At 46.9% G+C, this 72,089-nt stretch overlaps 1 protein-coding gene and 1 pseudogene across 1 annotated transcript; one reads left to right on the plus strand and one right to left on the minus strand.

Moving 5' to 3' along the window:
* The first annotated feature begins 10,551 nt into the window (after positions 1-10,551).
* LOC120839667 lies at positions 10,552-13,716 on the plus strand. Its single transcript, XM_040209987.1, has 4 exons — positions 10,552-10,638; positions 10,748-10,848; positions 11,585-11,781; positions 13,446-13,716. The coding sequence occupies exons 1-4, from the start codon at positions 10,626-10,628 to the stop codon at positions 13,714-13,716; spliced, it is 582 nt and encodes a 193-aa protein (XP_040065921.1). The 5' UTR covers positions 10,552-10,625.
* A 22,715-nt stretch (positions 13,717-36,431) lies between these two features.
* LOC120839685 lies at positions 36,432-37,191 on the minus strand (annotated as a pseudogene).
* Positions 37,192-72,089: the final 34,898 nt, after the last annotated feature.

The following is a 72,089-nucleotide window of genomic DNA, read 5'->3' on the forward strand; positions in this document are numbered from 1 at the left end:
TCTGCGTTGTCCGAAGTTATTGCACCTATAAAAGGGGTAGTTATTTTATTTATGTCTTGGCCGTGTTTGGAGACAGCGTGTGCATGTACGTGCTTCATTTTATGTGTCTTATTTTTCTCTTCCTGTTGTGTCTCAAGCAGTGTTGTAAGCGTTACCGAAAAAAAAAAGTTACGAAATACGTTACTCATTACTTGCATATGAAAGGAACGCGTTATTGACATATGTTACTTAAAAATAAGAGGAATGCGTTAAGACCCGTTCGCACACTTGCAACCGAGTACGACCAAGAGAGACGAGACCTGTTGAAATCTTTTAAAATTTCTTAGGACTAGAAAACACGCTGGCACGCTGGCGTCATCTATGCGAGGACCCTGGAACTACATTTCACAAGAGCGAAGGTTTTGCGGGATTTCCGAGGTCAAATGTGCGTAATACATATAAGAAAGGCTCGTTTACAACGTGGACAAAAGTTTTTCGGGCCAAGAAAAAAAGGATGACGCGAGAGAGAAATAGAAAATATGCCGGACCGCCAAGTTTACGCTGCTACCCAATAGATGGCGCCAGTGTGTTTTTTCGTTCTAAGATATGTTTAGAGGTTCCAAAGCACTCTGTTCTAAGATGTCGCAAGTTTGTAAACGGGCCTTTACCGTCACTGTTAAAAAGGCACGCCCCTTTACTTTGCGTTACTTTTTTTAAATTATGAATTTACACGTTTTACTTTCTGACGTTATAGGTAGCCATGAGCGCCATATATTAAGAAGCATTATGTCCATCCAGAAACTGAGCATAATTACATTTTTCTTTTACGATTCCTCCTAAGTGCTTACGAGAAAACGTAAAAAATGCAAAACTGTATATGTCTTGGTGATAGAAACGAAGAAAAAAAATGAAAGTGTAATTTGTTTAGTCCTGAAGAACATATAACGAATACCGTAACTCACGCTACACGTTACTCAAAATAAATGACGTAAGTACGCGACCCGTTACCGCTTTGAAAATGTAACGAGTACGTTACAAAGTGACTGAAAAAAGCCACGCGTTCCCGCCAACACGGGTCTCAGGTTTAGTTGAGTCAAATTCACACTGTGTATACACAGTGTGAATTTGGGAATTCCAAGCCTAGAAGCTGAAGAGCTATAGCTCTTCAGCTTTTCGGCTTGGAATTCCTAATTTGGAAGCCGGTTCAAGGCCTTGAAAGGCCGCAAGACCAACAATGTTTTCCCTCTAGCGTTGGACGACAGCGTAATGTGAATACTATCCTTAACATTCGCGCTATATCGGACATTTTTGCCGAGTTATGATGATCTCCAGATTCTGGCTGTCAAAGCTTGACCAACGCCTACTGCAAACATTACACAGCCAAGATGTCATCATCTGTAATTAAGTAAAGCTATAGCGCCTGGAGCGCGTCTCCGATTAGTGTGTTTAGCGCTCCATGCTGCCCATACATCAGAAGTGGTCCCCAAGTGCCAACCAATGACGTCACAGAAGCCGGAGTGTCATGCCGTTGCATGTTGTGATGGGGTTGGTCGTAGAGAATGCTGGCAATAAGCACAAGCGAACGCCAGTGTCGCTGTCGTCACGGCGTCCCAACTTCTGGCTGCCGAAGCTTCCGTGGACTGCCACATTGGGCGCGACCTGCAGCAGAACAGGCGTCTGCCACATACGCCGCAGCTGTTGCGACGCCGCCAGGATCGCGACCGGCGACAGAACGACACTTCTATGACGTCATCAGACGGAAATTGAAGGATTACCCTTTTTGCACGCGGTAAACACACCAGACGAAGGTGCGCTCCAGGCATCATAGTTGAGCTACATGTCTGGTCATGATTGGGTTTGATTGCTACTACAGTAATGTCTCGTTAATATGGACCTCTCCGTTCCCCCAAAAAATATCGTCCATAATGTGAGTTGTCCATAATAACGAAACAACAATGCACGTATTTCGCCAGCTTGTCCCCGAAAATGGTGTCCACCACATCGGGGTATTCATATTACCGCGGTCCATATGAACGAGACATATTTCTATAGTACATTGGACACATTGACGTAAATGTACATTAATGTTATTTTGGTATCTGAGCAAGAAGGGCACTGGAATGCAAACAAAAATACCAGTAGTTTTAAGACAAATACCCTTGTCGTGGTCATTTTAAATTATTTTAGTAGGGTACGTTGTTGGGCTTGTAGGTTCATCTTACTAAAAGATATAAAATAGCGCAAAAAAGACAAGGACAAGAAGTATACAGGGTAGCGCCCGTCCTGTATACTTCTTGTCCTTGTCTTTTTTGCGCTATTTTACATGTTTCACTAAATTATTTTATAATAATCAATCAATCAATCAATAAAGCAATCAACGTTTATATCATGCTAGGTACACAAACCGATGTAACAAGACTAAGACACGGCATCCATTGCTTGACTGTTCTTGATCACCCACACAAATCAGTAGACAATTTGGTAAGAAAGAAATGATTTAAACATAAACAGATAGTACCATACAAAGTTTTGCAAGGGTGAAACGGCTTATCTAAGCGGCGGCAGATGTAAGTTAGCTGTTAGACAAAATCGTTTCTGTGGGTTAAAATATATTCATATTCTGAGGTAAATGTGTATTCGTGATATATCTTGTCATAGTTCTGCAATTTTGGTTATACAAAATAGTAATTTTCCTAATAGACCCTTTCCAGAATGCAGTGCCACGTGGTGACTGAAATGGCAGTCTAACCTTTACCGTACTAATGGCGGCAATGAACCTGTGGTCTGCAGTATTCTATGGGGCACCATCACTTTCGCAAGTCAACCGTAAACGAGAATGTGCACTTCACTGTACAGTTCTTTTTGAATCGCTTTCAGTGTCGATGGCGAATAAAAATGCAGCCAGTCAAAACGAAGCACCAACCCACATAGTACGCCTTCATAAAAATCCATACATCAAGGGGCTTTGAAGCAGAATGTGTGCTACTAACGTATTGACTGAGCCCGAGTTAAAAATGAACGCTTACGCAGCTCTTGCATCCTATTCCTGCTCTACGTCGTTCTAACGTCTAGAATGTATAGGCTTCGAATCATCTGCTTATGAGCATCTTCAACTTCTTCCTTCATAAGAAAACAGAAGGACGCCATCAGTATGACAATATGCCGTTTTTTAGATGATGATAGTTATCAAAGTGGCCAGACTGAATTCCGGAAAGGGTCTAATTGACCTTTTCCGTAATTTAATCGGGCCACTTTGTTTGATTCGTACCATTGGCTCGTAGCCCTGGGGGCTTCTGGACTTCGGACGAAACGACGTATAGGCGCACGTTTTCGCCATAGGCCTGGAATGCGAGAAATCGTGTAAGAGCCAGGCAAGTCCATCTGAACACTCGTACGTGTGAAATATGACCGATCGCTAGACGTAATTTACTGACCTGTTTCGATTACTGTCAGGCATTTTTATTTCTGCGCCTGTGGCGTGCAACTTCGAGTACACGATCTGCCCTGCGTTTCAAAGGTACATAAAATTATTACATATAATTAAACCGAAATGAAACGGAGAGCGTGTTTCTAGTCCAGAGCCCGCGTAACTCATAGATCTATTTCCGCAGTGTCACATATGAACGTGACAGCTCGTCTGAAATGATATCGCGATGGAACGCACAATTCATTGAGCGTTCTTGGGAATTTGATCGAACGAGGTGTCGTAGATGTCATTTAGTTGTAGGAAACTTAAAAGAATTAACGATTTAGTACAAACGCCTAGTTTCAATGGAAAGTGCCATAGTTATGTTGTGCAATCCTGCTCGGCCCCCTTTTCTAAGAACACGAGACAGTATACTCACCTGACTCGTTGAGGAGATGAAAAAAAAAAAAAAGAATGTACGAGAAGCACATGCTCCAATGAGAAAATCCTTTAGAGGTTGAACGCCATTGGGCATGTGGTATGCGCTTGGCATAAAAAGGATCCAAAATATATCGTATGATCTCTACGTCTTGTAACGTCTGACACCCTCTGCGACTCCCCGCTCAGAAAACGATGGTCCTCAAGGCTCTACCTTTCGTTTTATGCTCTTTTGCACTTACCTTCGCACAAAGTGACGATTGTCCATATGAAGGTAAGAGTTTAATTATTCTGTAAAAAAGTATATGCTTGGTGGAGAAGAAGGCAAAGAACATTCTCTTAAGCCGCGGTTACCACGCTTATATATCGTACACAAGAGACAGTCCGTAGACACGGTCTGATGCGTATCTCCCCCGTGTTTATCACATGGGGCATACAAACACTGTCTGAGGACATCTTTGAGGCAGGCGCATGTATGAAGCAAGACGAACATTCTTGAAGCGCCTCCGCAGGTATGTCGTCACGCCTAAAGTGAACACCGTGCCTCTCGTACTATGATGTACCCGGTGTCTCAAACAGCGGCCACGTTCTTTATATGGACCGCAAAAATCGGTTTCTTAACCTATCGCGCTACAATTGTGTGCAGCGTTGCCCACGGGGTGGTGCATTTTTTATATAAAATTTGCAAAGAGCGAACTTACCAGTGGGAAAAGTAAAAAAAGAAAAAAAAGGCTTGACTCCCGTGCAAACGCAGCGAAGCCACCGGTCTGCAAACAATAGGGCGCCCTATGGTTTGAAGACTTCGCTGCGTTTTCATAACAGTTAAAACTTTTTATTGTTTTGCTTTTCCCTCAGGTAAGTTTGATCTTTGCGAATTTTGGAGAAAAGATGCACCACCCCGTGGGCAAGGCTGCACAAAATCGTAACGCGATAGGTTAAGAAACCGAATTTCGCGGCCGATTTAAAGAGCCCGGCCGCTATTTGAGATACCCGGTAGTATATGCAGTGTCACTGAGGGTCGCCGCATTTTAACGTAAGGTGAGGGAATATGGCTCCAGATAATTTTACACTTTCTTTGTGTGGTTTGGTGTGAAGCAGTGCGATTCGCAAGTGATCAAAGTACAAAGCTGTCGACGTAGGCTCTTGCTCCTTAATTCCGGGCAGAACAATTTGATTTACATTTGCGGTGGTTCAGTGTGAAGCAGCGAGATTCGTAAGTGGCCAAAGTGCAAGGCTGTCAACGTCGGCTTCTATAGCCCTTCCACGAAGCAAAATGTAATCAAATTTCAATGGAATCGTTCAACTGATTACGAATGACAGTAATCTTAAAATTTTGCCACACGAAATATTTTGATTGCCATTAGACGTCATGATGATGATTAGGCGAATTGCGGTATACCCGGGTGGAAAGTTTATGTGGCATCTCAGAAATGAAGAGGGCGCGTGGAAAATGAAGAGGAAGCACGAAAATAAGTGACTGTGTGCTACCTAAAAGGGTCAGTCGTTTTATTTAAATAAAGACTAGTCTAAAAAGGAGTGAAGCAAGCAACTGCGACACGGAATGTTACTGATCAACTGCGTGTCAAAAGGCCATCATGTAATAGATGAACGTAACAAAATGTATTGCTCGTCTCATGATACAACTTCCTTTTGGCCTCCGCCTCGGGTGTGTCGGTTGCCGCTTTAGAGAGATGTCGTCGTTCCTTTACAGTTTATTCTTTCCAATTTATAAACAACGCCAATTTTCTTTTTTTTGCGAAATTATACAGTCGTTTTCTAGCTAGAGCAGACGTTGCATCCTGCAGTAAGGCATCGTTTCCTTTTTGCATGTATTTCTGAGAAAGATTTTAATCGACAAGTTAAGGACGAGGTTAAGCACTGTTTGAGGTGTGTAGTCACTTGTTCAAGTGTCCAACTCTTTGAACCTGGGCAGCGTAGTAGTGTCAGGTTCCTGATAACGTTTTGTTGATAACGTAACCGCCAAACGTGAGCGATATACCGGGTGAAACAAGGAGACGGTAGGCTCTTTAAATCGACCGGAAAATTCGGTTTCTTAACCTACCGCGCTACGACTTTGTGCAGCGTTGCCCACAGATGGTGCATTTTTTTCCTAAAATTTGCAAAGAGCGAACTTACCTGAGGAAAAAGTAAAGAAAGAAAAAGGCTTAGCTCCTATGGAAACGCAGCGACGCCACCGGTCTGCAATCAACAAGGCGCCGTTTCGCACGGTAGACAAGAGATGGCGCAAGCGGTCGCGACGCCAACTGCCGCCAACGAACGAGCAGACGACGCCGAGAACCGGCGTTTTTAGCAGACAAGGAACTGCAGTTGCTTGTTGTTACCGCGCCTGTTTTTGTTTCTGCAACTGTCGCCGTTTGCGGAACGCGCGCCGCTTTTGATTCGAAAAGATCGTCTGCTAAAAACGCTGGCTCTCGGCGCCGTATGCTCATTTGTTGGCGGCGTTCGTTGCGCCATCTCTTGTCTACCGTGCAAAACGGCGCCGTGTTGATTGCAGACCGGTGGCGTCGCTGCGTTTCCATAGGCGCTAAGCCTTTTTCTTTCTTTACTTTTTCCTCAGGTAAGTTCGCTCTTTGCAAATTTTACAAAAAAAAAATGCACCACCTGTGGGCGGCGCTGCACAAACTCGTAGCGCGATAGGCTAAGAAACCGAATTTTCCGGTCGATTTAAAGAGCCTACCGTCTTCTTGTTTCACCCGGTACTATGGCGGCATAAGCTTGCTCGTAACAAATACAGCGTCCATCACCACACCGACAACCAGTTGTGTTGGAAGGTTCATTTCACCTTGATTTAAAGCATCTATCAGACGATTAACTACCGCATTGTGGGGAAGTGTAGCCTCCAAAACGAAGTGCTCTCCTCACTATTCACACTTGAGTGTCTTCACAGCCACAGATGCGAAGTAACCAGCTACGTAGGTCAGGATAGGTGTCTTGAATGAGAGAGCCAATAAATCATAGTCGGTGATGTCGAATGCAAAAGCTAGACCACAAAGCAAAATACTCTGCGCAGGTGACTAGCATTCTAAAACCAAGAAAATATTTCACAACTCTGTGGAAGTGGTAACTCGTTCTAAAAATACCCACTATGCTTTCTTGAGACTACAAAAAATAGCCGAGTTTTTACTATGCTACCACCCTTTCAGGCTCAATGACAGTTCGGCAGTTCAAGAGTACAATAATGAAATTTAAAAAAAAATTACAGAAAGATCCAATGAGAAATCCTGAGGGTATGCGTTTGCATGACCCTTGGAAACGCCATTCACGTCCCCTTTAAAAAACGCTAACTCAGCCCCCTTCACTCTTCTTTTTTGGCTTTTTCTTTTGCTTCCTCCATTTTTTATTGCCTCTTTCTAACCTCACTACGAGGTTAAAGTTAGCTTTGCCCAACGTTAAACGTGAGTAGAGTTTCCAAGGGTCATGCTAACGTACTGTGTTTTTGGAGGAGGTGGCCGGTGTTGGTAGTGAGGTGGTGGTCCGAGAGGTGATGTCGGGTGCCGGCACCAGGCTGCGTGGATGGCCTTGCATGCCGGTGGTGGCGATGTCTTGCCTTGTCAAAGTCGGGAAAGGAGCGGCAGCCTCTGCCGTAGGGGTCGTCATGGCCGGAGAGCAGAGCGTCGGGTTCATCCGCAAAGGGGACCCGTAGCGGCGGGGGCCCGCGTCCTCGCGGGCCCCGCCGAGGGCGAGGAAGGACACCGGTGGCTGCCTACTTGTTTAATACGAATTACAGGGTCAACATTCAATGCACGACCTGAGCACGCGCCACTGCGAGTGGGGCGCGCGCTTCTCTGGTTCAAAATTCATTCCCTTACGACCGCTAAACTTGACTAAACTCAGGATACTACATAACGCATTTCCAAAGAATCCACTAATGGATCTTCCTGTAATTTTTGTTCACCCCTTTTCTGTACTCTGCCTCTAAGAGTACGTCGAAGCCCTTGGATAGGGACATCCATATCACTCGTGGAAGGAATAATGTCGATGCCACTCGTGGAAGAAACCGCATCCATGCTAATCGTGGAGGGAACCGCATCCAAAGTCTTAACTACACACACACATCACAACCCACGCACTGCTACTACGGAAACCCAGAGCGAAGAACAACCGGCGACGGCAGAGGCGGCCACTGAGCACGCCCGCATTCCACCGTGCCGCTTGGAAACATCTCCCAGATAACAAAGCCGTAGTGCTGAATGCGATGGCGTCATCAGAGAAGGTCAACGATGGGCACAGAATGGACACGACGATTCCATCAACGATCGACTTAAACCTGACTCGAAGCCGAGCACTGGCGCAGTACTCGCTTCCATTCAGTGTCCACCTTGGCATTCGCCTCCTCCTCTCTAACTAAAAAAAAAACGAAGTTTTTTTATTTTTTATTTTTACGAAAAACCCACTGGTGTCCCTCAGTTTGTCAGCGCCGGGGAGAGAGGGAGAGGTTGACACGTGTTGACGTCAGCGCTTCGGACCAATGGGAGCATCGCACGCGTCACTCTCTCCTCCTCCTTTTTTCTCTCACCCCGACGCTGCCAAACGAGACACCACCGGGTTTTTGTCACAAAAGATGTGTTCTAATGCTAACGCATTAAAAAAAAAAATTACCAAACCAGCACACCTTCGTGGAGCTCGTAACTCGAGCTTTCTTCTCTGGAATTGCCTTAATCCATTGGATACGCCTTTGCCCGTCGGTTGGAAATGAGAATATGTGAACCTTTGGTTCTCCAGCAGCGTAACTTCCCCTACATCCCGGCACACAACACCTATAAGGCATTGATTCTCACATTCGCATCACACACACGAAAACACAAGAGATTCAGGTCGACCCCGAACGCAGTGAATACGCGGACGACTTGTCTATACATTTCGAAAGGTTTATACGTTGCCCGTTTGAGCACCTAATGTTTGGCTTTGCATCACTTGCGAGCAGCCTGCAGTCTGGTAAAGTTGCATCTGCACGTTGCGCATTATTTTTTTTAGGTATTTTTTGGGATTTAGTCGGTATGACTGATATACAGTCTATCATATACTTTCATCTTTGGCGCTCAGAACTAGCGCATTAAAAGAGACGTTGCATAAAAAAAAATTGTGAGCCTTTCCACTCTGTAAAGGTGGTTGGCGAGCGAAGCTGTAGAGCATCACCACCAATGATTCACCAAGAGACACACAGAAGCACTTCACCAAATGTTTATTTACAGTATATATACCTTAAATTCTCGCGAGATGCACAACCCCCTAAAAATAGGCCACCTTATTTTTTTCTTGATTTGCAATATTTTTTTTTAAACAAAGAAAGGATAGCCCACTTCTTGTAATAGTAGTGTTGGAATCGGTGATAGCCTTGGCGTAAATGCGGTTAGTTCGCTATGGCGGGATATGAGCGAACGTTGCTGACTGGAAAGTAAAAATCATCTTTGCTTCGTTGCCCGCTCCTCGCCACCATAACAAGCTTGGAAGAGACACAACCTAAAAATAGCATTTTTTTAAAGACTTTTCTTGGTTGTACATTGTAAGTTAGCCCACTCCATATTTTCAGCCGATTTGCTCTTGATGTTAAGTGGGCTATCTCTCGGGATTTTACGGTACGTAATATTGAAACGGTAGTGATGCTTGCTTTGTGATCACTATGATATACACTGATGGGTTATATTACAACTTTGGGGAGATTCTTGGCTAAAGTTAAATCTGTAGGTATAATTCTTTACATATATAAAAGCTGCTCCTTTTATAAATGTAAAGCAGTGACGTCCTCGATGCGAGCGGGAGAAGGCCCATTTTTTCGGATGTATCTCCCTTATCACACGTTTCGACGCCTTTCCTTATCAGAATGCATATCGAGGTGACGGGGCGTGTCTGCATTTCCATACGATGGAGCGCTTTTACGTGCAATTTTTGTTTCTGCAAACGGATACCAAAAATGCATGGACAGCTAGCCATATAGAACTTATGGCTGTAAAAAAGTTGCGGTGGCTTAGCTCGGTTATGCCAGGATATACGTAGCGTGAGCTTATGCGCACAAAATGAGAGGCGCTATCAAGGGGCTCCGGTGCAGCGTCAGACTTGGCTACTGCGCAACGGAGGCGGACAGTTGGGCACGCGGCGGCGCCAGTGCGTCTGCCGCGGCGGCTATGACGTCAAAAATTCAAAAGGTCGAAATGGACGATTTAGTCATTTATACAGCGTAAGGTCGGTCTGCAAGTAGGGGCGACACTGGTTTACACTGTGGATGAGCAATTTCGCCAGTGCAGTATGACTGCTAACCTGGGGTCTTTAACGTGCTGACGCAGTAGTGATACACGACCGCACGTCGGTACGCTATCCTCATCCAGATCGGAACGGGCAGGGGTGGGGCTCGAACCCAGGATCCCTGGGTTCTGCAGGGCGAGCTTTCGCTCCGGCGCGCATCGAGCTGGGTGTGCGCTTAAGCCCACTCGGCCACCGATCCCCCGGCTACGACGTCACTCCTCTGGAATGCGCAGACCGGCGAAGCGCGCGCGGCGGCGGCGGAGCGCGCGGCGGCGGTGGCTCCGGCGCGCCAGCTGTGCGCCGTGTGACGTCACTGCTCTTCGCGCATGCGCAAACCGACGAGGCGCGCGCGGCGGCGGCGGAGTGCACGGCGGCGGCGGTTCCGGCGCACCAGCTGTGCGCCGTGTGACGTCACTGCTCCTCGCGCTTGCCCAGCATGGGTCTTTGACAGCCACGCGAAACTGCTCATCCTCGGCCAGCGTAGCTCACGCTAAAAAAAAGAAAAGAAAAGAAACAGCACTGTGATTATGCATTTTTGGCGATGCTTGGTGTCGGTGCGTGTAAGTATACTTGGACACGTGATCTTGTTTGGAGACAAGCTTGCAGCTGCCATAAGCTCTAAGATGATTAAGCAATATTATATATTTTTTTAATTCGCTTCAGTAAGAGGTCTCCAAGATGGCGACAATCTGGACCTCTCGAGACAAAACATAGGTGGCTGTTCATTCATGCCGAACTCTTTCAAGACACAACTTCAAAAACGGGTAAGTGAAGAGGCAGGTTGAAAAGAACTATGTTGATGTTTAAAATAGCCATGTACTCTGCGGGTAAGTGCCTGCTGACAGCGAGGGTTCACCAGGTTTCTGTCACACCTTCACTGTTGTTCATGGCAACTGATATGTTGCATTCAGATCCCCCTTTAAGCAGCACAACTATGGCTAAGCTCCCCTTTTTGTTTCCCTTCATCTCAATCGCTTTACTTCATCACTCTGATCTCACGAAAGCATCGGTTTTCTTGACATCACGGCGTCCTTTAACCTAACAATGTATAGATTATGAATGCTTCTATACACGTATACACGCTAAAGAACAACCAGTGGGGCTTTTTGTCCACAGCATTTTAATAAGTCAGTATTTTACTCGCTCCAGCTGGCGGGATAGGCTGCGACCTGGCACTTAGCCATGGCTTATAAGCCACGCTTTTTGAGATATATCCCGGGCTGTCTATCAATGGCCGCTCGGTGCATGCCGTGTTCATCTTCATCCGTGGCCATTTTTGTGCGTCAACTTTCTTTCTTCGTTTTCTTGCGTCTCCTTTCTCCTTATAATATGCGTACTATCACAACTTCCCGCCTGCCTGCACGAGCGTGTATGCGCGTTGTTGACTTTACGCGCACGTACGAGATTGGCTTCGTCATCGCACGTGCAGAGTCACGCTCACCCCACGAGGATTTCAATCATTGAGAACTTCTACCCTGCTCTTACCTTCCTCCCGTCTAGATCATCAGCAGTAACTGCGACCAGCTTTCGAAGATTAAACTGACGATCGCGTCGTGCATCACAACCGAACAACAGCTCACAAGTCTGCGGAACGTGATCAACTCCCACTTGAGGATTGTGAAAAACCTAATACAGCAGAGTCTACTCAAAACTCGGATCACCGAGATCACGAGGCTCTTTAACTCCATTCACCAAAAGTGAGTGTTTGGGATGAGGGGAGGGGGGGGGGGGGGGCAAAAACGTTGCTTTGAAAACATCTATCGTGCGTAATTGCGAGACTGCTTTCATAAAAGCGCCGTCGCACTGCGCATACATCATAAAAAAAAGACGCCGTGTTCACTACATACTGTAAACGACGTAAATTTCGCGAAGACTTCATTTTCGGGAATTTCGCGAATTGCCCACAGTTTGCGAAAAATAGGCCCCGCAAACAATTCCGGAAAAATGTAAACACATTGGTATCTACTTTGAGATCCCACACCGCGTCGGGAAAATTAGAACCCGCGAATTATTCCAAAACTTCAGCTTCGACGTAAATCGCGAAATATTGAGCCCGCGAAAAATAACTCGTTGACAGTAGTTTTGTCTGCATGATACGTATCTGTGCTTAGACCATGTCTAAAGGCAGATCTTTCTATGACCAGCGTGACATGGCCGTCCAACCAGGAAACAACGTGCTACAGTGGCTTAAAGGGGGTAGTGTAGTTATCGCGTAGCCTCCACCATGCCTCGGGAACGGTCGCTCCTTGGAAGACGATGTAGGTGGCGCTTCGATCCGCAGCTCCGTTGGGTGCCTCAATCGGCCGGCAGATAGAGGCACCCTAACACGCTTCATAACTAATATAAATACATCAAAAGCAATTATTTGTTTCCAGTGAACTTCCAACGACATGATTTGTGTTTGAAGGTGAATAAAAAAAACGTGAAACTAGCAGACGACAGTGTAGTCGACAGCTGCGAATCGGCCGGAGCTGGCCAGAGCCAAGCTGACCAAGCGGCCAAGCCAGAGCCATAGCCGGAACGACGGTGCTGCAAGCGCCAGCGCCACCCGCGGCCGTCTTCCAACGCTGTGCCGCTTCTCCGGTTTCGTTCGTTACACTACCCCCTTTAAGCCACTGTAAACGTGCCTCAGACAGTAAAGAGCGTTAAAAACCCGTTTTTGCACTTTGGATACGGTATAGAGGGCCCTCCGGTACAAACTGCGCACATGCGAGCCTTCTGCAGTAGTAGCACGTGTGCGGTTCGTACCGGAGGGCCCATCGTGTACGGTATCGGACGTTCAAGAACGGTTCTCTAAAACTCCCTCGTTTCTGCAGACTGTTTTGCGCGTTGTGTGTGTGTGTGTGTGTGGGGGGGGGGGGGGGGGCGGGACTTCGGTTTTAAAGGGGTATACTACTTCCGTCTTCCGTAGTAACGAGCATCCAATGAATGCGTCGAATAAACATACCAGAACATATGTTATCATATAAGCCTTGATACAGTGCATACTTAGTTTCACACTAAGTCCGACCACAGTCGACGCTTTACACCAACCCAGTGTTTCGAAACGAGCCCGCTTTGCCCCTCACCAGGGTGTGGGCACTGCGCCTGCGGACAAACCAAATTCTGGGGGGAGTGAAGTGTTAGCGCATGCGCAGTACCAACAGCAGCGCCATCTCAGTGGCCTGACGTCAATGAGTGTGACGGAACCGTGCGAACAGCGCCAAAAAATGTACCGTCATAACGTTCGCCTGTTTTTTTTTTTTTTTTCTGTGCGTATGCTTGGAGTTATTATACCGATCACGCACGATGAATGCCGTGTGAGCTTGCATTTTTGGTTGGGGGGTATTTATTATATGTGTTTGTTTTCAATTCTACGCAGGCGCGTCAGTTGTGAAGTGGACCTGAACGACTTCGTGCGAAAGGTGACCACGGGACAGATCACAAGCACCACGTACGCGCACAGCATCGTGCAGTCGATGCACAGGAGGCACGTGATTCCGCTGGACCGCATCCTGGGTAATGCGCACACCGTCATAGGGAGCGTGGTCAGCTTAATCCACAACGTGCTGGGGAACGTGAACCTGGGACACTTCTTCAACATCCTCGGCAACCATTTCGGCGGCTTCCGGATTCCTTTCGGCATCGCATGAGTCAGTTGCGGTTAGTGTAGTCACTCGAGACGACCTTCGCCTCGTCCGTCTCCGTCTCGACGACGGAATTGACAGGGTAATAAAGTTTGCGCTTGGCTGAAACGCTTAGGAGCCTTGAGCCTTTTTCTTTCTTTTATCGAGTCTAGTCGGGCGTTGAGACGGGAAGTCGTACGTACAAATGCAAAGAATCATGCGGAAATCGCGCGAACATTAGAACCTAAAAATTAATTTTACAATATTAAAAAAAAAAACATAAAAAAGAAAAACGAGAAAAGCAAAAAAAAATAAAAAAATTTCGGCCTTTCCACTTTGGTGAACTAGCGGAGCTGTTCGATGGAAGGTAATGGCCGGCCGCAAGTCGCCATCCAGAGTAGAAAAGGCTCCAGCCATCTATGAACGACGGCGGCAACCAGATACGTGGCTTGCCGCCGTCGCTCATAGATGGCGGTAGGTGTCTAGAGTTCGGTGTCTTTATTTCTTTGCGGGGGACGCGATCCTGGGGAAACTAGCCCTTAATAGCTCCACTGCAAAAAGCAACAGTGTTTACTGCACAGAAACCTTAAATGTGCTTTTAATAAACCACATCTTCCATTATCGTGCAGTAAATAATTTGCTTTCTCGAAATATAGCATGACAGAATTCGCAGATGTTACTAATTTCGTCCGATTTTCGGTTGATTTTATAAATTTTTCTTGCAGCCTTTTATGCCCCACTCACACGATCACAAAGGTACCTTTAGCTAACGGTTAATTCGGGTGGTTATTTCCCGGCGTATATTTTGCCCTATCTTCGGCAAGACCTTTCGCGCGGTCAAAGGCTGGCTGGTGCGCGCCGTTCGGGTGGCGGTTCTCAGGCGTGTGCGGCTGCAATATACCGGCACAGTTTGTACCCGAGCTCCGAGAGGTCGGGCAGCTTGTCTGCCACACTGTATCCGGTACCGCCATATCCAAATTGCGAAAGGAAAACGAAAGAAACAAAACTTGCCGATAGCGGGCCAAAGTAGAAAACGAATATATTGAGACAGACGCCCCCTTGTTCTCTGAGAAAAAAGAGCAAAAACAACGAAGATAAAAAAAATAAAGACAGTTAATTTTTTTTTTTAAGACTTCGTCTAGCTTGTGCGATATCAGTTTGCTTTGGGACGTAGCGTGTTATAACACCGCTTAAAAAAAGTATTTATAGTGCTGCAGGTCGGCACTTGACCGCGCATCACAACTTCAAAAAGGGCGGCGCAATGAAAAGTATGACGAATCCAGAAAAAGGTAATAAGAAGAGAATCGAATATAAACAGCAACGATGTTAAGCTTTCGGGGAGCCTCGTAAAATGGCAACAATTCTTCGAAAATCTAAACAAAATATGTAAAAATTTGACGTATACATATATATGCGCACCATACGGATTTATAATATACCCGTTGTTAGATTAGAATAACATAAAGGACGAACACCGGACTTGTCGTCTGGTTTTCGTCTTTTATGTCATTCTCCTCTAACACCATAACTTAACCAGCATGCTCCATTTCCACGAGTAATCTACCCTCTTATTAAGTTTATAATTTAAAAAATTGGGTTGTGTGTGTGTTTACAGCCTAGAACTTGGTCTGCCTCACAGGGGTGACGAGTCTCCCAGCTGTAGATGAGAAATTTAGCCAGTGCGGTACAATTGCTAGCCTGGGGTCTTTAACGTGCATCACGCAGTAGTGATACACGACCGCACGCCGGTACGATGCTCATCCAGATCGAAACGGGCAGGGGTGGGGCTCGAACCCAGGATCCCTGGGTTCTGCAGCGCGAGCTTTCGCTCCACGTGCTCCGAGCTGGTGTGCGCTAGACCACTCGGCCACCGAACCCCCTTTTTATTTTTTTTTGCACTTTTTTTAAAATTAAAAGTATGGGTATTTACAAAGTTTTAAAATGATCACATTGGTTGCCATACACTTATCATGTCAGTGAGCACTGTTTACAGGCGAGGACCGCGATTCACACACAAATTCAAAATGTATCTCGCTCAATCATTTCTCTGTAGCGTCACATGCACCCCATGCAGCCACTCGCGCAGTGGCCCGGGAATCCTTGTTTACCACTGAGCCTTTAGAGCGCGGTTATGCATACGCGTTCCAAATAGCGACCAACATTCAAGCCCTTGTTGTTCCGTCGCCTCAAGAAGGCTGCTCACGTACAGAAAGCCGTCGCAGAAGTGTTGCCAGGCGGGCTTGGATCCCTCTCGGACCTCCAAGTGATCCGTCCTTGACCGCCACAACGCATATAGACCGAGGAGTGCCAGCAGCTCCCATGCCCTACTCTGTGCACTGTCGCCGAAAAGCAGAAATTTCGCGCTCTTCCACTCTACGTAAAGATCTATCTGCAGCACTGCTCGAAGCTCTGCCCAAAAAAGCTCCGCATTCGTACAGTACAAAAACACATGTTCAAGTGTTTCGGGAAACGGACACAACGCACAATTTGTTGACCACGGTTCAAAGAAACCTTTTTTAACCAGCCACGTCTTGACCGGCAGTACTTCGAAATGGAAGCGTAGGAAAAAATTCTTGACTGCCGTTCTGACAGGATATCTACGTAAGCGACGAAATACATCCGATTTATCCACACTTCCCGGAAAGCTGCGATAGAGTGGGGGCGGTATGAGCAAGTCAACTGTGTCCCAGTATAGAGATTTCTTTTTAACTTTCTGCAGGTACTCGTCGTAAAAGCGGGCTCGGAAAAATTCCTTCGCCGCTGCTGTTTCCTGGTAAAACTTCAGAGCACGTGCTCGGAAGTCCCCAGTGCCCCGCTTGAGCCGCGGCCCCAAAACAAAACGCTTCCTCCCAGCTCCTTAAACGCAGAAATCACGAGAGGATTGCCTTGATCGCGGAAAAATAGGAAACGCTGTACTTTCAGCTTAAGTTCTACGTTTACAAGGCCCAACCCTCCTTTCTTCTGGCTTACAAATAGGTTGTCACGCCTCATACGTTCAAAACACGAGTCCCAGATAAACGTTGCGAAAAATCGATGCACCTTCGCCAAGTCACCTTGGGAGCACGGCGACACTTGCGCCACGTACCAAGCGGTCGAAAAAAAAAAAACAGAGTTACAAATAAATGCGCGATTGAACAAAGAGAGTTCCCTAGCATGCCAGTCAAGCACCTTACTTCTGAGGCGATTAATGTCCAAACCACCGCATCGGCCACTCAGTTTCTCTGCGGTCAAACTGAGCCCTAGGTAATTCGAAACGCTCGTCGTCCAGGTGACACCGAGGAACTGCACCGGTTTCAAGTCCCAGTCTCCAAGCCAGGCTCCGACAGATTTGTCAGTGTTCATCGCCGCACCCGAGACACTGCAGAAGTCTGCGATGTGTTGGGTTACAGCGCGCACTTGCATCCTTGACGAGCACAACACCGTGACGTCATCTGCGTAGGCGAGCACTTTAAGCGTACCCGACGCAAGGGACAGCCCACGAATGCTCGCGTTACCGATAATGGCCCTGCACAACGGTTCCAGGTACAATGCGAACAGAATAGGCGACATCGGGCAGCCTTGTCGCACGAATCGGGTAACTGCAATGGGAGCCGTCCTGTTGCCGTTGACCAGGAGCCGCGTCGTGATGTCACGGTAGCACAGCTGCACATATCGTAGCAGTCGCACCCCGATCCCACACTCCTCCATGAGCCGGAAGAGGAACGAATGGCGAACCCGGTCGAAGGCTTTGCTCAGATCTACCTGAAGCACTGCCACTGGAAGCTTCAACACCTGCGCTGCCTCGCACACGATTCGCATCGCGTGCAGGTTGGTGCTGATGGTCCGTCTCTTGATGCCGTAGGCCTGATGCTCTCCGACGACGTCCCGTAGACCCCACTCCAGCCGCTTTGCCAGAGTCTTGGCTAGGATTTTATAGTCGCTTGTTAGCAGACTGATGGGCCGGAAATGGTCGACCTTCGGGGTACCCTTTGAGTTTTTCTTCTGGATGTGCACCGTTACCGCCTGTCGCATGGATGGTGGCAGCAGTCCTCGCTTCAGTACGTCGGCGTATACGTCTCGTAGGATAGGACACAGCTGGGCTGAGAACGTCTTGTAGAACTGGCTACCGAGCCCGTCCACTCCTGGCGATTTGCGGGGAGCTAATTCCTTGATGGCTTCCTCGACCTCTGATGCCGTTATTTTCCGGTTCATTTGTTTTCGGACCTTTGGGGATATCTTGGGCAGCGCCACTCCAGTCGTTTGGAGAACGCCGTCATCCTCCACTCTCGTGAACAGGTCGGTGTAGGCCTGCAAAAACGCGTCTTCGATTTCTTCTTGCCGGGTAACCTCGACGTCGCCTACTTGGAGCTTCCCGATCTTGTTGCGTGAAGCGTGCTGGCGTTCCTTCGTCTTGAATATTTTGCTCGGCTCTTCATCTCTCTCGAGGAACAGCGTTCTGCTTCGGACCATGGTACCGCGGTACTCCTTCTCGAGAAGCTCCAGAATATTGCCTTTGCAATCGCGGATATCTTGACTGAAGAGTCCCGGGGAACGATTTTCCTCTGCGATGAGGATTTCCAGGGTCTGCATCAAGCGGCGCTTTTCCGCCCTTTCGCGCGCCGCTTTTTCCTGGCTGTGCCGGAACGCTTTGAGCTTGACGTCTTCTTTCAGCTCCTCCCAGGTTACCGCGTTCATGGGCGCACCTCCCGTTTTGCCCTCGAGAAGCTCCTTTATCTGCGTGCGCAGTTGTTCGTCTTCGATGAGGCTTTCGTTTAGCTTCCAGCTACTCCACCAAGAGGACTTCCGGGTTCGCGGCAGGGGTCTGCCCAGCGTTACCGTGACCAGAGCGTGGTCCGAGAACGCCAAGGGTAGGACTTCTAACACAGGCGTCATTGCTGAAAATTGTCCCGAGAGGTAAATACGATCCAGTCGAGCATGGCAATTTCCTTGCCAATGCGTGTACGTTGGGTCGGCTGTTTTCTCGTTGTCCTTAGCATCCCCCAGGTCGAAGTCGCGGAACAGTTTTCGCAACTCCAGCCAGCTGACGTCCGCTTTCAGCCGCTTTGAGCAATCCCTCTCGGCCAGCACACAATTAAAATCACCAGCGAGGATCGAACCCCCCTTTATAATTTAAGATAGTGTGACCTGTGCGGACAGTCATAAAGTAAACATTTATACATATATACACATACATATGTGGTGACCGCTGGAATCGACACGGCGAAGCAGAAGAAGCGCTGGGAGCGCGTGCGAGGGGAACGCGAATCGATATAAAAATGGTAGCCTAAGACCGAACTCTGTCGCTTCTTGGCCATTACGTTACAATTGGTGGCAGCGGTGAGATGGCCACGGAACCTGTAAACCCCGTCCTCCCGGGCGTTTTCACTGGGGAGGGAAGCTTTGAGTCATGGGCAAAGCTCTTCTCCGCTTGCGCGGCAGCCAACGGTTGGGACGACGTCCAAAAGTTGGTGTACCGGCCGAAACGCCTCCGAGGATGGGCCTTCCGCGTCTTTGAGCACCTTGCCGACCAAGACAAGGCCACTTTTCCCGCACTAGTGAAAGCGTTTACACTTGGTTTGGCGTCAGCGGGCCAGCGTGCTGCGTCTGCGGCGCAGTTTCGGTCCCGCGGTCATCAACCCACGGAAGCCCTGGACGTCTACGCCTACGACCTTGCGGACCTGTTTGGACAGGCTTATCGAGAGATGCCACTGCAGGTGGGCAACCCGATGGTACGGGACCAGTTCATTTTGGGTCTCCAATCCAAGCTGCGTGACAAACAGAGATGGCAGTAATGACATTACTGTAATCGAATTACAGTAATTAAATTACTTTTTGGAGTAATGAGTAATGTAATCAATTAGTTCTCTATGCTAGTAATTTAGTAATGTAATAAATTAATTTCAGGCAGTAATTTCGAGAAAATCACTAATTACTTTTGAAATTACCTATGTTCTAAATCATAAAATTCGTTTGCAAGCCTTAAAAAAGAAAAAAAAAATTAGTTTGCATGGTGAAATGTGAAAGAGCATCAGAGGAAACAATCGTCGGCCACCTGAGCGCAAAGCCTCGCACGAAGAGCTGGACAGACGCACAAAGGAGGGCTGGAATGGCGAAGGAAAAAAGCTTCCGTGTAGACATCGCTGGAAGGCAAAGGCTTACGAACTCCGGGCACGACAGATTCACGGCGTCGCGTCATCACGACGATACTATACTTCGTTCATTCCTAAGCGCACAGTGCGGTGAGAGCTGCAAGCTAAACAGAACCAATCAAACACCCCCCTTCAGCACCTGACCCGTCCTTTTTTCTGCGCGTGGGCAATAACGAGAGCGTGGTTACGTGGCAAAAGATAGACGCGCGACTGTTCCCACGAGCACGTAGCTGCCACCGCACTTTCAGCTTAGGGGTGAACGGCTTATACGCTACAAGGCGAAGAACACGTCACCAGTGAGGTCAACACATTTTAAAACCTAAGAGGATAGAACAAACAGATCCCCGGCCTTCTTACTCTTTTTTCAAGCAAGGTCAAACCTTAAGCATCGGCAACTGTGAACAATCAACGACCGGAATAAATAGTGAATTCTAAATGGCTTGTCAAAGCCCCAGAACGTTTCATGCGTCCTCGAGCAAAGTAGGTGCAGATCGCGCTATGCCTCGCTGCCCTCCCTTGGGAAGCTCATTCGGGAATAAGCCTACAAGGGGATACCACCCCCTGTTTCTTGGGAAAGTACACAATTTAGAAAGCTTGCGCCATTCCTCAACTGGTAACGCTTCTGCTGAGCAATTATTCAGGCTCCTTGAGGGACAATGCGCAAAAACTAGGGCTGTTCGGGTGTTTGGGAAAAATGCTCCTTGAAAGGAATGACCGAGAACATGTCAACTATACTCGGCGACAACTCTTCTTGGCAATGCAGTGGGGGGTACAGGCACGCGTTCCCTCTCCAATTTTGAGCGCTGAATAAAGCTGTGCGCGGGCTCTCCTCCTCTTCACTGCATAGCCAAGAAAAGTTGTTGCCGAGCATAGTAAGTGCTTTTGGGAGAATAGACTTAGATTGCACCTGGGGGCAGAAGGGAATCGTTTCACGTGACGACTCCTTGTAAGAACGAGCTGCCATTGCCCGACTTAACAAACCGACACGGACTACAACTCTTAAATCAGAAAGACGGAACCATATCAACCTTTTAGTCAGAACATTCTTTGTTGAATGAACAGCGAAACCGATGAGTCGACTGCTTTTCTGAGTCACACCTAAAGAAGAAGCTATTCATCATGTTTAGCACTTTGTCGTGTGCACCAGCAAAACCACTGTTTAGTATGCTTCACTTTGAGGCGCATAAGATGGTTGCTGTGTAAACAGGAAGATCTGAGTTTTAGTACATATGGACCAACTCAGCTCCTTGACGTCACATCACTACGTTGGCGCTGCTGTCGGCACTGCGCATGCGCAGCGCCTCGCTTCCACCGGATCTGGTTCCTGCACACGCGCTGTGTGGGCACACAAGGGCTTGTTTTGTAAACACCGTGTTGGTGTATACTGTAAATAAAATGAGCGTGAATTACTGCCTCAAGGTATTCAAAAGTTATGTCAACGTAATTTCATTACTTTTGGAAAGTAAGTGTAATGTAATGTCATTACCTTTAGTCTGCGGTAATTTGTAATGTAATTTAATTACATCTTTGCCGTTTTCAGACAAGTAATTAGCAATGTAATTTAATTACTTTTTGAAAGTAATTTTGCCATCTTTGGTGACAAAGTCCTCGCCGCTGACCTTGCAACATTTGAGAAAGCTCTTGAGATAGCCTCAAGGCTAACATCCATCGGGCAACTGTCTGCGACTACGGGGATACCAATACTGTGCGCCGCCGTGGGTAACACTTCAGAAGCCACTACAAAACCCACGGACGATCCCATTGCGGCGTTGACCAGTAGCGTAGCCGACCTTCGCGCCACAGTGAACAGTCTCATCGAGTCGGAGAGTCACCCGCATGAGCACGGCCAAAGCTTCTTCCTTGCAAACACTCCTAGGAGGCGCTTACGATGTTTTCAGTGTGGCGGTACTGGCCACCTCGCAAGATCCTGTGCAAACTCTGACCAGCGTGCGTCACTGCGAAGTGACAACCAAACATTTGTAAAACGTGGAAATCAGGGAATTCTTCCACACCCCAAGTAACAGTGAAGGCGAATGTGGGCGGAATTTTCATGAACATGCTCGTTGACTCCTGTTCGTCAGCCACCATTTTTCGAGGCGAAAGTGGCTTGAGCTCTCGCGCGACAACCCCGATCTTGAGTTCACTTACCGAGAGGGAGTCATTGGCCTTAACGGCGCCGCCTTCGAAGTTTGGTGAGCATGCAGCATAAACATTAAGGTTTCAGATATCTCGGTGAGCCATCCTCTCATTGTTATTCCCGGCATCCTACATGAGTTCGTCCTGGGACTGGACTTTTTAATAAAACACCGATTCTGGGTTGACTTCAGCGAGAGAAAACTCGAACGACAACAAGTAAAGAGCCCGTGTGCCCAGACCCAAAGAGTTCAGCTTTCTGTCACGTCGGTCTTGCCACCGAGGGCCGCAACCTTCGTTCTCGGGACCATTTCACCGAATACGGCAGAGTTCGGTACTGGGCTTCTCGAACCTCGACCGGATCTTCGCGTGAAAAAGAACACTGAAGTCACCCGGAGTGTTTTGACGGTGTCCGATAAGCTACCAGTATGTGTCATCAACCATTCCGAAGAGCCGCTCACCTTATTCAAGGGTACAAGTCTCGGAGCCCTGCACGCTTTTGACTACCCTGAATGCGAGTACTCTGCTGCTCCACTTGACAAGAGGCACGCGCAGGCGGCACGGGACAGCGTCTTCTCTGCAATGAAAAGAAAGAAATGGACACTCACCTCGCTGCAAGATGAGCTTGCCGCATCAAAACACCTCCAGGGCGATCAACAAAAACTCATCGAAGGTACGCTTCTTGACTTCGAGGATATAATTTCTCAAGGTGATTGGAACTCGGGGAGAACGTCAGTTCTGACGCATTCAATCGACACTGGTGCAGCAGGCCCAATCAAAGAAGCCCCGCACCGCTTACCTCTGAACCGCCGCGAAGTTGTGACCGCGAAAAAGCATGAAATGCTGGAGATGGGAGTAATTCGTCCTTCTAACAGCCCATGGGCTGCGCCGGTCGTTCTGGTGAAAAAGGACAGAAGCTTGCGCTTCTGATAAAGATTACCGTCGGCTGAACGCGGCAACACAAGGACACATATCCACTGCCTAGGATCGACGACACTGTCGAAGCCCTGAACGGTGCTAAATATTTCAGCACCATCGATCTGGCGTCAGGATATTGGCAGGTGGTGATGTCGACAGGGTCTTTAGAGAAAACAGCGTTTGCCACACATCAAGGACTTCTTAAATTTAGTGTCCTTCCATTTGGGCTGTGCAACGCTCCTGCGACGTTTCAACGGTTGATGCAAATGATCTTGGGAACATTTGACTTCTGTCTCTGCTATCTCGGCGATCTTATCATCTTCAGCAAAACGGAAGCCGAACATGTCATGCACCTTTGACAAGTTCTGAAGGCGTTGAGAGATGCAGGTCGCAAGCTGAAACTTTCAAAGTGCCGCTTCTTCAGCAACAGCGTTTTGTACTTGGGCAACAAAATTTCGGCTACGGGAATCAGAACCGACGATACGAAAACAGAAAAGGTCTCGAAGTGGCCACAGCCTTTAAGCGTCGAAGATCTTCGTTCGTTCTTAGGACTTGCCTCGTACTACCGGAAATTTATTGCAAACTTTGCCGGCATCGCGGCCCCGCTTCACAAATTGTTGGAGAAGCAACTTCAGTTCGTCTGGACACCACAGTGCCAAGACTCCCTCGAAGAGCTGAAACAGTGCCTCACGAACTCTCCAGTTCTGGCGTTTCCAAATTTCGACCTACCCTTTACCCTCGACACGGATGCAAGTGAAAACGGTATCGGCGTGGTACTATCCCAAGTACAGGATGGAAAGGAAAAAGTAATCGCCTACGGCAGTCGCACCCTCACGAAGCCTGAACGCCGGTACAGTGTGACGAGGAAAGAAATGCTGGCCCTTGTTTATTTCGTCCGTTACTTTAGGCACTACCTGCTTGGACGGCGATTCACCTGCAGGACGAATCACAGCGCGGTTCAATGGCTACACAGCTTTAAAAAACCGGAAGGCCAAGTTGCCTGCTGGATTGACCGACTCAGCGAGTATGACTTCGTCGTTACGCATCGGCCGGGAAAGCAGCACGGTAATGCAGATTCGTTGTCCCGACGGCCTTCCCCGGCGAATAAAGGCCAACATGTCGCGCTCATGACAGGTGCACAGTCTTCATTCACCATGACAGACCTTCGAGAAGAACAACGACGTGACGCGCAGCTTTCGTCCATCACCGACGCTCTGCTTGCAGGCACGCCGGCAGGAGAGATTCGTCGATGCAGCGCGGGAGTGCTCTTCCGCAACTGGCAGAAGCTGAGGCTCGTCAACGGCTGCCTCATGTGGGCAAAAACACCGGCAAACCCTGTTCCCGTGATCCCCGAGACATGGATACCGCTGGCCCTAGACTCCGTTCATGGCAGCAAGTGTAGCCGACTGGTGCTCGAGATGTGTTAAGTGCTCCGCTCGTAAGGCACCAAACCCCAGACCACGAGCACCACTGATTCAGGAAGCGGCCACCTTCCCTTTTGAGCGGGTGGCTATTGACATCACTGGTCCGTTTCCTATGACGGAAAGAGGCCACAAGTATATCTTGGTGATGGACGACTATTTTACTCGATAGGTTGAAGCGCTCTTTCTGAAGACTCAAGAAAGCAAGGAGGTCGCCGACAGCCTCGTCCACAACTTCTTCAGTCGCTACGGGATACCGTCAGCACTACACTCTGACCAAGGCAGAACTTTCGAGAGCAACGTCTTTCAAGAAACGTGCTCAATTCTGGGCATTCGAAAGGCAAAGACCTTTCCTTACCACCCCCAGTCGGACGGATTGGTTGAGCGATTCAATCGGACGCTGATGAACAGCTTGAGTGCGTACATCAATGAGATACAGATTGACTGGGACACCAAGCTCCCTCTTGTCCCGATGTCCTATCGCTTGATCGCGCATGAGTCTACTGGTTACAGTTTTCATTATCTGCTCTTCGGTAGAAACATGAATATCCCAGCTGACATGCTGCTCGACGTGCGCGTCCATACTAACATGGAATCGACGTCCGGTTACGAACAACACGCATCGCGTCTACTGACAACATTACAAAAGGCTCGCGACCAGGCAATCGTGAACGACATCAAAGCAAAGGAAGCACAGAAGCGCCACTACGACAGCACGACCAGTGAAGAAGACTACGCACCTGGCGACAGAGTTCTTCTACATCCTCCCGCTGTGCCGCAAGGACAGTCCTCGAAGTTATATTTGCCATGGTTGGATCCGTATGTAGTCCTCAAGAAGCTACCTAACAACGTGTACAGAATCCAGGAAGAAACAGAAAAAAGAAAGCGGCGGGTTGTACACACCACAACCGTTTGAAGCGGGTGGGAAAGAGCCAGTCTTGTTGCCTGCCAGGACGTTATCACACGTTACGGATAACGACCTACCTCCACCTGCCCCAGCACTCAAAGACTTCCCCGATATAATAATCACAGAAAACGAACGAAGCTAATGACCCGACTCCTACTCGCCCAGCAATCCCCGACTACCCAGACGTAATAGGCATTGATGATCTGTACGTTGATGCGTTCGAAAGTCTATCACCGGTACAAGCAGCTGAGGATCCGCAACTGGCCGACGCCTTTGAGAACCGACCGCTGTTAGACATCTTGGACAACGAGCTTCACGTTGACGACCAAGCAAAGGAAAACGGGGACCAGGGCACTGACGGAGGCCAGCACAATACGCCTCCAGCGAATGGTACCGAACTCCTGGACGATGATAAACTTGCAGTTTGAGCTCACTGGGTGAGCCCAAACTGGGTTGAGCTCACTGGGTGGGCCTCCCCATGTGTTTTCGAGGTATGTGTTTACGCCGGCAACTGTAAAGGGGGGGGGGGGGACGGGAAGGGGGTATATCTGTGTGGTGTGCTTGTGTACGATTCGTCGGCGGGGGGCAAGGAAGCGTTGCGAGGGAGTGGGGAATTAGCAGTGGTGACAGTGGACGGTGATAAGTCAACTGCGTGGACGTTCTCATCGACTATGTGGCGCCTAGGGCATGTGGATGACTCTGTGTGCGAGAAGGGCTGCTGACGTGGACTGGACGGGAGGAAGCGGCTTGACCTTCGGGACTGTGGATGTCGGGTGGGGGCACCGGGGGGGCTCGCCTTTTTAGACGAGTGTCTGAAAAATAAACGTTCAGCTGTGTTTGAGACGTTGTGTTGTGTTCGTCCCCTTCTGTGTTCCTGAGTCTCGGGTTTTATTACCATGAACTTCCAGTCGTTGTTCTTTTGCCCTCTGATGACGTGACTCCAACGGACTTGCCCGTAGACGTGCTACAGCAGGCAGAGCCAGACGAGCGATACTTCCCCGCGCGGTATCGCGATTGAGTGCCCCTAGCGTGAGAAGCCTAGTGCCGGGAAGGGGGGGGGGGGGATGTGGTGTATAAAACGGGAAAGGGGGTTTAATGGCTATGCGAAATGTTATTCTCCAGGCAGGGAAAAGACTAGCATAGCCAAAGGTGAGAGGGAGGGAAAGATGTGGATTGAGATGGGTTGAATAAAATATTTGAGCAGTTACTAGGGGAAAGCGCCAATCAAATCATTTGTAGGGTAGAGGGAAGGGGGGGGGGGCAAAGCGTTGCTAACACACGGCTAAAACATTGTTCAAAGTAAAGGTTCGATAAAACGCTGAAGTGCCAACAGTCGCTCAATCGCTCTCAACATTCGGTCAATTGCACAAGTGCAGGGGAATAGTGTGCTGATCGCTAGTATCGCCACGGCAAAAAAGAAGAAGCGCACGCTGGGAGCGCGTGCGAGGGGAACGCGGATCGATATAAAAATGGTAGGATAAGACCGAACGCTGGTCGCTTCTTGGCCATCACGTTATACATACATATATATCTGGAAACTAATTTTGTTTATTCACATCTCAGAGTTCGAATGTACGTTTCTGATGCAGATAGTGGGCTTATTTTACCATAGAATAATCGAAGCAGTTAACAAAACTCGCGCGCGACCAAGGCAAACGAAAAAATTGGGTATGTTTATACAGCCTTGAAGTTAGTCTGACTTCAACGAGCGACCTGTCTCTCTGCTGTAGGGGAGCAATTTAGCCAGTGCACCACTACCGCTAGCCTGGGGTTCTTCACATTTTGCGTTAATACTTCTATTGCCACGGTCTGCTTAAGGCCACGGTCTCACTGAATGTGGCATTTTAGGTACTTTTTGACAGGTCATTATTTCTCTTCCTTTGAATACTGTTTTTTGTGATTGATGTCGTTCGAAAGGCAATGCAATCCTCTTTCATTTGATATTATGTATGTATTGGTATACATTGCTCATGTGCATTTATAGCGTTGCGAATATGATGGCGCGGACCCTCACTTGCTCCGCTGGTTGATGTTTCCTGAACGATCCAATAAAGATAACACGGTTCCAATGGAGCAGTTTTGTTAAGATGATGCGGGAGCAGAATGTAACGATACACTTTTTTGGTATTTGCACTCGTTTGTTTTGTTATATTACCAAATATTGCACTATTGCAATATTTAAAAAAATATTGCAATTATTTAACACTAATATGTTTTTAATGACATGCGCTAGGGTAATGAAATTAGCTACAGGTGTAGTGCTTAGAATTGGTAATGTGCATAGAAAGATTTAACGTTGTGTAAAAAAGTTTTATTTTGATATTCTGTATCAAACAGCATTTTTTTGTGCCTCGACTCACGGTTCCTCAAATGCCGCTAAGGAAATAATTAAAGTATGATTACATATCTTATAACATTTAGAACTACAATGGTTGGCCAAAAAGTAAACGATGGCTTTTTCTATTTTCAAAGTCATAACCAACCCTGCAGGAATCCTTCAAACTTACCTGTTTTGACGCATTTCTTTGATGGACATATAAAAACATTTAATGGCATCTAATAACATTTATCGTATGAAATAGATAAAAATTGCGATGTATTAGACTTTCACACAGATCTTGCTTCGGTTTCTTGATAGGTGTCGAGCTTAGCTAATCTTAGAAACCATAATAACTGTTTGGATGTTTTGTCGCGCTACCTGCAGGATGGCAGACAAAACTGCTGATTTCTAATGTTCAAGAAATCGTCGAGGGCGGCGTTGGGGTCTCTCATCAATGTCCGTGTCTTTTTATCTTCACATTTAGAAAATATATTGGAAGATTTACTATCGACAAATGAATGGTTTAAGTACTGGGTCAGGTCCATAAATCGAGGATAAATAATTACACATTTTGTAGTGTGATATAATGTGTTCATTATTCGATATGATTGAAAAATCAATAAACAATAAAGACGAAGATAAAAATATACAGCCGAGTTCACTTCATGCCCTTGTTAGAGCTAGAGCCACTAAATGAGCTGCGCTTAGAGTATCGCCACTCCGTTCCCCGGCATTGTTGTGGGCGCCGCCATTTTGGCTCGTATGCAGAGCAGACGCAACTGCCGATCGTCATGATTCAAAAGTGCGACTTCCTCAGCATTAGATTCGGTTGTGGAAAGGTCACGCTATATTGCTTTGCTCTGTCACGAACTATTTAAACATTTGTGGAGGGCGGAAAGGCGTTTCCTGTGATTTCAGATAAAGCTTCAGATAACTGGCAACCATGATTTTACGACACAATATGGCCAAGTGTCGTTACTCTGAAGCGTAGCTTATTTAGTGGCACTAGTTAGAGCGTACTAGAAAGGACTAGACTAGAAAGGACGAGTGGGGCCACCGGACGGCCATTTCTGCACCTCAGCATGGGGAAAAATACGGCTAATCCAAGCCACTTCGCTCGTATCGCCCTGTCGGGCGCTACGAGCGGAGTGGTTCAAAATAGCTATTTTTTATGAAAAACGCGTTGCGCCTTAACGCCAAGCTCGACCGGCACACTGGTCAAGGTCATTGAAACAATAGAACACCTGGCTATATTTTTGTGCAACCTAGACGCCATGCGTCAGGTCAACACATAACCTCACCGCGACCTGACTCAAGTCACAACGCAATACGACATGCCGACGACGCCTTGACGTCAATGTCGTCATCGACATTGACAACGCGCGTTAGGCGGCATCAAGACTGCGTTCTGACGTCATATTTCGTTGACAACGATGTCGATGTCAATGTTGACGTTGACGACTACGACGGCGACGTCACGCGACATCAAGATGACGGCGTCCTTGTCAATGTGACGTCATAAAGACGCTTGGTGTCAGGTCGTCAACGTTGTTGTCGACATGGCGCAACTTGAAGTCACGACGACGTCCCAACAACTTCACGACGTCGACGTCGACGCAATCGCCGACGACGACGACGTTACACGACGTCAATACTTCGTCGTGACGGCGCGTCAACGTTGATGTTGGCGAAGACGACGACGTTATACGACGTCAAGGCTTCGTCGTGACGTCATTGTGACGTTGACGAAGAATTCAGGACGATGTTAACGTGACGTCATGACGATGTTTAACGTTCCGTGGGCCGTCGACGTCGACGTTGGCATCGACGACCACGTTCACGTCGTCCTCGACGCGGCGCGACGTTATGGCCGCGTTACAACGGCAACTTGATGTCGCGTGACGGCGTCGTCCTCAACGCGACGCCGCAACGCGACATCAAGTTGCCGTTGTAACGCGGTCATAACGTCGCGCCGCGTCGAGAACGACGTGGACGTGGTCGTCAATGTCAACGTTGACGTCGACGCTTTACGAAACGTTACTAGATTACCTCAGTTATGAAACTTCCGCGGAATGGAATACACCCCCCCCCCCCCCCCCCCCCGCCCCTTGCTCATTTCAGTCCGCCCCCGGCAGAACCGTTTATAGACGCTTTAAACACGCGCCAAACTGAGCCGCCATGGCCGACCTCCTTTTGACTTACCGATATGCCGAGCCACCGAAGCGGTCGTTAAAGAGCCTGCACAAAGGCCTATGCTAGAGAAGAGAGCACAGTAGCACTTAAAGGGACCATGAAATGATTTTAAAATCGAGTTTCATCCACCGCACGTCGTAAAAGGTGTGAAAAGAAACACAAAAACACAAAAATAGGGAGCCAAAAAAAATTATTTCCTATAGAACTTTTAAAATAAAACTGGACTCTTTTGCGCCTTCCTTCCTTCGCCTGTTCACTACGATGCATCCGCGGAAATGGAGCACGTCAGCCAAATCCAGGTCGCCTATTGGGTAAGAGTCTACCTCACCAGCACCGCGATCGTAAACAATAAATAGCCGGCGAATGTTTCCTAAAAGTTTTGTTAAATAATATTCAGATCCACATTTTGTAGCATAATTAGAGATGTGTGGCGAAAATTGCCATATTTGATAATGCTGAGAGCCAGGCGCCATCTATCGTGTGGTAAACGAAGCAACTACTGCGCGTGCGCAGTAGGGCAGGGCCGACAGTTACTTGGGTGGCGGCCAGCGACGAACGTTTGTTTTCTTTGTTTTCCTTCCTCTCAAAACTCTGACTGACTGAACGTTTATTTTTCTACGTGTTCTTCCCGCGCGTGCCGACTTCAAGCAGCAAGAAAACAGTATTTAAAACAGACCACGACGAACAAGAACGCTGGATCCACCGACTCCGACGAAGCGTATAGGCCTAGCAGGCATTCCGACTCGGCGCTGCGTTGCTTCGTCGCAAGACCGTCTGCCTACGATCGGCTGGCGTGCTAAATGGAATATGCCCGCGCGACCCTTGTGGACCCTTCCCGTATTATAGTTTGATCACTGACCTCAATTCTAGATTAAGAGGTGAGGTCAATCTCTTCCTTTTGTTTTCCGAGGTAGTGTTGACGAACACTCGTCGAAAAGGGTCTCTCGTTGATTCTATCTTCTTGTTTTGTGTGATATAGAGCTGAAATAAACGCCGTATGGATTACCTTCGTAACACGGTATGTACACTTTGTTATTGGTATGCCATTTTTATTCTGACAGACTGCACGTCACTGTCGAGCTATAACAGTTCGTGGGAGGTATACGTACAACCCCGGTCCAACCTTTCTTTGCCGAGTGTCGCGTCAGTATCGAGTTGCAATCGTAAAAGAACGGTCCCGAAGCGCTTACAAACAGCACGAATACAAGACTTCCATCAAGCGCGCGCGTCCGCTCCGAGTGTAAACAGGTATTTACGTGGCTCTTGCTGACACTCGTAGTTCAAACGTATCTTTTTTAGCGTCGGCTCGCTCCTGCATCTCCGAGGCCGCGAAAAACGCCATCTACGTCGCTTTGCAAACGACTGACACGGGCCGGCCCTTCTGCCAACAATGACGGGGTGGTTGACTTCTGTTGTCTTCACCGGAAGACTCGCTGCACTTCCCAACAGGCATACCGGCGTATGGGACTAGTCCCATGCTATCGATGTAGCGCAACATATCTCATTGAATTTCGCTCAGCTGCGATGCGGCGATGAGAGGCGCCGATTCAGGAAATACGTCGGTGACATCAGCGCAGTAAAACCTACCGGCGCACCCCAACTCGTTGCCGCTAACACTCCCATTCTCCTACTGCCGAGAGAACTTCCGGTTCCGGAAACGGCTTACGTCACGGCTTCTTTTGCGGTCAGTTGGAGAGAATGAAAAAGTTGATATTTCAATAATTTTTTGTGTAGAAGTTAATAAACCGAGACGAAAACGGATGCCTGTTCGGCATTCAGTGAACATTGACGGTTTAATGTAAAAGTTATCTGGAAAAAGTAAAAAGGTCATTTCATGGTCCCTTTAAAGTGGCAGTTACCTGGCCTGCTGTGGCAATGATGAAGTGCAGCGAACGGAATAAGAGGAAACAAAAGCTGAAGGACGGTTAAGGCGGCGCCCATACTCAGCTGCCTGAAAGCGCCTATACTGGGAGAGTTTGGCCTTCTTAAGGACATTTTGACAGTCTGGCAGCGGGTTAGTTTGCTTACGCAGCTACCCAAGCAGCACGGATTTTGGCCAAGCAATGGCCAATGGCTGGGGATGGTCTTTTGGCCAGTGGCTAAAGAGTGGCCCTTCATTGGCAAATGCTTGGCCGATGGCTGATGGCCAGTGGCCGTCGGCCAATGGCCAGAGAATGGCCAGTCATCGGCCAATCTCTGGCCACTGTCTGGCCACTGGCCAAAGGATCATTGCCAGCCATTGGCCAATGCTTGGTTAACTCTGTGCTGCTTGGGTAGTTGGTCTATAGCGCTAGCGGTTGGAATCGCATGCTAAAGTTCTCAAAACTTTATTTTTTTTATCTTGTCCAAAAGTTATATATAAAATTTGTTTGAACTCTCATCGAGAGAGTGGCAGCCAACGAAGCTTGCGAATATATAAAGATAAACGCGTGTCTCCATAAAGGAAATGGAAGTTATTTTTCGACTAAAATCTTTCGAAAATTGCCCGTAACTTTTAAATAAGAAAACGGCAGGATCTGGAAGTTTGACGTTTACTTCCAAGCTGTATAGACGCGGACTTTTAAGAAACGCACGGGGTGACAAGTCTAGAGCGTCTGATTATCGAATCAGCATCTCAAAGTTTTAGAGCACAGCTCTTAGGCGCCCGCTTCCGGCTTGAGCGGCGTCACCGTCGCCGTCGTCGTAACCGCGCGGTGCATTATGGGTAAATTTTCACGACCTCGGGAAAACCTCGGGAGGACTTCGGGAGGACCCCGGGTTCTTTGGTGAGGACCTCGGGTACCTTCGGTGACCTCGGGGAGAGGGGTCACGTGAACACCCCCGAAATCACGTGCCCTTCCCACCCGAGGTCACGTGACCCCCACGAAGTCACGTGACCCCTTCACCCTCGGTCACGTGACCCCTCCCTCCCAGGGTCACGTGTCCCCCTCCCCCGAGGTGACCCCCCCCCCCCCCCCCCTTGGAGGAGATTGAACAATGAGGGGAGGAAGAGGAGAAGGAGGAGAAGGGGTATACCCTCCCCTCAGTACCCTTCCCTTCTCCTCCTCAAGAGCTGCGCTCTAATGCGGCGTTACACCCAGTTGTAAACGGCTTTCACTTTTTAGAGCGCAGCTCTTAGGGGCCCGTTTCCAGCCTGGGCGGCGTCGGCGTCGCCGTTGGCGTCGCCGTCGCCGTCGGCGTCGGCGTAACCGCGCCCCTCCCTTTCCTCCTCCTTCCCCTCCTCCTCCCCCCCCTCCTCCTCCCCCTCCTTCTCCTCCTCCTCCCCTCATTGTGTAGTATGGTCCGGGCGGGTCACGTGACCTTGGGGGGAGGGGGTCACATGACCCGTTTCCAGCCTGTGCGGCGTCGGCGTCGGCGTCGCCCCTCCCCCTCCTCCTCCGCTCCTCCTCCTCCCCCTCCTCCCCCGCCAAGGTCACGTGACCCCGGGGGGTGACTCCCCTCCCCCCGCCAAAGTCACGTGACGGCCCGCCCAAGGTCATGTGATCCCGTCCCCTCGAGGTCACGTGACCCCCCGGACCTCTGCCCTCCTCCTCCTCCCCCTCCTCCTCCTCCTCCCCTCATTGTCTAGTATGGTCCGGGGGAGTCACGTGACCTCGGGGGCAGGGGGTCACATGACTTCAGCGGGGGTCACGTGACCCCCCCGGGGTTAGCAGGCATGATCACGAGGGAGGAGGAGGAATATACCCTCCACTCCTCCTCCTCAAGAGCTGCGCTCCAATTCGGCGTTACAGGAAGTTGTAAACGGCTTTCACTTTTTTTTTAGATATTAAAAAAAAAATCGAAGACGTTTACACATATCTTTGTACTGCAATATTAAAGCCCAGCTCTTCAGGAGGAGAGGGGGAGGGAAAGGAGAAGATAGTACTCCCCTTCTCCTCCTCCGTGCCCTTTCCCCCTCCTCCTTTCCTCTTCCTCCCCCATCCCCTCTCTTCTCCTCCTCCAATTCGGTTTCCCCACTAAATTTAGCGGGGAATTGAATTGGTGTTGAGGTCTCGTGACGTCAATTTTCCCGCTGAATTTAGCGCGGTTACAACGACGCCGACGGTGACGGCGACGCTGACGTCTCTCAACCCGGAAACGGGCGCCTAAGAGCTGAGCTCTAAAAAGTATTTCAGCGTGTCAGTTATCTTTTGATGCAACTATCAATCTTAGCCATAATTAATAACGATTCAGGGATGAATTCGTTCAGTAAGAATCATTCGTGTACTTACCGGAGCGTATCGTCCGCTCAGAAATTTTGATCGTGCTACAAATAGTTTACGAAGATTACACGTTGAATGGCATGAAATGGTGTTTTTTTTTTATTCCAGTTCGAACATAATTGATGTGTCGATTCATGATGCAAAGATCGAAAGATCAATTTAAGTGGATAGGATACACGAACTCAAAATTAAACGCGTTAATTTTGTATCCTTACAGACGAATACAGACTAATTCCGGCTTGGGGGATACTGCAGAAGCAGCTAGGTTATTAAACCAGCCGACGAAGACGCCTCAGCCCGGCCTGTCACCTCATAGCAATCAAATGTCTCTTCCTTCCGCCATAAAAAAAAAAAGAAGCCTAAAAGAGAGTGATATAGGGCTGTCGTGGCACGCACGTGTAACATGTCGCAGAAGGTTTTCTTTTTCTTTTTTTCATTAGAATACATATTTTGTTTCGTGCCGTCAAAACTTTCTAGGCTCGCCGCTCCGTAAACACCCCAGGTCTTTTTTCAAAAGGAATTTGACAAGCCTATCGTCGCTTGAAACTGGTAGCTTCAATCCCGCAGAAAGAAAACAGTTCTGGGAAATTTTTCGCGTTCACGAACTATGCCGCAAGTCTTTAGAGGCCTCCGGCCCTACGTGATTGACGACGAGCGTGAAAAAGACGCAAGCGTCACAAGGAAGACACGCGTCACGAACCGGACAATGCGAACATCTGGCGCCTCACACCGAATACGCCGAAGACAGACACCATAGTTGCTTGTTGGTTGTTCCTTTTCTGAGATTAAAAATCGGACCGACAAATCGGCTTCACAAGTTGCTTTCTTTCTGCTTCAGGGACAGCAATGCTACGTGCGAGACCATTTAGCACTAGTCTAAAAAAGAACGAGAATTATAAACCTTATTAAAACGCAGCACTGAAAGAGTCAAGTGAACTAATTAATTTATCTAGAACTGTCGACAGCTACTGAAGCAGCAATTATTCGTAGAGTTAAAAACGTAATCAATCTTACTTTACCCAGAAAACCAGAGCTATATAAAGCGTCGTATAATACGATAAGCTAGCATTTTGTCTGTTCTAACACTCATTATGAAGACGTCCATTGTGGTTTTGCTGGCCTTTTGCACAGTGATTTCCGCTCGGGGTAAAACATTAAGGTCCAAAGAAGAACCAGGAGACAGCATAGGTATGTGCTTACCGTTTCATTGATTTCTCTGCCGTGTAAATAGTTATCCAAAGAAACGTTTTAGCGCCCACCTGGGCCGAAATTTTCGAAACCCAAGTCTCTCATGAATAATTCCATAGGCAAGGCCTTGGCTGTCTTGCAAATGATATAGCCCATCATCCACTGTCTTTCCGACAGACTCGATTTGCGTGCACGCTCAACGTTGGCATCAGTCGTGGACGCGTGAACGGGCGTCCGGTGCCTTCGTCATGGCTGATACTTGCTCGTCTTTTCTTCAGTGTCTCTATTCATTCAGACACACTCCTTCGTGACAAAACACTTTCTCCATACTAAGCGCTAAGCATTGGATACATATTGGCCTCAGATCACACCTTCAAGCGCGGCTAATTTCATACGATTCGCCACTAGCGGGACAGCGCGACAGTTTCTGTGTGCATGTGTTTGCGGTTCTTCTAAGCTTCAGTCCAAGATTTGTATCAAAGACTTGAAAAAAGACCGCGTTCAGCAGCATCATTCGGTGCATAAGCCGACACTAGACACAATAGTTTATTTTGAACGGGGCAGTCAACTCTGCTGACGCGATCGCTTGCGCTGAGCTCACAATCAACAACGGAAAAACACTTTTTTTTTATACAAGCATCGCCGTTTTTCCAGACGCATTGCAAAGAGTAAAAGTGTGGAAACACCAAAACACATGCCCAAAGTACTACACGAAGTATTTTGTCTGCTCATGCGTGGAAATTTTGTTTCCTGAATAAAAGCAATATCTATGTGTTTTTCTAGCAGCAGACTGAGTAGCCGTTGCTTACGTTTCCTTGCAACAGTACTAAAAGCAAGCGCATTTGAACCGAAATTTGGATTTCGCAAAATAAGGCCGCAGAAGCGTTGAACGGGAGGCTACGAACTCCAAAACATCACTCGTACATCGATATCTTAAACGGATGGCCGTACTTTTGGAAAAGAAGGGCGCGATCAAGCGAGGTCTTTAACGTCATTGCACACCGGGAGAATTTGAGAATGAGGAGAAGCAGCCTCGCTTCTCACCTCCTCGCTTCGGTTCACCGGCCCGGCGGGACGTAGCGAGGAGAGGGAATGGGAATCGTGACGTGCCTTGTCTCGTCGGCCGTGTTGAATCGCGCACTTCTTTTCCAAAAATACGGCGATCCGACAGAGATATCGCAGTAAGAGTGATTTTTCGGGCGTTGCAGCGTCCCGCCTATCCGTCCAGCCTTGTTTCGTGAGCTCGAAATTTCGGTTCAGTATACCTTTAAAGGTTGCAATGTTCAATGAAGCAGAGTCTTTAGCCATGTGATAAAGTTTGACAGAACGTCGTCAGTCTTCGAAGGCCATTTCCTCAAGTGCTAAAATACCCGCTCTGTCAACCATCGTTGGCCTTGACGTTCGGTGCCTTCCTTCCAACGGTTGTGGGTCACAAGAGTAAATCGTTGATCAGCCGCAGTCGCACGCGCTGCAGTTTTTTTCGTTGATTGCTCTTCCTTTCTTTTGACTGGCGCTTCCGCTCCAGTGATTTCTTGATTGGAGTTACCATCTTCTTCGCTAGCCTTTACGTTTTCCTCCCCCTTTGTCTCGACCGGTTCTGGTGTGACTTGTCCTGCTTTTGAGATCTCTCCCGTCTTCGGCGACGGCGTCTCTTTTACCCTCTGAGACGCTGCTTGCTGGTGGTGCTGAATCTTCTGCTCCGACGACCTGAGATGACAATTCAGACGCCTTTCATGTCGGAGTCACGGCAACGGTCTCCTTCATTTCATCTTGGTCCATCAGGTTATCGACGTCCTGTGGTTCAATTGGATGCCTCATTTTTGTCGCGTACGTCTGGATGCAATTGTCCTTCTCATGTACAGAATTGCGGCACGTCCATGCACCACAGGGTGCGACACTGCTTGCACATGTGTCTTACATTTTTGCACCGTAAGCGCTGAGGTGGGCGGCCTGGAGTCGACACCAACGCTGGCATTCCGAGGATGTTAATTTGATGCGGAATAGTGTCTACTGTGACACCTTCCCTGAGCACAATCGTGACTGTTCGCGTTGTAGTCTTAACATTCTTAAAGCCTGGTTGCCTCCCCACCTCGCGCACGATTGATTTTACTTTGCCGTGCGACTCGAACGCCTTTTGCACGGCTTCGTCAAGAACTTTAAATGACTCTCACCCACGTTTAGAGTGAATTTTGAAAATGTCCTTCGCTGCCGTGTGGTGCAGGGTGAGCTACCAAACGTGGTTGTACTGGAAGGTACCAAAGCCGGCCATGTCCTTCATGCCAACAACTTCCGTCAAAACGTCGCGAAAGTCGTCGATGAGATACGGTCTCGCTGATGGGTCACCGTGTAGAAAGAGCGAATTAAAAGAATAACGACCTGTTGGCAGTGTAGGCAGGATAATACGTAGCGCAGGGAGAGTCAAAGATTCTGCAATACCCATTGGAACCGGCCAGAGTTAGCAGTAGAACGCGGTCAGCTGGATCTCATGATCTTATGGCGTTCGAAGAAAGGAATCGGCCACCTATCTCCTACCCCATTCACACGACCTTTAACATAGGTCTACGCAACCGGCAAATCAGCCAACGCTTTATGGTTACGAGCGCATGCCACGCGCGGGGATTGCGAACTGATTCGCCGCCGACCATGGGTACTATGTTGCGCTTTTTGGACTCCCAGGAGACTAGGGAGAAGGAAGTGACGTCAACGACACAGCAAACGCAAATTGGATGTTAACAGAAGAAAACGAAATCAACACCCAATCTGCGTTTGCTGTGTCGTTGACGTTGCTTCCTTCTCCCTAGTCTCCTGGGAGTCCAAAAAGCGCAACATAGCACCCCAGAACAGTCCCTTAGCTAAAGGAACCTTTACAATCGTGTGAACGGGGTATTACACCCCATTCACACGGCAGCGTAAATGTACCTTTGGCACAGGTACCTTTAGTAAAGGAAGCTGGAGATCGTAATCACACGACGCATAAACGTCCCTCTCGCTAAGGGAGGTCCTGTGTTAAACGAAGCTCGTCAAGCTCCCTTTACAGCTACAGGGACTAGCCTCGGACCCACGAACTCAAAATAAAAATCGCAGATATATAAATACGTCTTATTTAATGCCTTCCAGCAAATTGAATATATAAAAGTAGCAAATGATAAACTCATTGCGAACACTAATATGATGAAATAATACATCAACGAGGAACGCATACTCCAGCTAGCAGGTAGCATGCAGCGGTGGCACGTGGAAAACAATCTGCTACGAACCCGAACGCGATGGACCACTGAGAGGTCTTTTTTGAGGTGGTAGACGAGTCGTCCGACTCTCTTGCCCAAGACCTTTTATCATCGTCGTCGTCCATCCCTTTCGATGGCGTGACTGGTGTAACTGTGACACTGCGGCGTGGTTCGTTTTTGCCGGGCACTATTTATCTACTTCAGTGAAAACTTTGCGGAAAAATTAAGCGGCTAAACAGAAAAGGTCGCCCGCCTCGCAATGAAAACTCGTAAACGCAGATGATTTAGGGCCAGCGTGGCCAGACGGGTCGGACGTTTTAGAGCAACATTCATTTAACTGCGCTCTTAGACTTAGAGAAAAAAAAATAAAGTGCCGCAAAGCAAGTACCATTATTATTTAGGTTTTAAATAGGATATTACACACACAAATAATAAAAAACTGGGCGTCAAACCGATTTCGAGGAATAATTGTTTATCACGTGCCCCTCTCGCGGTTTAGCAAGAATGCCATCAACATCAACTTAGAGTGCTCCGTTTATTTATCGTGTGATCAAGAACACCCTTTACTACAGGTATCTTCAGCTAAGGGACCTAAACTGAAGGTACCTTTACGCTGCCGTGTAAATTGGGTATTAGCCTTTCATACCTGGAGTGGGTGGTGCTCTTAGTTCAGGTGGTGTCTAAGACAGGTTTCTGTATGGAAAACATATCACATAATTGTTGTTTTGTGACAAAGTGTGAGCTTCTATTCAGCACCACGCGGATACAAAACCTTTGTGCTGAATTGTCTGTTACCGAGAGGGGGCATTCGCACTTTTCTGCCCTTTCCACTCCTCGTTCCGCGCGCTCTTTCTACACCACATGTGTCTGCTCCTCTCGTTCCTTCGCGCGGAAGCTGTATCTCAATCAGAAGTCAATAAAAAAAAAAGTAGCGCATTCATCAGCGCACTCGGCTGCCATGCCGGCGACTGGGGCTTTTCAGGGTCGTTTAGCGGTTACGGACTGACAGATCTAACAATTTTGTGTTTACGCGGTTCCTGAGGTTCTGGCCCTATAACACTACAGCTTTAAGATGCGAATAATTCTATCCGCGTTGGTAAGAAACACAAGTATTAAACATTATAGGAACGTCACATATTCCGAAATCCAAGCCCTGTATGACGGAATGTCGAAAAGGGATGTTAGTAAACAGGAACCAAAACTGTGGCCGATGGCATCTTAAGATACTGTGCACGGCACTACGCCGCTCGGATCTCTTCGATTTTGCAAGAGGTCTACCACAGTAACTGACTACTTCCGAAAATCTCTGCAGGCAACACTGCTCGCGTTGCATTATGAGACCTCTTTGGTCATGAAAAGGAGTAACGTAGCTTTGGTCATGATTTTCCTGTTGACGAAGTAGTGAGTCTCAGCACTGCGTGAAAACACAGTCAGCGCTTGCGTGCATTGCTACCCTTCATCTCCGTGAGAGGCCCCGCAGAAGCATGAACCTCCAGCGGCCTCAAGGATAGACTTAGCGAGGAGTAGGACTACGGCGGGCGGCGTCACATACCTCTCTGACGACCTGGCTATCACTCCGGACTGCAGCATGACCCTCACGGATCATTTAAAAAGCTCAGGACATTGAGGAAACAACGGAACAGGATGATCGGCTCAGTATACTTCTTCCATCCGCTCTCGTAGTTCTGTGTTTACCTGCGCACAAACTCTGAAACGTCGAAAAAAAAAAAAGATCATGGCAGCAACATTTACTTTTAACGCCTTAAAATGCATTGAATGTATTATAGCGAATTGGTTTTCACGCGACATATATTTCCCTCCTAAATTTAGTGGGAAAACGGAACGTTTGTGTAGGTCACGCGACGTCAGGTCACGTGACAAATTTCCCCCGCTAAATTGTGCGGGGAAACTGGATTGCTGTATAGGTCACAAGACGTAAATTTTCTCCGCTAAATTTAGCGGGTAACCGAATTATTGCATAAGTCACGTGATATTTCTTACTAAATTTAGCGGGGAAACTGAATTGTTGGTTAGGTCATGTGACGTCAAGTTTTCCGCTAAATTTAGCGGGGAAACTGAAGTGGTCTGTGTGTCCAGTGACGTAGAGTACACGTGACATCAATTTTCCCGCTAAATGTAGCTGAGAAACTGAATTCGTGTATGGGCGGGTACCTTGATATCAATTTTCTCCTCTAAATTTAGCGGGAAATGAACGAACTGACGGACGGACGAACAAAATGTTTTAAATTGGGGGGCAGGGTTAAAAAACATTTTATTCTTAAAAAAAAAGACGTGCATCAGCGTTTTGTCCGTATTGATAGGCAACACCACCGGTATTATAAATTTAAGGAAAGTCACATCTTCAAAAATGCAAGCACTGTATTTGGTTGTGATGGGATGTCATGAAGTGAGATTCGGACATCGAAAGCGAAACTTTTATCATTGGGATCGCACGATGTCTTGCGCGGCACTACGCCGTTAGGATCGCGTCTATTTTGCAAGAAGTCCTTCGCTGGCCGTAGAATTATATGTATAAAAAAGACAAACCACGCCCACAGCCGGCACCTTGAAAGAGGTCTATTACAGTAATAGGCTACTCAAAACCGATGAGATTCGAGGTGTTGGTTTGGCTTGACGGACTACCGGCCTTGGACTGCTTGAAGTAGTTTTCATAGGGACATCGAGATGGTGCTGCAACTTTATGCGTATTCGTTTGCGTTTTGCTGAAGCAACTGTCCTAGCTTAACGCTTTCCGCAGCGTTCCCCTGAGAGATAGCGCGCGCGCTGTACGGAGTACTAAGGCAAAAGGCTTTACGGTATTCTAAAGATCATTTCTTTTCAATTATAAAGCATTAACTGTCCTATGGAGCGAACCGGCGTTATCAGCTTCTGAAGCCGCGCCAAACGGCACCGAAGCTCCAATCTCCGAATGGAGCGAACCGGCGTTATCAGCTTTTGAAGCCGCGCCAAGCGGCACCGAAACTCCCATGTCCCAGTGGAGCGAAGCCTGTCGTCTGCAGCAGAAATTTGATGAATAGGCTCCCGTCGGCCCTCGTGCAGCGTAGTTCCAAGAAACGGCACCAGCTCAGTGCGGCGCGACCGTAGGCTGCAACCTCGGCATTAGCGAAAAGTGGCCGTTCACGCCAGTGCGCCGCAGACGAACTAAGGAAGGGGAAGAACGACATTCTTGCTTTCGCATTCCCAACTCATAAAAAGTGGTTAGCTGTCCTCGGAATTTTTTTTCCTCAATTGCGTCGGAATTCGACGCCAGAGCATAACGATTGCGGGTAGAGTTTTGCCTAAATTCTTAACTTGTCACCGACTATGATCTACTCATATTACCCTCTTGCCGGGGTGATTACAATTACAATGGTTATTGTTGCTTGTGTTCTGTTTTGAATATTTTCAAACCACACTCATTAAATGAACTGCGGAACGTCCTGTATACAGTGGCTCTAGCTGCATCTAGTTTCTGACTGCTGCGCTTTATCATCCACAAGAAGGTCAAAAGCAACTTAGTAGAAAAAAAATAGTTTTTCGTTTCTCTGGTTGAGAGCAGAGATCGCAAAATTACTTTCGAGAAGTAATTAAATTACACTACTAATTATTTTTTGAAAACAAAAAGGAATTAAATTACATTACAAATTACTGCACACTAAAAGTAAACACATTACATTACAATTACTTCTTAAAAGTAACGATATTACTTTACCATTACTTTTCCATACCTTGGGACAGTAATTCGTACTCATTTTATCTAGAGTATATGTACCAAAACTTAGATCTCTCTGTTTACACCGCAAAAGCCTTATGGGCCTCAAAGTGAACCATACTAGACATAAACCCCGAGACTGCAGGTAAAAAAACGACACGAACACTAAAAGGTTTTGAATTCAGCTTTTAATGTTCGTGTCGTTTTTTGCCTGCAGTCTTGGGGTTTATGTCATGATCAATCTAAACCAGCTCATTTGAGTCCTTACATTCACTTCATCATACTCAGCATTCTTTTTCCTGACGCACACGGTATAAGTTTTAAACATGATGAATAACTTCTTAGGTGAACTTGACGACTGTCGACTCGGCGGTTTTGCTGTTCATTCAACGGTGAAAGTCCTAGTTAAAGGGGTGGCATCTTTCCGTCTCCTTGATTTAGAAGAAGTTTGAAGATGTGTCAGTGTGTTAGGTCAGGCCACGGGAACTCGTTCTTACAAGGAGTCGCCACGTGAAACGTTTCCCGTCCGCCTCGGACGCAATCTAATCCTCTTCTCGCAAGAGCACTAGTCCATGCATTTTCGTGTGACGGTTTGAAACTGAGCTAGTTGGTTCATGCTTGTTAAAATACCAGTTGAGAGGAATGACCGGAAATAACAACGTATTTTCGGTCGCTCCTCTCAAGGAATATGGTTCCCAAACACTAGAACAGCTCAAGTTATTGCGCGCTGTCACACAAGAGGGCTGGACATTCGCTAGACAAAAGCGTCGCCATTCGAGGAAAGGGATGCGCGAGCTTCCTAAAATATGTAACTTCCCAACAAAAGGGGTGGCGATATCTACTCGTATAGGCTTATTCCCGAATGAACTTCCCAATGAAAGGAAGCGAGGCATACAGCGAGCGTCACCTGCGTTCTGGAGCCTTAACAAGGCATTTGTAATTAACTATTTATTACGGTCGTTCGTTGCTCACAATGGTTGAAGCTTACGGTTTGACCTTACTTGACGAAAGAGTATGAAGGCTGGGGATCTGTTTGTCCTGTCCTCTCAGGTTTTAATATGTTTAGACCTCACTGATGATGTGCTCTTCGCCTTGAAGCTTATAAGCCGTTCATCCATGCACGTAGCCAGGGGGGGGGGGGGGGGGGGGGCCGAAATCTTCCCATTTTGCTGGAAAATCCTCTCCCGCCTCCACCTCATACAGCCTTTTGTCATAAGCGCCCCCCCCCCCCCCCCCCCCCCCCCCCCCCCCGAAACAAAATCCTGGCTACGTGCCTGCGTTCATCCCTGAGCTGATAGTGCGGCGGAAGCTACGTGCTCGTTCGAACAGTCACACGTCTATATTTCGCCACAAAACCACGCTCTCGTTCACACCCACGCGCAGAGAAATGGACGAGTCAGGTGATTAAAAAAAAAAAGATGGTTCCTTGGTTCTGATTGTCTTGTAGCTCCCATCACACTGTCAGCTTAGTGATGAACAAAGTATAGTATCGTCGTAATGACGTGGCGCCGTAAGTCTGTCTTGCCTGTGGCCTTCCAATGATGTTTTTACACATAAGATCTTCTCCTTTGCCTTTCCAGCTCGGCTTCGTGTGTCTGTCAAGTTCCCTGTACGAGGCTTTGCGCTCAGATGGCCGTCGTTTATTTGTTCTGATGTCTCTTCCACGACATTTCCCCATGTAAAATAACTTATCTCTTTTGTTTTGGAGCTAGCAAACGAACTATCTCATTTTGGATAAAAGTAATTTCTAAAGTATTGAAGCTTGAGTAATTTTTTCGAAATTACTGCCTGAAAGTAATTCATTACGTTACTAAATTAAAAGCCTAGAAAAGTAGTTAATTACATTACTCATTCCCACAAAAAGTAATTTATTTACTCTAATTTCATTACAGTACTGTCATTACTGCCATCTCTGGTTGACACTCAATGTGACAGAAACATTTTATTATGCTCCACAGGACTTCCCCAAGGCCGTCAATATCTCCCAGAGCCTCTCTACCCACGAGAACTTGTATATCCCCCAAGCCAGCAGTATCCGTTCGGCCAGCCTGACGCTGCAGTATCCCCACGCCAGCAGAATCCGCCCCGGAATCGCCCGGTTCTCCAGTGGCCCCAGAATCGCCCGGTTCTCCAGTGGCCACAGAATCCCCAGGATCCACAGATTCCCCAGGGTCCCTGGGGTCCCTGGGGTCCCCAGGTTCCCCAGGATCCCTCGGGTCCCCAGGATTTCCCGTGGCCCCAGATTCCCCAAGATCCTCAGGTTCCCCAGATTCCACAGAATCCCCAAAATCCTCAGGTTCCCCAAATTCCACAGAATCCCCAGAATCCTCAGATTCCCCAGATACCTCAAAATCCACAGAATCCTCAGATTCCCCAGATTCCCTGGGGTCCCTGGGGTCCATGGGGTCCTCAGGATTTTCAAGTTCCACAAATTCCGCAAGATTTCCAGTATCCCCCGTGGCCCCAGGTTCCCCAGGGTACTCCATATCCCTACTATCCTAAATATCCTAGAAATCCTGATTATCCTTATGTCCGTCGATTCCCTCCAAACCCCCGATTCCCGGATTTCTCTCTAAGAGCCCGACGGATGGAAGAGAGCCGAGCCCGTCCAGTACCCTCCTCAGCGGTCAAAGTAAGCTCATGAAGTTACTTGTGATGCACAGTTGCCTTCTCCCCTCACTCTCCCCCGTGGAACGTGTAAAAAATGAAGAGTTAACTCTAAAATCTGAATCAATTGTTATTTCGAGTATCTTAAACGAACCCATCAAGCAAACCGTAACTGTAACAACGAATGTAGCGGAGATGCACAGAAATTAATTTTATTGATCAGTAGCTCGTGCCACTTTGTGTTGCAGTATAAAGGACCCCTGAATATGGACATTTATAATCACCTATGTAGAAACAGAGGGACTAAAAATAAACAAGCTTGGGACATAAGCGAACGCCCAGTTTTAAAAATAACCCGACTTACAAACGTCTTGCTTCGCAAAAAAAAAAAAAAAAAAGAGTCCATGACAAGGTGGCCTTTTCAGACATTGTGACACGCACGTGCGTTACTTGTTTTTCTATTAATCGCATTAAGTTTAGCATATCAAGGGAGCCAAGCGTGGTTGCCATGGCAACTCGCGGTAATATGTTGAAGCAGGCCTTGCAGAGTTATGAAATATAGTCCCACGGTTATGTGTAAATGGGCCTTAATATCAAGCAACGTTTTCAGACATAAGGTGAAGGGGCATTCATTCTTAATTATCACATCTATCACAATAGTGTTGATTATTCTTCCCTGGTCCTTATTGCAGAAACAAGGGACTGATGCCGACCGTATTTAATGGTGTATTCTAATGGAAACTCTAGTGACTCAACGATAATAAAACAGTTTCGCATACCTCTTTGTCCTTGTCGCTTTTTTTATGTTGATTATTGAACAGGTTCCACTCACGGAGCTGGAGTAGTAAGCTCCGATGGGCAAAGTAGTTTGATCACTCGGTGCATGATTTCTCCCGTTGATAGGCGTATTTAGCGCAACTTGATACGCTTGTCGCGGCACTAGTGAACGGTCACACTTCTAATTCATTACAATGTAATTGGACTCTGAGAGTAACGTAGAAGGACGACATATCCGATCTTCACGCTAGGCTGTCTTCTGGTTACTGGCTACTGTACTGAGTGGAGCTAGAGCAAATGCCTTTGCATGGACGTTAGGTTGGGAGTGACAAAAATAATGCTTGTAGAAGGGGAGCGAGGCCCTGGTTTTGATACCGGACCAGGTGGATTTTTTCGGTCGCGCACAAGTCACCTAGCTGTGTTTGGAACTTTGTGTCCGCCCTTTGTCCCTCTTGTTCCCCTTCTCCAGGGATTATTTTTGTCATTCTTGTCCAGCTCGTTTGCACCTTTGCATTTAATTGCATTATAATCATGGTTGAGAGTCTTTACTATTAACAATGTTAACGTCTCAGTTTTTTCTCGTTACCGAATGAACCGGCGTTAGAACTTTTGACTTTTCTTCCGCTGCGTATACAAATGTCATTTGGCGTTAATTGTATAACCGCCTCAATTCCTGGAGGCGTTGTGGACAATTTTTGGAAGCCCAAGCAAGCTTCGCGCCAGAGTCTTTCCAAGATGGGTTTTTGCAGTTTTGACCATCCTTTTCCAAAAATGTCCCCGCCAAGCAGCACACTCCGCTTTTAATTTACGCGATATGTGGTTGTGTTTAGCACAATTCAGTACGCTTTGGTGTTTCAATGCCGTTCAAATTTTTGGGGGATCTCTCTATGCCGCCTTGAATGTCAGGGTATCGTCTGAATATACAACTCATGGTAATGTTTCACAAAAAACAACTTGACGGAGTGCCATTATAAATTCTGATCTGGATATGCGTGACACTAATTTTAAGTTAAGCGCTCGAGTCACAGCGCATGTAAACAATGTTATCCATGCTTTCCCCATCTCCGGGGTTTACGTGTACAATGGTCCGGCATTGTTTATTCCAGTGATCCGGAAGGGACTGGAATATTTAATGGCGGGTTTAGGGAATACCTTGTATGATTTTCCAATAGTTACTGTAGCGGGTCAAGTTCAAAACCTTTCGCTCTAATGGCGACCTTAGCGAAATCGACGCCGCGTAGCGGCAACGCCGAGATGCCCAAGAGGGAAGGTCTTTTTGACTCTGTCGTCTGCTATCGCTGCTTGGTTCTCGTGGGCAGCCTAGAAACAAACATCGTTTCCAGTGATTATTTTTATGCTTCCGCCGTGTCATTCCTACGCACTGACTAGAAGAAGGCTTCTAGCGTTGAAAAATTGCTTTGCTTTTATATTTAACACCGATTTTACGTGACAATGCAAGAAATTTCTAGTGGTTTGCGTGCTGAACGAGGAATACGACCTCCTTTCGTCCGCCAGTTTGGCTGACCAGCGCGACCTCTATAGTTCTCTGGAGTCGCGAATAGGGTCAAATGATTAGTACTGTCAGTGTACTCCCGCATAGTATGAGTGACAACACGAGATGCGAAATTTTGCTATGCCTACAGTCCTTAGATCTTTCCCACTCTCAAGATTTGTTAACTATAGCTCAGACCGGAACCTAAACTTCGAGTTCGAACCCTAGTTTGGAACATAACACCTTTAAAGACTAGCGTGTGTCGTTAATAATGCTTATGGTGGGGTGTTCACTCTTATATTGTTGGCGATAGTACTAATACTCTATTCAAGTTCAGCACTTCTGCCAGCATCTTGTTTCTGTTTTACCAAAAAAAATTGGGTTGTGTGTATGTTTATACAGCCTAGAACTTGGCCTGCCTCACAGGGGCGACGAGTCTCCCAGCTGTAGATTAGCAATTTAGCCAGTGCAGTACAACCGCTAGCCTGGGGTCTTTAACGTGCACCACGGAGTAGTGATACACGACCGTACGCCGGTACGATGCTCATCCAGATCGAAACGGGCAGGGGTGGGGGCTCGAACCATATTACCATTTTCAATGTCATTTTCTGAGCCAGCCGCTGCGTCCCACCAGAGATGATTTGCTTGAAGATGTGTAGCTAAAATGCCTCTATAGGTCATTAACCACTGAACTGACAGTATAATGAAAGCTACGCGCTTGCATTACTAATCAACCACGTCCTTTTCATCATCTGACCCCGCTTTCTAAGCCCGGCTACGGGCGAAAGTGTGATCTCGTGGCGAAAGATAAACGCATAACTGGTCCGGTGGTCACGTAGCTTCCACCAGACTCTCAGCTAGGGGTGAACAGAGTAAATGTGAGCAGATAAGCTGGATTCGTTTAACGTGATACTGTCGAGACCGGTTATAACGAAGTCGGTAATAACGAAATAGCGGATATAACGAAGTGATTTCTGATTCCCATTGACTTCGTTATAGCCGGTCTCGAAAGTATAATATGTTTTAGGGCCGGTTTCCAAGCACAGAGCATCACGACATGTTGCCAATATATATATATAATAACACTGGTCAAGTGTCTCAATCATATACTCTTTGTCCCCCGGTGGGAGACGAAGTGTTTACACTATACTCCTACATTAGCGGAGCGACTTTATGAGCGTCGTTATTAGGGAATTGTAGTAGAGCGTTTCCGCAGCCCGTTAAGCACCCGGATAGCGCTCCGTAATCCGCCACAAGATCTTGAACTATGCAGACAAGGCTGGGGGCGCGAATGCGCAGCTGCGGCGTTTTCTTCGGGGATACCGTAGCGGAGGAGAAAAACGATATACTACAACTCCCTATTGTCGACGAGATGTTTAGGTAGCGCACTGTTTTGGATCCGATCCCTAACCAAGGTTATTAGTAGCGGGAGACAAGTTCCATGGTGCGTAAAAGCAGCGGTGGAGAACTAGTCATCACTTTCCTAAACCGACACCTTTAGAGTTGAGCGTTTGACATTGCTCTTATTTCACTCGTGGAGAGCGGAAATCATTCTACCCGTGACGTCACGTTACGTCACGCTTGAACAATTGTAGAAGGCCGACTACGGCGACGCTCTTGATGGCGGACGCCACCGATAGTTGCTATTGGCTCGAGTTGCTACAAAAAAAGATTTGTCACCCCAGCGGTGGGCGGAGTTTGATGATTCCGCAATTATTATTGATCACGGAATCAGATACTCACCATAGGTTGTGTGGTTATGCAATCACCATATGTTACGTCATGACGTAGGGCCATAGTTCCCGGGCATCATGTAGCATCATTTTACGTTGCCCCCTGACGATATTTTACGTGTTCACGTGACGTTATTTTACATGGCCACGTCAAACATCGTCCCAACAGTAGCGTGACTGAGAGTGAGACTAATCACGTGATCATGTGATCCATAGTCACCGATGACGTACGAGATCACAGCACCTGACATAGGTCAGTCGCAAAAAAAAAATATACCTTAATTTGCTCCTTTGTGAAGACACCGTCCCCTCGGCATCAGAAGAAATTTGAATTTACTTAACCCTATGGATAAATTCAAAATGAGACACCACGTGCAGCGTATTTTCCGAGCACAGTGCTCATAAACAAGCCGCCATGGCAGCTCAAAACACGCTTTACTTTCCGTGTTTTCCAACTTAATATTTTAGGATTGAAGTATTTTTTGTCAGTATTCTATCAATTTTTTAATACTTTGTTGGCAACAAATGTGTTATATTGACAGCCTGATTTTTTATATTTTTACTAATCTTATCGCAGAATCCGTCTAAACCAGTAAATATGCCCCTCATTTTGAAATGTCTTGATGGCATACTGGGGTAGTGGCTCATGATCATCTGCCTAGGGCGATAGCCTTGAGAGTGTGGGATGAACGTTGTGGCAGTGTTTGCAGAGTAGAGACTTGCTATGAGCTCGTGCTCAGCAGCAACCGGCTCTGCTGGTGACCAGCGGGTGCGTTACGGAAAATGTTTCACCACGCTAGATCGAACTAAACTCGTAAAAACGGCGAAACACTTCAAAAATTTTTAATTTTACGCGTGCCAAATTAACGAATAGCATCTGGGACGCCTCAACGGAGGACTGAGGATTAAGTTTGACCCCCTGGGGAGATTATTTGACGTGCGACCGAAATCTCGGTTACACGGCGCCCTCTCCGCAATGAGCCTCCTTCAGGTTGTGGGCACCTCGGTAGGGACTCGAACCCGCCATTTGGGGATCTGTGGAAGGTCGGCACCCTGCTTCGGAGCCACCGGAGTAGCTCATAAAAAACAGAAACGAACCGTTATGTTCCTCACTGCCACCACTTTGTTGTTTTCTTCTTCTAACGGTTTCCTTTAACCATAGCCGTAGCATTTCCTTTTCAACTTGTCCAATCTGAAATTGCCGCCCTAGAAGAAATAGGAAATATGTTTTTCTATGTTAATTCCGACCTGGCTAACTTGGACAGATTACGTCACATCATAGCCTTTCAGCTCAGCAAGGCTACCAGGCCGGGCTTGCAACGGAAGCTCCTATTAGTCGTCCACAAAGTTGATGACACCTTCAATGACGTTCAGAATCGGTAAGAGTCCTCTGTGGATTTCAAAGTGAGTAGTCAATACGTTGTTTCGATGGTTTGTTTGTGGAAAGTGATTTCCTTAAAATGGAGTCTTCGGAACTTCCATGAAGGAGAGCAATGTGAGCCGTGAATTAGTTTAATAAAAGAAGGTTGAAATCGTCAGCCACACTAAAGTTATCTTGGCACACAGTGCCTTCTCGCTTATTTTCAAGTGCGAGTGTATCTCTAATACTGCCTTTCTTTAGAAAAAAAAAAAAAAGCGCTCAGATACATAATTACCATTTACGCTTTCCACTGTGCGGTCGCTTTGTCTGGGCTCGTCTGCAGGAAATCAAAGACGATGAATGGGATTTATATTCAACCTAATTGATGACTTCAGCTTCCTCCGATTTACGGCGACATGATCCACTTGTCCGACGTATGCAACACGTTTTTGTCATATCAACTTTTGTTTTCATAAAGGTCCCCAGTGGCCCCTAAAGCGGTTATCCCAGTGCTAATACATCGAACAAAAGACAGAATGGTTACTGCAGACACGACGATAGATGTATTTACGGGCACGCCTGAACCATCTTAAAAGCATGCTTGTTCAATGCTTCCAACGTTTCCGCAGACATTTTTTTTTTGTATGATCAGTAAGACGAGACCGTTATATAGGGAAGAAACACGCCTCAGACAGTAGGCTGTTTTAGGGAACCGTTTTTGCACATCCGATATGGTACGATGGCCCTCCGGTACGAACTGCGCATGCGCTGCCAGAGAAGACTCACACACTTGAGAGTTAGAGAAATGCGCTCCTCTATACTCCGTGTCACTAGTTGTGTGCAGTGCAGGCAACGGCAACGCCAGGCGAGGGGAGAAAGGGCAAGCACTAAGAAGGCTGGGAAGGAGGAGAGAAACCTCCTCTTTTCTGTAACGCTCCTAGTGCTCTCCCTTTCTCCCCTCGCTCTCCTCTCCCGTCCCGCCTTCGTAGTGCTCGCCCTTTCTCTCTTCGCCTGGCGTTGCCTTCGCATGCACTGCACGCAACTATTGACACGGAATATAGAGTTTTATGAAGCCCTGCTTGGTGCGGCCTCCTCTCGTTGCGAATAAAAAACAAAAGCCTGCATTTTTATATAGACGCTTTCAGCGAGTCAGTTACTCGAGCTGCCACCAGTCGGCGCGCCCTTCGCGTGCTTTCCTGGCCGCCATAGCCGACCTTCAGTTTTGCGCCGTTGCTCCGCGTTGTGTGCTGCACAGGCCATTACCGGAGCTTCGTTTTCGTGTTCTTTTACGTTTCGCGTTGAAATCTTGTATTTTCTTTAGGTCCTTTCGATATTTAGGATTTTCATTTAATCCATTGATATTTATATTTCGACATAGCTCTTGTATTTTCTTATTTATGGAATGGAATCGGACAGCGAATGGGTCGACGATACAAGATTATGAGGCTTCAATGACCATGTAAGTTCATGCCTTTCTTACGTTTTTGTCGCTAATAAAGGGCAGTAACACTATTGCGACATATATAAATTGCAACTGACGCAGTAAGGCTATCACAGTCGTGCTTCTCGCTGCATGTGCGCGCTCGTTTCCGCAAAGCCGACCCGCATGTAAGCGATTTAGCGTGCGACCAGACGAGCAACGGAGATTTCTCACTGTCGCCCGTCGCATCGCTCGGTTTTGGGATTTCTAGAAAACGTCGCTCACCGTCTTGGTTGCTTGCTCTGTCGCTTCCATGCGGTCGCCTCGTCGCGCGACTGACTGAGCGACAGTAAAGCGGGTTGCCGTCGCTTATCTGGTCGCTCGCCAAATCGCTTACATGCGGTTTATACTCAATTAATTTTGATACACACAGCATTGAACAATTGGCGCCTCGATATTAAGTATAAACCGCAAGCAAGCGATTCGGCGAGCAACGAGACAAGCGACGATGACCCGCTTCGCTGTTGCTCGGGCAGTCGCCCGACGAGGCAAACCGCATGAAAGCGACGGGAGCAAGCGACCAAGACGGTGAGCTACGAAACCCAAAAAACCGAGCGATGTAACAGGCGACAGTGAGAAATCTTCGTCGCTGACTCTCGTCGTTGTCGCCGTCGCTCGTCTCGTCGCACGCCGAATCGCTTACATGCGGGTCGGCTTTACGGAAACGAGCGCGCACATGCAGCAAGAAGCACGACTGGATAGCCTTTCTGCGTCAGTTGAAATTTGCATATGTCGCGATGGTTTTGACTGCCCTTTATTAGCGAGAAAAACGTTAGAATGCGATGAACTTACATGGTTTCTGAAGCCATAATCTTGTATCGTCAATCCATTCGCTGTCCGATTCCATTTCATAAATAAGAACATACAAGAGCTATGTTGAAATATAGACATCAAATGATTAAATGAAAGCCCGAAATATCGAAAAGACCCAAAGAAAACACGCAATTTCAACGCGGAACGTAAAAGAACGCGAAACAAAGCTCCGGTAGTGGCCGGTGCAGCACACAACGCGGAGGAACGGCGAGAAACTGAAGGGCGGCTATGGCGGCAGGGTCACGTGACGTCAAGATGGCGGCGCCCATGAAATGTTGGGTGAAAGGGTCTATATTAATTATTGAGTTCTGAGACGCGCGAGGTGCACTCTAGTTTCCGATTGTAGAGCTGCTGTCAGTCGCATGCTGGCAGGTTTCATTTGATATTTTGAAAGCGCGGCTTTACGAGCGAACAAGCGCAAAACGAAAGAAAAATTAGATGGTGGATGTTGATGTGGCGTGGAGCAGACCTGGCATTGAACGGCTACAATGGTTCACAATACATATGAGAAATCCGACCAGTACGGTGCGAATGTTATATCCTGGGGTCATGAACTTCCATCAAGATTAACGTCGAAGTTTGGGCTAGTCGGTACAGACATTATAAACACAAAAACCAGCGCAAAGGCGGGGACAAAGTACAGGGTAACCGACAAGACATCGTGCGGTATATCCCGTCGGTTAGGTTTTGCTTTGTCCTTGTCTTCGCTCTGTTTCTTTTTTTATTTTATTATGTTTGCATCAAGAAATTGCGGTACACGACCACACGCTGGTGCGATACCGTCCAGATTGAAACGGAAGGGGGTTGGGAATGAGCATATAAATATTCTGGGTTCTGCAGCTCAAGCTTCGCTCCTTGTGCTCTGAGGTGTAAAGCGCTAACACCCTCGGTCACCTTTTTTTCTTTATATAAACGCTTCATTATTTATTTTCTATCGAGCTAGCGTGATACTACTTGCCGCTCCAAAGAACAAACGTCGCTTTTGGCGATGTGAGAAACCTTCTACAGCTGCGATGGCTTGTAATTATGCTCTTTAACGGACAGCTGATGGCTCACAACCGCACGATAGTTGCTAACACGACATATTTGCTGCCTTTACGTGTGCGAGTAGTGCCTGGTGTTTGTCTGTATTTGCGCGAAGCCCCAGTGAGAAAGATACGACGAGACAAAATCGACATCAAGCAAGCACACCTTTGCCGGCCGTCGGAATCGCCGTGGTCGGATCTACGCAAGTGCTTGATGAAGCGCAGAAAGGTCTATATTAGCCCGCAGAGCAATGAACCGTATACGCCACTCTACGTCACTGAGAAGGTAAATGTATTTGCGCCTGCCGAAACACTGAAAACAAACATTGCTTACTGATAGTCGATATTGCGTGTAATTGTTTATAAAAACCGCTGCTTAAACTTTGATTTCGGACGTCTATACGGCAAAACCGATAATATCTGCTTGAGAGGGATGGCAACACTGATCATCAGCTGTATAGGGTAGCAACGTGACGTCTCCGCGGTGCTCCGGTGCGGGGTACGACGTGCAGAATCAACTGCACCACCACCGCGACGTGAAGTCGCGGGTGTGCTGCTGCTGTGCGCATCGCCCAGTGTTGCTTGACTGACAGCTTAACCGCTTGCCGTCTGCTAAAGAGCAGCTGGTCGCATCTTTAAAATCGGTTTTAGTGAAGTACGCGGCTTTACCTTGACCTAATATGTCGGCTGTGATCATATTTCGTGCCACTCAACCGATACCGTTCATTTATCTTGGTTTAATTTTCGACCGGAATTGCCCAACAAGTTTTGGTAACCACAGTCCCCGAATGTTTCAGAAACGCAGGAAAAGGCCTATAAACGTTTCCGGTTTTTGCTTCGCAATGCGATCCCCGGTGTTCTTATCAGCTAGCGCTGTAATATCGCTGGTTGCGGAGCGATGATAAGCTGCTCAGCGCTCACCATGACCCGCGTTTCTTAATCCTTCAGTGACCATAGCTCGCCACGCCAAGTTTGTAAACCGATACTCATTTTTCACTCCTGTTTTGGCGCATCTCTCACAGCTTCAAGACGAGCCAACGATACCTCCGGAGGTTCCTGCAAGAGGCCGTTGACGGGAAGTTGAAGCCCGGGACGCAAGCCCACCAGAAGCTGCAGAACGTCCTCAAGAAGATCGACGCTGAGTTGGACCGTTCCAGCAAAAAGCTCAATCAAACGACAGAAGCGACTTTTTCTTTGTTCGGAAGTATCGAATTCAGTCCGGGAGACCTTCTGAGAGACGGGCCGGATCAAGATCTGACCACCTTGCAAATGACTGTCAACATTGTGGCCAGCCACGGGTACGGATGAGACAATTATGCCGCGTCCAGGTCGGACGGACGCGGACGCCTAATACCGGTGATCGAGGGCAATAACGTAACGAATAATGGAATAGAAAAAAGATTACACGGCAATTTTGCTGATGTTATCAGTAAGTGCACTCTGTGAGGAAAAGGGGGAAAAAAGAGACTTAGATATGGAGCCAGATGTGCCATAAAGTCTTTTCTGCTCCCGGATAATGTAGTCTTTAACCAAATAAACTTTTATTCGACATCTTTTTTAACAAGATATTGGAAGCGCTCAACAAAACGAGGCTTGATACCTTTTTTGTTGCCCCCTGGCAAAATCACATTAATTTCTTGCAATATAAGGCTTAAAAAAGCTTATATAGCGACAACTGTGGTTATATTATGCATTAGTAAACATGTGACCAAACGAAGCCTACGGCATCTAATGTGCCGCGAATTATTAAAGGGTAACTGCAAAGAAAAAAAAGTGTTTTGTTTGCACAGCCTAATTGGGACAAGCATGTCACAAAACAAATGTTCCGCAAAAAAAAAAATGTATATATATATATTTTTTTTTAATATTTACGCCACAGGATGTAATTTATAGTCGGAGTCAGAACCTCTCCAAATTTTAAACTCCCGCTCTTTCGACCCCCGCGGAGGAGAACTACGCCCCGCCCCTCGCTCTTGGATTTGCTCTTTTGGGTTGTTTTGACCGACTGGGCTGCTGAGTTGAACGACGCAGCGTCTCGACTTCCGGTAAGATCTGGCAACAATGCAGGTTAAACATGGCGCCGGTATTGTTTTTACGTGACGCGGGACACGAGAAGCTGCGCGCGGTTTGCGAGCACATAGCGAAGACGTGACCGGAGAAGTGGCGCTGTGATGTTCCCGGAAGACGGAAAGTATCATTCGTAGTCGTCGTGTGTGCTTTGAAAGCGAAGGGAGTCACAGGGTCCACGAGTGCGCAACCACAAGCCAACGTTCACGACAGCGCTGCGTTGACTTCGGCGATCTCGCTCTGTTTGGTGCAACACGGCGATGCGACAAAAGAACTGAAACGTTCGTGGTGTGTGTGGTGCAGTGCTTGGAAGTAGACATCCACACTAACACGGAGCGCAAATTGGTTGTTGTGGGGTTGAGGTTCAACGGGTTCAGTCCGATCGTCGTCAGTTGATCCAGTCAAACTGGTCCGGGAGGACGCCGCGAGCGTTTTTAAAAGTAAATCTTCCTGCGTTCCGTTTCAAAATGTGGAAGATTCCCGACGCTTATTGTGAGTAAAAAGCTGCGAGCGTTTCAACAAAATTACGTGGTTTCAATTGAACAGGGGACTCCGAATTGTTGTCCTTAATCTGCCGTTTTATGCTTCGTTGGACTGCGCTTGCACAGCGACGTGTTGCGCTCATCCTGCAGTGTGAATAAATTTGGGCAAGACTTCCTACCTGCCCACAGATGCACGAACTGAGACCATTTTTTACGTAGTGAACATTGTGCTTTTTTTTGTTATTTTGGAAAGAGGCGTTGCGCATTTATTACGGTACAATCACTTAAAAGTTCAGAAATTTGGGAGGGCGAGCAAGCTTTCCGAACTTTGTCCCTCCTCTCTGGCACTGCCCCTTGTTTTAAGTTGCAGTTTCAGTAGGCATACCTACTAGCAGGTACAAACTGCTCTAAAGCAGGTAAAAGACTGGAAGTCGGAATGGTGCGGACTCCGTGTTTCGCAGTTTTCGCAAGGTGGCTGGGGAAGTGCTTTTGCAAGGCATCCGAAATATGCAACCGATTTTGTTATGCCCGTCGTTTGCGTCTCTCCAGCAAAAGGAATAATATAATCTAAAAAAGCCGCGATCACCAACCAAGATTTACGATAACAGTACAAATTCATTCAAACAAATTTACGCAAGATGGTTCGGAAGCCGAGAAAAAGAAAACTGTCGGCTAACGCACAATTCGAACGTCCTAAGCCTTCTGCGGACAGCTATTAGTTATTAACCTGGCTGTGCCAGGTTTTTTTTACAAAACAGCTGTGTCTATACTCGGCGACAGCTTTTCTTGGCAATGCAGTGGAAGGTACGTCCCGCGTCCCCTCTCCCATTTTGAGTGTACGCAGGCTCTCCTCCTCTCCCCGGAAATGGGGGAGGAGGAGAGCCTGCGTACACTCAAAATGGGAGAGGGGACGCGGGGCTTACCTTCCATTGCATGGCCAAGAAAAGTTGTCGCGGAGTATAGTCGCGGACGTTCGGTGCACCCGGTGCGAATCTCGACGGCCTCCGGAGCGATATGACGAGAACATAACTGGACACGTTTGTCGTCACGCGAACGCCCGATTGCCTCCTGCCAAATAGCATTCCTTTCGCGGCGACATGGTTGCTGGAAAGCTCGCTGTCGGGATCACTCATCTGACATCTCCGAAAAGTCAGCATTTGCACGCGCAAAAAAAAGAAGAAAGAAAAAAAAAAAAAAAAGCACGCTGAGCAAGCAAAGAGGAAAACGAAAGAACCGTGCTATGAAAGCCAAAACCCCGCGTCCCTTCCTATCACTAACACCTGCAACAGCTGCTAAACACACACTACTTCACTTCAAGAAGTCTCACTCAAGCACCTGGGTGAGCGCAAAACACTGATCCCTTCTGCGAAACGATTAGTCGAGGTAGGCGAGCCAGGCGGGAGCAGAGACTTAAGGCCCGTTCACACTCTTGCGACCTCTTAAACCTAGGTTCCTTACAACTTCTTAAACCAGAAAACACGCTGGTGCCATCTATTGGGAAGCAGTGTAAACTCTGCGGTCCGGCATATTTTTTTTTTTTTATTTCTCGCGCATTATCCTTTTTTTCTTGGCTCGAAAAACTTTTGTCAATGTTATAAACGAGCCTTTCTATGGGTATTACGCACATTTGACCTCGGAAATCCCGCAAAACCTTCGCTCTTGTGAAATGCAGTTCCAGGGTCACCGCATAGATGGCGCCACAATGCCAGTTTGTTCCCTCATTTTAAAAACATTTAACAAGTTTTAAGAGAATTCGTCTCTCTCAGTCGTACTCGGTCGCACTCGGTCGCAAGAGTGTGAACGGGCCTTTAGGCGGCCATGAAAGAATGGCGAAGCTTTTGTTTGTTATGGGATGAATCCAAACGGAAGTGCCCGTCTTGTAAACCTTTTGTAAAGAATAATAACTCTCGTCACATGGGTTATTCTTTAAACGTAAAAATATGGCGCTCAAAAGGAAATTAGAACCTATAACAAAGGATTAACAACCAAGATCTAAGCTGTCAATCAATCTCTTAGCCAATGAGAAGTATAGCAGCCCATCGGGGCTAAACGTCACGGAACACCAAATTTGTGGTGCGCGATTTAAAATGGACGAAATAGCCGCAAACTAAAAGCAGTCTCACGCAACAAATATTGCTGTAATTTTTTTTCTCACCGAAAAATTGTTTTTGACATGCTTGACCAAATTAGGCTGTCTAAAAAATTTTTTTTCGTTGCAGTTACCCTTTAAGGCACGCAACCATACAATAAGGTTATGCGTTCAAAATAAAACCCGATTTATGGAGCTAGGATGGTAATATGCGAAACATAGCGATTGATTTCTACACTTTGTACGTACGTGACGAATTTACTATGTTTTGTGATGACGTGTGTCACAGTAGCTTCTGTTTGCCATTACGTTAGATCAGTTGTCAATAAAGTTTTCCTTTTGTTTTTACCTCAACAATGCCGCTTATCTATCTGTCAAGCAATGGTGTCCGATGAGATTATGACTTCTTAAGCGGTACTAGAATGAAACGACTTCAGTGCCTCTATGGAGTCAAATCAATTCGTTGAACTTCATAGGAGCCTCGAAAGAGCTTCTGAATTTAGAGATCCTTTGGAAAGTCACGTGCCGAATATTAGAAGATTTGAACCGCTGCACAACGGCGGAACAAGTGACATCTTGGGACATGAGAGTCATTCTATAATATAGCGAACCTCCGAACAAAACTAACGATAGGAGCCGACGTGCCAATCGAACAGTGTCGAATGAGCAACGTCATTGTGCTCACCATCATTTCCGGTTGGTGTGTGTTTTTGCCAACGAGGTAGAAGGATTAGAGTGATAAACCGGAAGTTCGGAAGTGGCACCCCCCCCCCGGTTGCCGCCATGTTGTACGCAAATGTGACCACTCGTCACGTGACCTCCCAAGAGCTGTGACGTCACCAGTAAGATGGCAGCGCCCAGAGCTGGCGGATGCGTGTTTGTTCGGTGCGCGGTAGCCGTGATGTGCAGCTGCTTTCCGACGACTTAAGGCGTCTTCGTGCTTGCTGACGCGGGTTTAATGTGAAAATATGAAGGAGTGAAACTTTATACCTTTTTTGCGTAAGATCACTCTGGATCATCTGGATATTAACACCTATGAGACAGCATCAGCCGTATCGCCGTACCGGTGCTCGGATTCCCGGATGTGTTCCAGGATCGATAGAACTTTGAGTGATTTTAGCATGAAATTTTCGCATTCTCTTAGCTTTGTTTGAACATTGGAATGTCTGAGAATCGACGCGGACGTAGGGCCCAGGAAAATTTGTTTCAGCCCTAGGCAACTGCATAATCGCAGCAACTTTTCGCGAGGAAGCTCCTGAAAAAGTTGAAAAATGTTGACTACCATCCCTTTCAATGTCTTCAATAGACTTTTTCCAAAAGTGTGGGCCGTCTATACTTTGGTTCACCATAACTTGGAAAAGGGCAACCGCCACAGCCCCCTCAACCCAATCGGAGAGACGGACTGAAGGTGTGTGACAAATCTGCGTAGATGAGCACTGTGATGATATGTTGTCATGTTCCTTTCTCCAACGTACATACTGACTGATCGAGACTGTAGCCTCGCTGTTTGCAAAATTGTGATGAAACGGGTTACAGTAACTACTACTTTAATTACCCAAGGCCTTCATTCTTTGGGAATTTGTTCGACAAGAATGTTATGTCAGTCATCACAGTGAACTTGGCTCAGCGCCTATTGGACTCGAATGCTGCATTAGCCTTCGACGTGAACTGAGGCCCATTCGTGTGCTTTACGCCGGAAAAAAATTGGTGACAGATGTGATGCTTGATGGGGTTTTGCAAAGGGTCTATTGTGTCATACGTGTAGGAAGTGTCGTGCTATATAACAATGCATCCATATTATTAAACTAGATGCTCAGAGGTGTGTTTGGTTTCGCACTCAACAAGTTGCAGAAATAATTATTTCTTACGAGTGTAATATTTATTTTCAGTAGCTGGGCCCGGTTTCTGCTCATTAAGGTCCGTGTGCTTTGATGTTGTATCCTCTCTGCAATGCCTACAGAGGCCCTTGGAGGGAATGAATTAATAAACAGCATTTTCACATCACTGGAGTTGGTTTTCGGATGCGCCACATGTTCACGAGAAGTGGAACGAGTGCAGCCCAAAGCAACCAGTCTGCCAGTCTGGTATGTCCCATCGATTAATATTGAGGGGTCAGAGATGCGGGTGTCCTCAAAAGGTCCAACACGTGCGGTGAACTTAATTATTTCTGTAGAGATTTTGAAGGCGTAAAGGCGAGCGGAAATATGTTTATCTGATTGGTGTATGAAATATGTTTATTTTCACCTAATTACATAATTATTGATTTTTAGAAAATGGTTCTATAACGAGTTCTTTCTGCGACAGTCTCGTGTCAGGCGTTCAGTCGTAGTAACTGTGCTCCTTGTTGTCGGATGACGCTCCTGGCACGTCGGTGTTCAGTTTGGTAGAGTGGCCACTTCGACCGACAGATGCCGTCTTGTAAACATACGTCATGTGCGGCCACTGATATTTGATGCACTGAAGCTGCAAAGCTGGCTTCTAATCCGCAAATTTTCCTGGTAGTTCTCTGCGTCAATGCAGCAAGTTCGGGCATGTAGTGCTTACGTGGCTGTGCCTTTTGCTGTAGTGTTGACTTGATGGCTGGCAACAGGCAACAGTGTTTGTTTGCTATCCAAGCCATTTCACTTCCATTTCGTAATGGCGATTTTTTCTGCATCCCGCGACCACTTCAACTTGTGTAAGTCTCGTGTAGCAAAGTGAAGTCGGGTGATGCTTGGTGTCCACTTTTGAGCACAAATAACCATTATATTTCTTCAACTCACTCAGCGGCATTCTCCGTCAAAGTTGGAAATTGTGTGCTTCATTGCGTGGACACAGACAATTGATGTCAACAAATTATAGGTATTGTCCTTGGACGACAACCAACACCAAATTGACTGTCCTTGAGTTGCCGCTCACCTGCTCTGTCGTGCTTACCTCCCGTTGAGGTGATGGGGATAAGGAGCTTCGAGGTAATGTCAGCACCAGGGGCAAAGGCCGCCGAAGATAATCCTCAATGTCCCGCGGACGCTCTTCGAGACGTGGGCGAAGGTCGTTCGGCACAAACTCTTGCATGCCACTTAATTGGTACGGGCACCTCCAGTAGACTAGGCCGGCCTCATGGGGTGGTAGCAGAGTGGTTTTCGGTCGACCATTCGCAGCACCTTCGTTTTCCTCGGTATACATTGTTCAGCGAGAACCTACACTGGTTCTATCCGATGTCGGGAATGCTTCGGCGTTGGGGTGTCTCGTTGAATTGGCACTGAATACTAACGGGTAGCCGGTTGTCGGTGTCATGACCTTGTCGCATAAGTCGCCCCTGGTTCGTCAGATGCCGCTTTGCTCGAAGAAGTCTTCAGTTGGAATGCCTGTCGAACTTGTTCTGAAACAATCTCGGCAATCAAAATAAAAGCTGGGCAACTGATGACAGAAAGTAGCTTCCTGATATCCTCCCGGACAACAATGCGGATGATGTTAAGGATGCCTGGGAGTCTGGCGTCGAAGTTGCAGCTGGATGACTCGAGTGCCGAGACGCTGGGGAGTTGTTGATAGTGACAGGCGCGGGCCTGCAGTGTACATTCAATGTTGGAAGCCTCGGTGATATGAACCCTTCGACTGTTGTCGTGGGGTTGCGGACAAAGCTGCCGAAGGTGCTGTCCCTCACATGAGGGGCATGGGATTCTTAGCTTCTCGTGTTCTGTAGAACCAGGGTTGGCGTGGGTTCTCGATCAGGCGCAAAACATCCTCAACGAAGGCAGCGACGTACGCTTTTGCTAGGGTCGTATCCTGGACAGAATCAGGAATTCGGCTCTCTCTCGTCAATGTTGGCTGATGAACGTGCACTTCAGCTCGATCTTGCAAACTTCCCATAACGTTGAGGAGGATTCAGCGTTTTCAAACCAGTTCTTGACAGTTTCTTCTACAAGAAGTATAGGTTCTGCAGGAGCTGGTTGTCTGTCCACCAACTGTGGCGGGCAACACGGTCATATTGTTCAATCCAGCACTCGACGTCTTCATATACCATGAGTGAAAGGGCGTCGGAGTGTGAGGTGCGACGGGCATAAAAACAAGGGTGGGAGTGGACACGGTTCGCTGCTACAGGTTTGTCATTGTGGGCTTTTTGGCTTAGTCAGCTTTGGTTTTTATGGCAAAAGACCGAATTCCGGTGGTTCCTGCTGGTAGCAGCGACCGACTCGGATTTCAGGTTCTTCGTAGTGTATTTTCGACGTTCGTGCTTTTGGTACTTGCTCGCCTTGCGGTCTTTCTGCTGGGCTCGGGATAGGATTTGGTTCACGGCTCGCCGGGGGTTTAAGACGCGGGATAGTCCGCCACCCGTGTCCCGTTACCGGGCAACTCGGCTGAGGAGCCGTCAAGGTGCACACAGAGTTAAGGGCTATGGGTAAAGTACCCAGCACCTCCACCAGAACATACGGTGACAGCTGAGCATGGCCTGGAACTTTTCATAACCGTAAATATTGATAGAAGAAAGGACTGGAGCAAGCATCCGTGACAATATAACAAAACTGACAAAAAAGAGACCACCCTGACCACTAAAAAAGCTGCATTGCTTTAGTGGCATTCTGTCTGAATAAATTCTCTCCCTCGGGGTTTTACGACTGCCGTGGGTGGATTGAACTGAAATGGATGTGGGACAATATTTCTGGTAATGAGCCGCTGCAGGTTGTCGTCGCAAAGCGGCGTGAATGGGTAAACTGGGTAAGTAACACGCGCAATGAAATGTCCATACGACTTGCAATTCGCGTAACGAGTGTTGATGAAACTTTTTTGTCAACGAAGCGTGCGACAGACCAGCGGAATCAATACCAACTGCAACACCTGTGCTCTGTGAAAGTGCACGTCTACGCCGGAACAATTTGGGAAGCAGCACAGCATCATTTAGCACGGAACGGGAGCTACCAGCTTTAAGGCAGCTCTCCAGTGCGCTGCACAACGAAAGTGAGGCTTCGGTCATTTGAACGAAGCTGCACCACGATTGCACACTGCCAAGCGCGACTCACGCAATTTCCGTCGCCAAACTGTGTATCCAAATATATTGCACACGCTTTACCGCAGACCTCGGAGATTCCGATGATCAAAGAGAGCACATAACGTCGCCTTAAATTTTATCCTAGCGGTATCCGAATCAATCCGAGGTCCGAGCAACGTCGGGCAGATTGTCTCTTCCGTGGCAATGTCTCCGTCGTTCACCAGCGAAAGGCACACCATTCCTCCGTATTTTCACTTTACACCCACGTCAGACACCACGCTGAACTATGAAGTCGCTTTCGACCGGCCTCATATGACGGCTTCCGCGTCTGAAATCAACTCGCCCAGACGAACGCCAACCAACAAAGCATTCGACAAGCTTCGGCCCAGCTGGGGCCAGCGGCTGCATGGGCGCTGCCATCTTTCCTGTGACGTCACGTATTTGGTTTGGTCATGTGACGTGTAATTTGCGTACAATGGCAGCCGCCTTATGGGGGTCACTTTCGAGTGCAGACCGGAACCCCGGCTTATCGCTCTAATCCCCTCTACCTCGTTGGTTTTTGCCTTCTAATCTGACCAAAGCACATACACTGTGCCATGATGTTGCGGTTTTAGTCCGCCATTTGCAGTGATCCAACAGCTGCCAGCAGGCAAAAGGGGTTGTATTGACCGAGTTCAAGAAGTTGGCGTCTGCGGCCAGCAGCTCCACCGACTGTCAGTGTCAGCGAGGCCCTTACTTGTTTCGGAATGCTGCGGGGGCATCCATAGTTTGTTTCAGCTGAAGTCCGAACGAAGCCGACGCTCAAGGTACTGGGACTATCAAGCGGCGTCAAAAGTGAAAGTCACTATAAGCAGTTTCAGCTCAAGAAGGTAGAGCGAGGGAAAGAGAGACCGGGGAGATCGGGGAGGACCGGGGCGAGGACAGACTAATAACATTATGTATTTCTTTAGGTCAAACAATAAAAAAGTTTAAGAGGAAAGGCAGTCACTCTTCGCAGTGACGTTCTAGTATATACATGGTAAGACGCGAGTACACCACTGGAAATATATCAAAATATTTATTAATGGCAACCTCCTATGCGGAGAGCAAGTCGTCTGCTCCTTGCGCAAGAGTTGCAGTGACGTCAGAAAGAAGCCGAGTTCTGATTGGCTTTGATTGAAGGATAGCGGGTAGACATCAAAGCAAGCTGACTCGAGGTCTACCCACTATCTTTCGTTCAGAACCAATCAGATTGGTTTCCTCTCAATTCGATGCGCTGCGGTTGCATCCATGTAAGCGCAGCCATAGCCTCTGCAGCCGTAAGAACCGCAAGATGTGGCAAATTATGTTCACAACGCCGATTTCCTGATCGATCCTTTCGTCTGATTATCGAATCTCATTGACGGAGGAGTGATAAAATACCCGGAAAGCACCGTTCCTCGTGCTTCTTAGGCTGTCAGCGTGTTTTTCTTGACTGTATAAAATTGTAATCGCATGTCGCAATGATAAACGTGAACGTCTAAAAGGCAAGGCACAAGCGCAGCGGTGTTGGAACCACGAATGCAGGACATCAAAAACGCTTGTGTCCACGTTTGTTTACCTCGTTGACACTGGTTCTTCTTGAGCATTTACAACCTCACGCATCAAATTTGTCGTCTTTTTTTTTGCGTGGTTCTTGCGTGTGCTTAAGATTGATGGCACCATTTTATAGTAGTTTCAGAATAATATGAATTTTCACGTTTCCATCATCTGAGTGAAGTGAGATGGCTATCGCGGGCGTTAATGAATGTTTACTTTGTCTATGTGCTCTGAAAGACATCTTGTTGTTGTATGAAATGTAGCGAATAAATTACATCTTTACCTGCGGCGTACGAATGTGGTGAAATTTGTACTCTTAGCAGGATCGTGTAATGTTAAACGGAATGTCGCTTTTCTCTTCTAACCAGCCATGTGAGCTTCATTTGGAAAATGAAACGAAATAGAGAACACAGTGAGAGCGCAGGCGAGCTTGTGTAAGTATAAGATTATGTTAAAACATGTAACTGAGACTTGTTGTGAACAAATCTTGAAACAACCAAAAGTAGAAGAGACAGGGAAAAAGGCAGGACTACTTTCCGTCTTTTCTACTTTTGGTTGTTTTAGATTTTGTCACACCCAATCTCAGGTGTGTTAACATAATGGTAAACTGAATGGAGATATGATACATAAAAAAAGTACACTCCTGACTAGCAACCAGCAACCATCGCATCATGGCAATGGCACAACAGAATGGCACTGTCCACGAGTTCCTTTGTTAGACACGGCAATCGTGCGGTGGCCATGTCTCGTGATTTGACAGGTCAGTCTGCATGCATGCTGACGGCTGTTGCAAATGGGATACTAGTATACGCTAATTTTTTCCTGCATTGGCCAAGGGGATTCGTCGTTTATGTAGCGCATTGCTGCAAGCTTTTTTTCTTTTTTTCCTGCAGACATTGGGCTGAGACCAGCTTATTGCAACCAAACTCGAGAGATGAAGGGTAAGGTATACTTGAGGAGCAGATGCGAAATTGGGTTTCGCAACCGTACATCAGTCTGCGACATCATGTTTGTTAGCGGGTTACACAATCACAAGCGCGACACATTACGTGCCAGGAACTTACGTGTCTCCAGAGGCCAGCTTGCGAGCGAAACCGCCGATTTCGGCCGGAGCGAGGTTGCGAGAGCTACAGCAATCCGGGGCGGATGTGGAGGCGGCCCATGCTTTAAAACTGCCATTGAAGCATATCCGTGTTGATCCCGATCACCAAGTGGCAGATGGGAGCTCCAGAAAAGGCGACTCCCTTTGCGCGTCGAAACGACCGCTGGTAACCTTTATGATAGCTCGTGTTTCTAGCCCAATGGCTCGATATCATTAGAGTCATTGTTTGGTCTCCACATCCTCTGTGGACACGAGAGAAACGTCACTTGATACAGAGAAGCCAATAATAAACAACGGCACTTCCCAGTGACTGACACTTGATACATATATCCCCTTTTAGTTTGGAGTTTGAAAACAAAGGTTGAAAACGTCGAGCGGAATAACTTTCCTAGCCTATACATTGATGACTTGATGCGCGCGATATGAAACTGATTTACGTCAAGTAAGACGTAAATCATGCATCCACCCGAGCGTATCGGTCCGCTCGTCGATTTCCATATTGAAAATATAGCACCGTAACGTCACGTAATGAATGACATAAAATGGCCTATTTGACTTTTATCTTTCATTGGAACCATCGAGGAGTCACCACAGCATGCGAATATTGTAAGATCAAAACGCGAGGCACTGGCACATAAATGCGGACTTAATCGCGCTAGTCTGGTTTTCCTACAATTAACAACTCAGTTGGAGGCGATGTAACAAGAGCAGGTTACTAAACCGGCTCACAGATACGTTTCAGTTAGTTGCTATCATTGCAGCAATTTACATTTTTTGCTTCCGTCAAGAGCGATCAAGTCTGTCATGTCGTTGCCGTGGCGAGCAGTTGAGATACGTCGCCAGATCAGCTTCACTAGAAGGCCTTAATATCTTTTCTGTAGTCGCAAAACTTCCCTGGCATTCTTAAGTCATAAAACACAAGTGTGATTCGAGAGAACTTAGACATGTGTCTGCTTGCTTCTCTCTGGTGCCTGCAATCATTCAAGACAGGCGTAGTTTTCGGAAAACGTTCTTGTTCATGAAGTATTCCACCTGTCTTCAATGATTGACGATAGATATCACAAGACATGAAACGGCATCCGGACGCTGAACAGGTAACGCGGTTGCTTACCCATTCGTCTTTACTTCGATCGAAATCTATTAAAAGAGGCCAAACAAAGGAGTTTACCCTCCGTCTTTGAGCCTATAGTATGCCATTAATGTTTAACGAAAAAAGTCTCGCGAAAGCAATAAATGCCTCATAATTCCAGGCAAGAAGCACTGCGTACCAAAACAGGCCAAAACAAAACGTGTCTTAGAAAATGAAAGCAGCTGCTGCTGCAAGCGATCTATTTGAGGAAGGAAACCCTCGTCAATCACGGTAGAGTTGAATACTAGAACCATATATTGGGTACCCTATAGTAAGATACGCGAGTCAGTGTTCTGACCCACCCAAAAGAAGATGAAGCCGTCAGTGGTGATTGTGCTGACTTCCTGCGCCATGGTTTTTGGCCAGGACTATAACAACAATGGTATGTGTCAAAACTTTCACTCGATATCTATAACATAGGTAAAAATATGCATTATTGTGAATGTGTGTCTGCCTTAGGATTGTAATAATGAGATCAGGTTCACCTGATCTCATTATTTTTTTTTTACGCGCAACTTAGTTTTTTTGGCTCCCGTTCTTTTACGCTCTATTATTTCCTTTTTTTTATTGCAATCGCCTGCTTTGATATTGGGTGCCAGTGTGCAGAACCAATGTAAGAAGTCACTCATTGGTGCAGCCTCGTTAAGTATCATTTTTATATTGCAGTCAATGCCGGCTAAGTCAAGAAAATAAAATTGCTTCACTAAACAGCGTTGTTTTTTTTTTTTTAATTTCTATTACAGCTCGTTTTTAAAATCACTTAAATTGTTGTTGTTTTTTACAGCAAAAACGCGTCGCCGAACATTCTTCGTCCAAATGGAGCGCTAGTGGACTAAACTAGATGCTAAAGTTTCAGAACAAACCGTTATCTCAATCAAAAGTTATGTGATTTTTCGAAAATTTGAATGGAAGAATGGGGCCCGTTTTTGGCCGTTTTCGATAACTGGCACCATTCAGCTGCACGCATTCGACAGCTCTGTCGGTCGCCATTTTCCATTGAGAATTGTAGAAAAATATTTTATAATGTAGACAAAGTAATGATCTGTCAAAGTTGACCAAAATCGACCTGCGTGACGAGCTTGACTATTTTTTTTTTAGGAAACAATCAATTTTTTTGAAATATTTGAATACGTCAAGGTACCTTTATAGCACCTATTAAACGAGGAGGAAAGTAAAAAGGGTGTAGGAAAAACACTAGCGCCAGCAGAGGGTGTCAAACACGCGACCTGCGACGGCAGGCAAATACACTAGTTTCGGCCACTGCGGCTTCTAAAAATTGGGCTCTTTCAGCCTGTCCGATATGGGAGGTCTCATCTCAAATCAAGCAGACTAGAAGGGTCTAATTTTTAATTTACACACACAAAACAGACAAAAAGATTTAGGGGGGGGGGGGGGGGGGCATTCTTTCAATGAAGGAGGGCACAAACCGCATGTTCCCCAGATGTTTTATTCTTCAGTTACGAAGCGTAAAAGCCGCAGTGGCAGAAACTAGTGTTTTTGCCTGCCGTCGCAGGTCGCGCGTTTGACACCCTCTGCTTTCGCTAGCGTTTTTCCTACACCTTTGTAACTTTTCCCCCTAATTTAATAAATACTAGAAAGATACCTTGATGTATTCAAATATTTCTAATAATTTTATTGTTTTCTAAACAAAATGTCAAACTCGTCACTCAGGTCGCTTTTTTGTAAAATTTGAGAAATCATTACTTTGTCTTTACTTTAGGTACATTTTATTTCTTTAGCTTTATAGAAAGCCCTAAGCATACCTAGTACAGAAATAGTAATATCATTATGACCTGCTCAGTACCCGCTTCGCTACCTTCACGTAAACGTTGTGAAAAATAACAAATGTTCACACATTTCACGCGATTCTGGCTCAAACAGAGGTCATACAACCAAAGTATTACATTTCTAGACAGTTTTTCTTTTTTTTTTGCAGTCGACTAATATGTGTAAAAGAATTTAAAAACAAAAATATACAAAAATGGGATTTTTGACAAAAATCGACCTTAAACTTTCAACATTTGTTATTTCTTACAACGTTTACGTGAAGGTATGGAGCGGCTAGTCGACAGATCATAATGATATTATTATATATATAATGGGCTTGCTTTGGGCTTTCCACAGAGCCAAAGAAAGAAAATTTACCTTAAGTACAGTCAAAGTAATGACCTGTCAAAGTTGACCAAAAAGCGACCGGAGTGACGAGTTTGACATGTTTTTTAGAAAACAATCAATTTCTAAAAATATTTAAATACGTCAAGGTATCTTTGCAATACCTATTAAATGAGGGGGAAAAGTTAAAAGGGTGTAGGAAAAACACTAGCGCCAGCAGAGGGTGTCAAACACGCGACCTGCGACGGCGGGCAAAAACACTAGTTTCTGCCACTGCGGCTTCTACGGCTCGTATCTCGAGAACAAAGAATCTGGGTACATGCGGTTTACGTCCTCCTTCATTTGAGAAATGCCCCCAAAACATATATTTTTGTCGTGAAAAGTAAAAATTCGGCCCTTTTAGCCTGGCCCATATGAGATGGAACCACCCATGTATATATATACCTATATATATAGATATAGAAATAGATATATATAAATATATATAGAGAGAGATATATATATTTACGTATATATATAGAAGAAGAAAAGAACCCTTAGTGAAAACAGCAACCACGGACGATTTAATCTTCGACGTTTCGGCCGGAGTCCGGCCTTCGTCAGGAGCAGGCTTGTACACGTTACTGAAAAATTGTAAGGAATTACATTTACAATTACTCAAGGCAAAATTGTAATTTATTACAATTACAATTACCGTCCCATGAAAGTAACTGACCGTTACCCCAAAAAGTAATCCGTTACTTTCGTGGCGTTACTTTTAACATTGTTGTCCTCAAGTAAGAAACAAAGGGAAGAGGGTTATTCAAGTTATTATTCTTGCCACCTGTTCCATTTAAGGACCTTGAGTATTTTGAGCAACAGCTGGCTCTCGATTGTCTCGTCAGATATTTTGCATTATCTCTTACTCAATACGTCGACTGCGCGCTGAACCCCATTTGAGCTAAGGCACTGGATGGGAGTGCCATATTGTTCCTCGCGAATGCTTCATGCTCTGCATTGAGCTTTTTCAGCGAAGCAAGGGAAGTACTATTTACTTCGAATGTAGAGCAAAGCTTCGTTGTTGCAGCCGTTGCCTGCTATTCGAGAGATTTAGCAGATCCTTCTGATACCTCCGATACCCGTGATAACGGTACCCGATAACGATATGGTGCATACGCAAAGACATCGGCGAAGTATCGGATATCGTTGTCGGAGTCATCGGACCGATCTACTAAAATTCTCCCTTCCCTAAATCGCGAAGCTGTAGAAGTCATCAATACCAAAACATAGTTGTAACAGCAAGGTGATAATTAAATAATAAATAATGTTTGGCTCGATATTCTTCTTCCTTTGGTTCTGAACAGTTCGACCCTCACTTGAGACATTGGTGAATAAAAAAAGTTTCCAGTATATAAATATAAGTAATAAAAGAAAAAGAAGGACACTCATAACAACAATTAATTAGAACGTCGGTTAAAACAGGGAAATGTAAACGCACGTTCGCCGTGTGTACCTTTCTTGGTGCCGTTCAAAAACGCGCGGAGCACGAACCGACTGCAGTTTACTCCGGTGTTCTCCAGATAGACGTCCGCTGATGCCACGGGCAGCAAAGGGTAGAGTACTAAGTAAGCCGTGCTATGGCCCCACTCACGAATTTCACTCTCTCCTCAAGCCCAGAATATCAAGTCTACGTCAGCCACCATTATGTTTTATTTGTAAAAATATCTGCTTGAGATAAGATGCGTCCTGCTGGGGTAAAACAGGAAGAAGAAGAAAGGAAGACTGTTACTATGCTCGCAAAAAGCTGACTCACAAAAAGGGTAGGGCAGACGGAGCGTTTGTTTCCTGTTGTGACATTATGAAAATGGTCGTAGTCACTATATCCGACAAGGACATTGTTAAATCTTGTCTGTGCACTTACCGCCTCGAGCTTCTCGAAGAGGCGCACAATCACTGTGTCCACCTCTCCCCGTCTTCAATCGCAAAGAAAAAACAAAGGGACTAAAAAAAAAGCAGAAATTGCATGCCCCCCCCCCCTCCCTTTTTTATTCGTGAATTGTTTATTTTGATTTTTTGACGTTGATGTTAGGGTCTAAAAAAATGATAGATTCAGGGGCTTGGTGTTGCAAAAAAAGGCTTTGCGGAACTGAAGAGTGCCAAGCCACCCTTTGCGCTGGTCGTTTCGCGTGACAGTGTCACTGCGTTCGACTTTTCAAAAAAAAAAAATATTTAGAATGGGGGGGGGGGGGGGGGGGGGGGGGGATTAGATCTGACAAAAAAATGTAACGGATTACAAGGAATCCGTTACGTCAAAAATGTAAGGGAATCACTTTAAAATTACTCTAGAAAATATGTAATTATTCCGTTACAAAATTACTGATAAATGTAAGGGATTACAAGTAATTGCGTTACTTGTAACGGATTATGTACAAGTCTGGTCAGGAGGAACTTTTACAGATGAACGCGGGTGGTATTTATACAATGCTGCGGTCGAGTCCAAATTTCGGCGGTGTGACGGTTGGAGCTTTTTTGAGAGAGAAGCGTAGGGCAGTTCTTATCCGGGTGAAGAAGCTTGACGGTCGGGGCCAAGATTCAAGGACGTAGGGACGTCGAAGATTAAATCGTTCGTTGTTGCTGTTTTCACTAAGGGTTCTTTTCTTCTATACCCACGCCTTCGGCCCCCCGCCACCATGCCCGTTGTATATATATGTGTGTGTGTTTGTGTATGTGTATATATACACATATACCCAAAGCAAAAGGTAAAAGATAACAACAGAGCGTCCCAGGCGTCGAAATCGGCGAGACAGCAGGATCGAACGCTGAGCCGAAACTGACTGCTGCTTGCCACGGGGAGCACCTTTTGTAGCCGCGTTGGTTTCTGGAACATTCGACCTAGAACATTCGTACCTCGATCAGACAAGATAGTTATTGAACTTGCGAGAACGCCGAGTAAAAAGAATAAATAAAGGAACATTCCCATGCGTGTAATCGAGCCCAGAACTCCCGCGCAAGAGCCAAGCACGGTAACCATTCGGCCAGGCACGGGCTCGCGCAGCGACGCGCGTGGCAATATATATGTTTTATATTACACCATTTAAATGTGCCACGAAATGTTTTTTTTTTCTTCCTTTTTTAAAGACTCTAAAGCTGAGCAGTCGGATCATCTTCAGAATGTCCTTTATTTCCGTTACGTTTTGTTAAAACAACAGTACGATTATTGCCCAATCTTTTCAGAATAAAAAAACATATGAAAGAATCGCCTCTCTTACACACCCTACTCA

Source organism: Ixodes scapularis, unplaced genomic scaffold (genome assembly GCF_016920785.2).
Source record: "Ixodes scapularis isolate PalLabHiFi unplaced genomic scaffold, ASM1692078v2 PGA_scaffold8__174_contigs__length_109621045, whole genome shotgun sequence".
Classification (NCBI taxonomy): Eukaryota; Metazoa; Arthropoda; class Arachnida; order Ixodida; family Ixodidae; genus Ixodes; species Ixodes scapularis.

Coding starts and splice junctions, on each gene's coding strand:
- LOC120839667 (XM_040209987.1), top strand. Junction 10,849..11,584: donor AGACACAACTTCAAAAACGG/GTAAGTGAAGAG, acceptor CCTCCCGTCTAG/ATCATCAGCAGTAACTGCGA. Junction 11,782..13,445: donor TTTAACTCCATTCACCAAAA/GTGAGTGTTTGG, acceptor AATTCTACGCAG/GCGCGTCAGTTGTGAAGTGG.